We start from the raw sequence: 72,089 nt of genomic DNA, 5'->3' as shown, positions 1-72,089 counted from the left end.
CACCCCGTGTCTGAGACTGATAGCAGATGGAAATCACAATAGCGCAATCTGACAAGCAGTGAATCCAAAGGCGCGTTGGCAGCCTCGCAGGCCCACCCTCATCAGCGAATCAAAGGGCTCCGACTCCCACCCAGGAGCCCTGTGGCCTGGGTGGAATTCTCACGCAAACACTATCCTTCCTTAATGAAAAAGTCATGCATGTTAATACATTATGAGACAGAAATCCACAAGCGTAATGAGGATGTCTGAAAAGTCGAAAAGTGTGATATATTACAAATGTTTCAATTATTGCCACGTTCATTCTAATACCTATAATAACCTCGGCAGATATGCGCATTCTTGTAATGCATATGATTATAAATGCACTTATACAAGTCGGCATGTATGTTGTATATGGATTTTGTATGGAGAAGTGGAAGTGTTTGAGAAGGATCGTCCTTGCACAATCAAAGGTCAACCGGCCGGGGAGGATTCTGGGACGCCGCCTTCCCTCTCCTTAACCTTGAGACGGCTCTGCGGTCTGTTTTCCAGCACTCCGCATTCGGACCGCATGACGCTCTTACATAACAGCCGTTTACTCACAGAGGGTCACATGACCCAGCGCCGCAGCTGAGGAAACAAAAGTCAAATGGGTGTAAAAATAAGAAGCGGGTCACCGTGGTGATAAATCGCACCTCCCCCCAGCGAGTAAACTGGGCTGTCCTGTCAGGTCGCTGGATCGCAGGGCCCTGAGTGATACGCTCTCTGCTGGTCCCCACAGGGGCCACTTCTATAACACAGCCAAGACCTTTCCTCCAGCACTGCCTCCCTGTCCTCACACAGCGTTAGCACAATACACCGAGCACATTAGGAGCCCATTCTCCATTTTATCAACCATTTGGATCATCATCGCCACTAATGGTTTACAGGATTTCAAGGTGTTGACTGTAAACATTGACTGAGATTTCAAAAAATACATACGGTGAGCTAAAAAAAGAATTTATCAATGTATGCTTTTTCCCTTCATCTCCCCAAATTGACATGGCCAGTCATGTTCATGCTACTCTAAGCATGTGTTCAGAGCTGAGGTAGGCCCTTGCGATGTTAACCATCACTTCTTATCACCCTTGCAGTTCACAAGAAGGGCACTTATGCTGCTCAACAGACAACCTGCAGGCACCTGATCAACCAGTTGGGGTCCCTGGTGTACACCAGGCTACTGTCATTTGCAGCTGAATGAAATCCTCCTACCCCTGGGAGATGCTAGAACTATGTATGAAAATAAATACCAATAGCTAATTTATATAGTATTTCATACATTTTACTAAAATTTAATATTACTAACACATATTTAATATATTTAATACACAGATACATACATATTTGTTTATTAGGTAAATGCGTCATACATTCAGTTTCAGTGAGGTGGTACACTGAGTGGGTAAACAGTAGCCAGCTCCTATCTCAGGATACTGTAGGCTATATGTTGACTTTAAACTGACACCTAATTGCATAACATCCTGCACTGCAACATCAGCCACGATGGAGGGCTGTTGCATAAGGAGGGCTGTTTGTTTGTGCTCGCTCTCTACCAGTGAGGATGTCTCCGACGGGCTGCCATCAACGCGCACGGACAGATCTGTTATTCTATCTATCCCAATGATTCAGGCGCTGCTTTGCATACGATTTGCATTTTTCTACCTTTACGTGAGCGATACAAAGCAGCGAGCCACTTGGAATTTGAATACAAAAACACAGGAGCGCGGGTCACGAGCCCAAGGCCCGACGCACTGCTGGCATACTGAACAAGCAGCAGAGCGCCCCGCACCACACGGCACATCGCGGGAAACACGGCAGGAACTTCAAAGGAAATTCTGCACACATTAATAAATGTGGGCGGACGGCAATAATTCAGCTTTATCTTTTTTACCGGCAGCAACACGCTGACAAATGCAGTTGTGTAACTCGCTTTGTAAATACCCCCAAAATGGTTATGTGGGAGGCTTATGATTGTGTCATTATGATTCCAATTATTTTCATAATGTTATTAGTTCAGTTTGGTAGACTTTTTCAGGACTAAAATGAAGTCTTAATAAGAAATGCCCTCACTGCCGCTGCCTATGTGTGTGGAATGTGCCATCACCGGAAATATCCCATCGCTGCATTCGGCGATTGCAAAGAGAAGCCTCATGTCAGAATGTGCCTCTTACTAGATCCAGTCAGATTGAGAAAGGCAGATCCAGAAACACATTTAAACTATAATGCAAAAGGCAGCCTCTGTCCTATTGTTCTGTGTGTCTGCGTTCCCTATTGAATACCGTGCCAATTTCCGGAGTCATGAAAACCTTTTGTTTTTTTGCCTTTTTTGTTTGGTTTATGTGGTTTTAAATATTTGGAAGCCTTTAGGGAAGATGCATTATTCATCCAAAATTACATTTCATTTGCACAAAAAGAGAACCTTAAAAGCAGTGGGGGGACTGTCTTAAAAATCAATTAGATTCATGCCCTCAAACGAGATACCAAAGCAGGTCGTCTGTGCAGGAGCTCAAGCAAATTATTAGAGCTCCCGCTTCCATTCATTTCCTCTATAGCCAAGAAAGGTACTAAATGATTAGAAAAGTCCCATTTAAAAGGCTTTGGTTTTTTGAGGTAGTCACGAAAACAGTTTGCATGATACTATGACCCATATTCATTTTGAGAATTTAGAAAGTGCTGTTGGTCTCAACACAATGGTAGCCTAAAAAAAAGTATTTTATTTATCTTTTTTTTTTTACTCCAATCTGATTATCCAATACTATTTTTAAATAATAGCATCACGCAGAGAATGAATGGAGAGCAGCAAACCAGGAAGAACTAAAAATCGAATTTGGACCCAAAACAGTGTCTTTGACATTATGCAGGTATAATGCTTACATAAACTTATTTTATGTATAGTATAGTCACTGCCTGAAGTGAACAAGACGTTTGCCTCAGACATCTGTTGAAATCTGCTGCTCCATATTATGCTGAGTTAAAGTAGTTATGGCCATTTATTGCATATTCCTTTCATGTTCTCTGCCATGACTGATGCTGTGTACGGGTTCTCACCTCCTTTTAATATGGCCTGAAGTGGAATTGACAAAGACATGTATCCAATTGGTTAGTAAATTTGACTTCTTTCTTGAGATGCCACAGTGACACAGGCAGCCAATGTAACCACACACAGAACTGGACACAATTACCCATAATCTGTTGTTAGTCCTAGACTTCCATGCAAATTCTTTTCACAGGGAGGTGTGTAGCTGACTTTAAAATTCTTATATCTCCAGTCTGTGAAATGTAAGCAGGAACATAACATGGACACGAAGACTCCTGTTGAATTCCAGCACATCACACTCCACCATACACCATTCTGACTACAGGCTGCTTTCAGTCACAACTATTTATTTTTATTTTTGTTATTCTTGGGTGTAGAACTGAAAATTATTTCTTAAAAGTCACAGGTTTGGAATACAGAAATAATGTGACTGTTTGTTACGTGAAAGATTTATAAGTATTCTATAAATCATTCACAAAGGAAATGATTGCCGTAAACATGAAGTGCCACCCCACATTGTGCATTGAAAAATTAATGGTTTTTAAGTCATAAATTATGACACTCAGTTCTCTCCGCCAAGGGGCCCATCTCACGACCGGTGTCTTCCTCCTTAGCTGCCGGGACGAGTGGCGGAACTGGCTGCTCTCCTTTCAGAAGGTGAAAGGCCTTCTCAGAAGGAAAAAAAACCCTGCAAGCTACGATTTTCCAGGACATGCTGGTTTGCAAGGAGCTCTTAAAATTTTCAAAACGCAGATGTTTTCTTGCTTATCTGACCCAAATAGATAACAAGAAAACAAATGAAAAAAAAAAAACACAAAAAAAACACAGATTTAGCCATGAAGGAAAAACATATATTAATGTGCATAGCTGTGGTCAGAGAGTAGCGAGCAAAGATCCTCTTGGAAATTTACATTTGGTATGAGCTTATCAGAATCCCTTTCATTTAAATCTTCACGACATTATTTATGTCCCCTTCCATATCCCTTTTATTTTTTGCTGTCTTTTTGCTTAAATGGAAATGTCTGCATCTGATTTGGTATTGCTAGCTGATTTGGTATTTAAACTAGCTTGCCTTTCCAGCACAGACACCGTTGTTGAGCTGCACGCTTTTTTTTTTTTTACCCTCTAAGGCTGGAGACTGACCAGTCCCTGGAATAAGAGGACCAGTACATAACCACACCTTTACTATCCACCCCACGTGACATATTTTCCATCTATTACAAGCACTTCACAAATAAATTCCTGGAATATCAATAAACTAAATAAACTATGCATGTAGATACGGAAGTATGTAAATATATATCTAATAACAGCTGTATTTTACCCTCTCAATGAATAAAAAGCCCATACGCAAGGCTTGCGCATGTCCAAATATGCTGTAAAAGCAGATGTGTTTACAGGGACAAAACCCCTAAATATAATTCAGCTCAAGAGTTTTTGAAATTTTAAAAAGACCCTTGTCCCTACAGTAAATCATAGTGCTGAACTGACTGATAGCCTTTTCAAAGGGATGATGCTAATGCTCTCTCAATTATCACACAGGTGTATGTGATTACCAGCACACAAGCGAAAATATTATGTTGTTGGAACTAAATGGCACTTTAACCAAAGGCAACCAAGCAATACTATGAGCTGGTAAGCAAATTAGCTACCAGTTTGTTCTGAATTTTGCTTTCTTTTTTTCCCAAGGTCTACAGAGAGGTTCTGTTCAAGTGATGAGATCAAATGGTTTAGCGTTTTCTTATCAGTCACTTTCAGTGACCCTCGAAAAACAGATGGAGGTCCTCTGAGCGTTTAGCAGATGTCTAAGGTTTGTTTTCTTTTTTCTGCTTCTTCGTGGGCAAATCCAGCTTAGATATAGCATCGCTATAGTGGGGTCTTAGATATAGCATCGCTGCAGTGGGGTCTTAGATATAGCATCGCTGCAGTGGGGTCTTAGATATAGCATCGCTATAGTGGGGTCTTAGATATAGCATCGCTATAGTGGGGTCTTAGATATAGCATCGCTGTAGTGGGGTCTTAGATATAGCATCGCTGTAGTGGGGTCTTAGATATAGCATCGCTGTAGTGGGGTCTTAGATATAGCATCGCTGTAGTGGGGTCTTAGATATAGCATCGCTGTAGTGGGGTCTTAGATATAGCATCGCTGTAGTGGGGTCTTAGATATAGCATCGCTGTAGTGGGGTCTTAGATATAGCATCGCTGTAGTGGGGTCTTAGATATAGCATCGCTGCAGTGGGGTCTTAGATATAGCATCGCTGTAGTGGGGTCTTAGATATAGCATCGCTGTAGTGGGGTCTTAGATATAGCATCGCTGTAGTGGGGTCTTAGATATAGCATCGCTGTAGTGGGGTCTTAGATATAGCATCGCTGTAGTGGGGTCTTAGATATAGCATCGCTGTAGTGGGGTCTTAGATATAGCATCGCTGTAGTGGGGTCTTAGATATAGCATCGCTGCAGTGGGGTCTTAGATATAGCATCGCTGTAGTGGGGTCTTAGATATAGCATCGCTGTAGTGGGGTCTTAGATATAGCATCGCTGTAGTGGGGTCTTAGATATAGCATCGCTGTAGTGGGGTCTTAGATATAGCATCGCTGCAGTGGGGTCATCCGCATGGTTTCATCACTCTTGGCAATGTAGCTAAGCATTACGTTGTGAACTTGATCACTTTTTAAACATTAGACCCATTATTATCACCATAGCAGAGTTTCCTTCAAATCGACAGCTGCATCCATGATAAGGGCAGAAGTTGAACAGAAAACAGACTCATAAACTACTGTTATATCTACTACTGCATCCACTACTACAGCTTCACTACTATTACCAATAATAATAATAATTGTATTAAAATCACTCAGAGGATCACTAACCAAGAGGAAATTAACACGTCTTACTGTCCATAATTATTTAAAGAAAAATGAACTGACTTTGATGGTTGACAAAATGAAATCTTTGATAGTTGCAGATGTAGGTTTTTCCACACGCATTTCAGATTTTAGGTTTTCATCAACTATAACACTGTGAAACAGTAACATTACTTATCTTGGTTTCCCCCATTTCAAACCTCCATCTTTCTCAGAGCTACTGCTATAAAAATGGTTCAGGTTTCACCTTCGGCTCTGCAACTGCTTTTGAAATGATAACCAATTCTATGGTGATCACAAATTCTTTGGAAATGTCTACATTTTATAAGAGGTTTGATCATTTACCATGTCTGCTCATTGGCTGGCATGGAATACAAATGAATATAAAAGGATGCACATGCATAATTATACACCTTCCTCGTTGGAGGGCAGTCATGCTACAGTAGGATGCACTTCAAGCACGGACCCGGGTTCCTGGAATGAACGAAGCCCCCGTAAAAAAACGTTGATGATTGTCAAAGATACGTTTCAGCACTGAAGCAAAAAGGCCCAGCTTTTACCTTGCCAATGTGGCATGGTGAATCCTGTCCTTATCTGAAAGTAGCAGTTGTGCTACTGCTATTATCAGCAATTAAGAGGCAGAGGGGGACAGCAGAGGGGGAGCTCACCGGTGGATCTGTTTGTTGTCAGGGCTCAAGTGGGGAGGCCGAGGGGCCTGAACGGTAAACAGGAAGATACCTAAAGTACGGGATTCATTTTTACACTGTTCATAGAGTAGAGCTGGGCTAGGGATATCACCCAGCACACTGTCTTTGATAGCCAAAATTATTTCTGGGTAACTTTTCCTTGAGTTCTGAGGGGGGAGAATTAAACATCTTGACAGTTTCTGTATGTCTATTTTGGTTAAACCCTCATCTTGAAAGCAGCTTGTAATTGTGGTTAATTTGTCAACACAAATGACAATGGGTCAGCTGCTTCTTTCCTTCTATTTTTTTAATACTCAAAAGCAACTGTGACCATACACATCCCATGTAAAAGCTATACAGGTGTACAGATCAGGGTTGGGATTGATTCTGAAATGAAATGAGGAATATGGATACATTTCTATACAGTTCTTCAATTCAGATATGAATTGTTATTGGTTGCAGCTGAGACTTCTTTAGGTGGGGCACCAGGCTTCTTCACAGGGTGGTAGCGGTTTGCTTATAAATATGAATACCAAAATAATAAATTATTACAAAACTAAGAGACTAAAACAAGTGAGAGGGTATTAATGATGGTAAGTTTGTTGCACGCTCTCTTGCCACATGGGTGGTCCAACTTGTCCTTTCTGTATGTTTGGCAATGGACTTGAGTAAAACTGTCAGTTGTAGGCATCTCTTTCCTAACAGACTGCCTGTGTTGCCTACATACATATTGTTATCTGGGGATCTGGGGAAATGTCAAGTTAGCTAGTTAGGCCTATACTTATATCCAGTAGCTGCTACGTTTTTTGCAGGCCTACTTGCAACTAAGATAAAGTTAGTTAACTAAATATATCATCACGTTTTAACCATTTAACGTTATCGAATTTAATCAATTTAAATCCCGCGTTTGCGTTAGTTAACGACAACGGAACTTACTCATGGCTGAGAAGGTGTGTCATCCAGCTAAACGGGGTTCCTCACAATCTTGCGTGGTTTCACTAACTTGGCAGCACTGGGACTACTCGCCCCATCACTGTCAATACCGCCTCCTCTTCCGTACTGCCACTGCCAACACACTCTTTAACCGCAGGATGAAGACACGTAAAACGTTAAAGAAAGACGATAACTTCTCTTTTGCAAATGCACCACTTTTTCGGTGGCTTGTTATCTACCTAATGTTTCACTAGGGCAGAGACAGTAGCTTGTTTGAAAGTTCTCGCGCGATGTGACGTAACAAATCAACGTACCTGCCAGGTGTTCTACTCCCAGTGCAGCACCTTTGCTTTCGCAGCTGGACTAATGATACCAGTGACAAATCAGTAAAATTGACAGATATATCCAAGTATAGATTACATTAACAGAGAACAAATATGAACGATAAAAAATGAATATTTAAAAAGTTAATTTTATTATATTTATTTTTTAATCAAAAGTCAACTTCAAACCACAACTTTCGGCTACATAATAAATAGATCGAGATAACCCTTGCATTTTTTCTGCAGTAAATAAAGTTCTGAGATGTTATTTGACTTCCTGGGCAAACATTCTGTTTCAGTGGCAGTGGCAGGGACAAAAATGTTATAGCCTATATTGGAATAAAAAATATAAGGTCAGACATTGTGTACTTTGTACCACAGAAATGTTTCTTGTGTAGGCCTAGTCCATGTTCAGTCCTTGCCCTGTTGGTGTAATAGAATAAAATGTTTCAGAGATTATTTAATCACAGTATTGCAATGGACTGGGTTATATTGTTTACACACAAAAAAACAAAACAAAAAAAAAACAACAATTGAGACATGAAGGCCTTCAAAAAGAATGTAGCATGTACATTTGTTTTAATGTTTGAAGTTACTGTTATCTATTATCAGAGGCACATAAGCACTGACGTCACTTTCATCCTTTTGTTTGAAAATCGTCCGGCCTATTAGCATCAGTTCGTGCATACAGTTTTTCAAAAGGACATTTTAATTTTCCCAAACACTGAAAGATAATAGGATTCCTAATTATATTACAGTGGAGGCAGGCTGCAGAATAGGAAAGCAGCTGGTGTCAGCGCTAAGCTCTGTGTAAGGGAGATCGAAGGACTGAGAATTGAATTGTTGATCCTGGATTTAAGAGAGCGTGCTCACGCTAATATTGCTTGCCTCTGATTTTGGAAATAGGGAGCCTGTGTTTTTTTTATTCACCTCAGTGTCCTATCCTCTTAATGTAATGCCGTGTCCTTAGCTGAGCCTCATATCAGTGAGTTCACAGGGTCATTAGCCCGTGTCCTTCTGCTTATACGTTCGTGAAAACGGGATCTGACTGAATGATAATGAAGCATAAATATGTAGGCTACGCAGGATGGTTATTAAATTAAACAGTAAGCTATGTAGGCTGTGCCCCAAATGCATGGCATGGGTTTAGTCAACTTTCATGATGAATGTTTATCTCAATTGGAAGCAGGAGACTGAGAGTTAATATGCTTCAAATAATAAATAAACAAATAAAAAAGACATACCAGTAAATACCTCAAATGTGCCACCAGCAGAATGAACTAGCCATAAAATGAAGCTGTTATTTATGAAGTCTGACAATAATAATGGAGAAATTCCCTACACTGTTGACACAGTAAAGCTGGGACACTTGACATTTGAGAATAATGTAATTTCAGTGTTTCCCTCAGATGTGAAAAGTGTTCAGCAAAGAGCTGTAGACAGCTTTACACGGTTGATTTGTGAAACCAATTGATTTGCTAATGGCACTGAGTAACTACAATAACTTTCTGCATTCACACTTCATGAGTTGTGTGATTAATGACCTAAAGCAGGTTCCCTGCAGCAGCAGCCTTCGGTTTAACTGTTACTCTGTAATCTGGTCAGCCTGACATAACTTGTCGTTTTCTGAAGCCACGCCTCAGTAAATAGCTCTTGAAGTGACATGAGTGCGAGAATACTTACATTTCAACAGATAGTCGTCCTGACCCTGTTTTTGTTTTTACTTTTTTCATTGATAACCTTTCCAGTTAAGCACATATTCTTGTTTGATTCTTATTTGTTTAAGATGCAATCATTATATTTGTATATTTCACATTGAATCCTTTAAATTATGACAAATCAGAAACAGCCACTTTCATTAAGTAAACAAACAGAACAAGGCAAATGTGTTCTTTTATGTGTAGTATTAATCTGAATTTCCTTCTATATTACATTGTATGTCATTGCATTATAGGCAACACACATTTAACTCTCTCTCTCACACACACACACACACACACACACACACACTCACTATAGCTCCATCTCTGCCTCTCTCACTCTGTGTCAAATTAATGATGCCTGACTTGTGTGTTGTGGCACAGATTCTCCTCTGTAGCTTCCCTGTCAGATGTGTCCAACCTCCATCCCGACAGCCAGGCTGAAGATCACACTGAGACTAATTACTGGAGAAGTTCTTTCTGAGGAGCACCGCTCTCTCCCTGACAGGAGCAGCCGCCTGATGACCTACTTGCAGGCCTCGGCCGGTCTGAACGTGACTCCATCCAACACTTACGCGAACACAGTCATATATCTCCTCCAAACTGCATTCTTGCGGTTTACAGCAGTTTTGGGCTCATTCGAGTCTCAAGCTCACCCACATAACTAATTTGTCCTGTATGTGTGTGTGTGTGTGTGTGTGTGTGTGTTTGTGTGTGTGCGTGCGCGTGCGCGTGCGTGTGTGTATGAGTGTATATGTGTGTGTTATCATAACAAAACAAAAATCAGATCACCTTGTGTTTGTCACATATATCCTCTGAATTTGAATGGAAAAACACACTGTCCTTGAAGTAAAACCCAAATGAAAAAGATTGTACCAAACCCCTTTAGTGAGGTGGTACAGACCTTCCAGTCTGATACCTTGCACAGCAACAGATCACAGATGCCAGCTTCCATGCAAATGGAAAACAGAAAATAGCTTGTTATAAAGGTAATGAACAAAAAATGGAAACACCTGCATAAATGAGGGATAGCAAGCGTATATGCAAAGCGGAGGCTACCACACAGGTGTGTCTCAGCCATTAATTAAGCAAATAACATCCCAGCATGCATAGGGTCAATGCTGGACTGGCCTGATTGCCTGTAATTATGGCCAGCATGGCTGCAAGTGAAGACCTCAGTGACTTTGAAAGAGGAATAATTGTTGAATTGCATTCAGCAGGAGCTTCAATGACCAATGCAGAACTTGCTGATGTTTTACAAGAAATTGTGTCTACGGTGATATTATCAAGAAACTCAGAGGGGACCACAAGCTTTTAAAAATGAGCAAACATGGCAGTGATATTACAAAGGAATGTGTAACTGTTTTCGTTATCAATAAAATTGACATAGTAAGGTATATACCCTCAATATTTATCAAGCTACAGTATATCAATGATAAAATAGGAGAAACATTGAGACTCTGAAACAATTGTATAATAGTATTCATTTAGATTATAATTATTTTATTCTTTTACTTTTTTATCAGAATTCCATTGTGTCCAGTAGCTATGTGTATTGTGATGTACATGTGATGTGTGCTGTTTGTCATTGTAACAAAACGAAATAATAACAATGCCTCAGCGTCATAAGAAACATAAACAGAACTAATATTAATACCCTCACAACTAAATGTGGCCTGCTATCAAGTTCAGAACTTAGCTGACATTAATTGTTCTAAGTGAGCTATATAACCAAAACAAAAAAAAAGACAGACAGACAGACAGACAGACAAAATCTTCAGAAAATAAAAAGTATCTTATGATGCAACCGCTTTAGGCAAGCATCATCATTTTTATTATTTTCAATTGTTAAATCATCAGCCATCAACTCAAAAGCTATGCTTGTAAGTACTAAGAGTTACGTATAATAAAAGCAACAATGCTTTCCATTGAATTGTTGCATAAAACTAGTGAGTGTACAATAAGGCACAATGAGTATTGTAACTGGGATGCAACTCACATTGCAACTCATAAGTTATAGGTTTGAATCAAAACTGTGACACTGGTGTTGTAGCTTTGAGAAAGGCACTTAACCTGAATTGCCTCGGTAAAAAAATTAATTAATTAATTAATTAATTAATTAATTAAAAATCCAGCTTTATAAACGGATTACATGGCAGATTGTTCTTGATAAGGATGTCTGATAAATACTGAAATATAATGTAATGTAAGTGTGATTACAAAATTCAGATACAGATTACAATCAGAAATTAAAAAAATATATATAACACTTCTGATTGCTGCATTTGTTTCTTAATTACTGGGTCAAAAGGTTATTTTGCATGTTGCAGTACAAATTTAATAATAATGTATCTATAAATGTGAACACATTTAGGTAGGAAAAGTAAGAAATAATTGTGAAATTAATACAAATTTTATTTATTAAAATGCAGGAAAGCTCACAAGAAGAAATGATTTTAAGAAATATATCTTAAAAATGATACTGATCACAGACAAAAAAATTAAGAATTTTCATTGTGTTCAGGGGAATATTTTTAAAATATATTTGTCTGCACATAAAATGTTAAATGTTTTAATTTTTTCATTGTAGATTGTATTCAGTGTTTGGATAAAAGTGTAAAGGTCAAATGCTCTTAAGGAACAGTGTCCATGCTAAGTGCTGCAAATACTTATGTAATATTTATATGGAATATGATCTTGCTGTGAAATCCAGATGCATTCTTCTTGAGCTACAAAGATTAGCAGTAAAGAGACATCACTTTGCATAGAGACTATACCATACATCGCATGCAGCTTTTCAGCAGAGAGGTGGAACCTTTGTCATGTCATATAATCTTGCATATGGGTGGTTTAATTAAAGGACTGATTGGCTCCATGCGTATAACCTGCATCCCTTGACACCAATATCTAATTGGTTACTCCTGTTTTTGTGCTACAAACAAACCAGATAAAGAATTCTACTGAATTAGGCTTGCAGCTGTTTGTGTGACAATTTCTTCCTGAAATAACATATATTACTGTAAAGAACAAATGAGCAACGTGAGAAACTGTTGATTCATAATACTCAATAAAACTAAAATACATGCATGCACCCACATGATGTATTGATTTTCTTTGAATACTATAATTTTATACAATGTTGGGGACTAAAAAGTACAAGATATTTTATAAAGGCTGTGAAGGTCCATGTTGAAAATGGAAGGGACTAGCTAGCTGAATCATAATTAAAAACATGAAGGGGTTAAAACCTAAAACTCCAGACTCTTACAGTGATTTTATTCAACCAAGAATTACATTTATCCTTTTGTTATTCTTTTTTTTAATGTATCACAGAATTTCAAAAAAATGATTTAAAAGGAAATTCATCAAATCTAAAACCATAGTCTGGCACCAACAGCGGTTGTTTATAACAATGCTTTTTATGAGGCACAATAGCTATAGTTTATAAAATTGAAGAAAAATAATTATTTTTTTATTTTTTTTGGTGAAAGTTTAGTTTTGAATCCAGCCACAAGCTTTGTAGATTAAGATTTTACAGGCAAAAAATGACAAATGTTTTGGTCAAAAATGCAAATGAAAATGTACATCCAAATGAGAAAAATACAGATCAAAATAGAAGTGAGAACAGTTTGCACCCAATCAATGCTCAGAGCTGGCTTTCCTTACAAATCCTCAGCCAGACTGCTGGTGTAACTGTGACATGAGTCACTCATCGACATTTGTCCATATGGCTCCCATCCACCAACTGTCTACTCCAAAGACATGGTCCTACACCATGAACCAAGGTTACAGCACATGAGACCAGTAAAGTTAGCTGCTCAGATCAACGATAGGTCCTCCATTTTAAGCCCTCTGACAGGTATTTTGGAAAATAGTGCTTGTGTGGGCGGGTCCAGCAGAGCGCTGAATGTGATTGGACGGACCTGGAACAGCACTGGACGTGGGTTTCCCAGCCGCAAGCGAGAGCCGCTTGCCCATGCCTCGAGTGCCATGCCACATCCTGTTTCAACCTGGACCGTGGAATGGGCCAGAGAAGACAGCTTGGAAGCGTCTCCGGGAGAAGGCGGAGAGAAGCAAGCTGTGGAGACAGCTCATATATAAGCAACAGGGACCCAACAGCATCCGTCCCCATGCAATTAATTACCCACTCTGCTAGGGAACCCATTTAAGACCTGCGGTAGTTTGAGAAGAGACATTTCAGCATAACGTGTGAACACGCAGGAAGAGAGTGTCTGTTGGCAACATGGATGACATTTCCAAGTCCCAGAAACCCTGATCTGACCTGAGCTACTCACACAGGGCCATCCCAGCTTAGTCACTCTATGACTGGGCAATGAATGCACTTTTAAGGCTGCTTTTGAGCAGTCAGGGATGTTCCTGTAGTGAGTAGATGTCTGGTAACTACAAGCTATTACCTGTTTGGGTAAGCTACCAAGCAGGACTAATGCTTGACCGAAAGGCGAGAAAAATGGAAAAGAGAATATGGTCTGTAAAATGTGCCATGCAGTGTGATGATACTGCCAAAGGTTTCAATTTATTTATGAGAGGGAAACGGAACAAGGTGCAAATGTGACTCTCTTAAACACCCAAGGTCTTCAAGACCCTTAAAATGTGGCTTCACTTGCCATTTCCTTGTCTGTCATGTATTTTTAATCCCAGACAGATGACAAAGTCTTTCCCCAAAGTTGGCTGCTCATTCAGCAGTCGAGGATGCCGGTTGGTCCACGGCTGTCTGTCAGATGCTCTCACTCAATGGCCTTTTTGGTGGTAGATCTCTGGAGCAGACACGTGGCTCTCAGGGACATTGAGAGATGGACTGTTAACTGCTGAACTCACTGCACGTGTTATCGATTACTCGCTTATGGTCTTATTGCTGAAATATTCAGGATGCCACCATCAGTATTTGAAAAAACAAATGAGTTGAATTGTTGTATATATTTACATTTGTTAGCCAGTGTTTGTAAGTCCATATTGATAAGTAATCAGTATCAATATGGAGCCAAAGCATGTGGTAAACCAAGGTAAAATCATGAATAAGTTATAACAACCTATGTATGTATCCTGTAATTCTCAGAGCATACACTTGCTATAAAGCAGCATTACCAACACCTTAAAAGTGGTTTTTAGCTCTTACTGAAACAAAGATGAAACAGACAATGCTACATTTATCCTCAAACATCATAGCCTATAGCAGTGTCACTTACAAACAAACTGGTCTTTTAAAACTAATAGAAGTTTTATTAAAGCAAAATAGAACAAAATAACCATGGGAGCACATGTTATACATTGTATTATATATGTCACAAAAGAGAAAAATGAAGAAATAAATAATATTGAAAAACGTCTCAATTTAAACAGGATGGTTCCATTATTGTCTAAGAGTAAGACAGCAGAAACAAAGGAGATCTTAATGAAATATTACCTGTCATATGGACATTTCAGCTATGAGTGTGAAACATACACGGCGGATGTCTGTACTTCACCAGTAAACTTTACCCCCAACGCAAATGGAGAACCTCAGAGAAAATCACAGAGCGCAATATGTCAGTAAAAACAGACATCAATCAGAATAATCCGTGCGCTTATGTCCTGCAAGAATACATTTATTTGGGGGAAGAAAACTTAATCTCTAGCGTGCCTGTGTGTGTGTGTGTGTGTGTGCGTGTGTGTGCGTGCGTGTGTATGTGTGTGTGCGTCTTTGTGTCAAGTAAAGTACATGGTGAAAAGGTCAAACCAAATAGCTTAACTTAGCCACTGAGCTCTTTTTGTCTCTGTAATCTTCTGCCTTGTCACTGTATTTAAATCTGTCAAACCCAGATAATTATCAACGGCCTCCAATGAGGGGATATAAAAAATAGCATTTTATTAACCACCTTCTGTATGTTGATGAATGACATGGCTATAATCTGCTCCTAATATTATGGAGGGGCTGGAGAAAAAGAGATGAAAAGAGATCCCGTTGTGTTGAGGAAAATACACAGTGCAAAGGTTAGAAGACCTCAGAGTTGTGTGTTATAATTGTTCCACTCCACAACAGGCGCCCGGCTCCCAGCTTCTCTCGGTGCTAATGACACGCCATTACTTACTCTTAATCGATTCCCTGAAGAAGCCGGGCTTCTGGGCAGTGCTGCAGCCAGTGCAGACACAGGATGTGCAGCACTCACAGTGCTGTCAGCACCAGGGCTTCGAAGGGGAGAGAAACAGCCTTCAAACACTCCTCAGTCTCGTAGTGGCAAGCACCGTAGGTCCGGTCACATTTTGAGGGGGAAAATTTTTTTTTGTGCTATCAAGGGGAAAGATCATTTCTTATAAGATATAAAAACAAAATGCTCATTTGGGTAAAATACCAAGAGCAGTAAGTGGTTGATAATTTTGTGATCTAATGGATGGAACTGTGCCCCCCTCCCTCCCTCCTCTTTCCACCCACACACAGATTGCACCCTCTGTGTGTCATACATTGTTGTGCTGTTTTTCTTAATTGAGGCCAGTATGATACACTGTATATTAAAGTAAAATATACATGAAGAAGAAATTAAAGTATGAATGGAGAGTAGAAGCAGGGCAAAAGGCAGGTTTTATTTTTCTTCTCACCACCCCTAAAAAAAAAGACTTAAAATCAGAGACCAAAAGGGGGGGGGAGGGGAGAGAAAGAAGGGAAAAGAGGGGAGGAAGTTCTGTATGATGGTGTGGAAAGTAAAATTCAGTTCTTGCACCATCTCAGTCCCCCACAACTTGACTACAGATCGTAGGTTTCTGTGGGTCACCATTACTTTAGTAAACTCATGCCAAAGAGCAAAAACATCTCTTTAAGACTCGGTTTGGGTGAGTTACGCTTGAGTGTTCATAGAAAGGATCAAACGTGTCACCGGTCTGAATGATGTGCAATAGCTGCATGATCAAAAAGACATGAAAAATCCCCGCATTATGCTGTTAAATTGACCAGTATGTTTCATATATATCTTGTGGATGCGTTTTGCCACATCACAGCATTTCAGTTTGCCAATCGTAAGTCAAAATGACCATACCCAAACCCTTCCCGCCCTGTGCTGAATTTTCGTCAGTTTGCCAACCCAGTGGAGTATTTCCTGTGGTTTGCATTTGATACTTATTTCTAAAATCTGTATTATAACATACATGTTTCTTTCTCACCAAATTGAACTGAGGACTATGTTAAGGAAAGGTTATGAGAAGGGAAATTAGAGTGCAGTATATTTTTATGATGTGGTTTACCAGAGGGATTACATATTTTAAACATACCTCAGTTTAGAGTTATAGTTGAAAAAATATTATGACATAAGCATAGTAATGCTCTAAGTAAAAGGAGAGCTTTGGGAAGGAACCTGGAGACATGGAGAACTACTAAAGGAATTGTAGGTATAATAATAATAATAATAATAATAATTATTATTATTATTATTATTATTATTATTATTATTGTTGTTGTTGTTGTTGATGATGATAATAACAGTTATTATTATTATTGTTATTGTTATTGTTATTATTATTATTATTATTATTATTATTATTATTATTATTATTGGCTATACAGTTTAGGTTCATTTTCAGTTTTATTTGATAGCATAAGCACATGTATTCTTTAAAAATGCATTTGTCAGAGCCTTCAAAATTGCTGTGACCACAGTAACTCATGTCTCATTCCTACACATGCAAGGCAATATTCACTTGCTTCTTTAAATCAGTTTCTTTTAGCTGTTTTTACCATCCTAAAAATTGAGGGAATCCTGTAACTTCCTCTTTAAGACACCTCCTGCTCTTGAAATTTAACCGCCTCCTGTAGCCTAGGGCTAGGCACAGTGACCATTGCAAGACACAGACCCTCTTGAACATATGCAATATAATAACGTATCATTCCAATTACTATATATTTCCATTGAAGGCCAAATTTCAAACAGTAAAATGCCCAGGATTAATTCAATTTGAAGAGAGTATCCTGCATTCGTACAGTGTGGGGCCAAATGTACTCTGTTAGAGCAGAATCAACACTGGACATTCTACTGTGCATACGTCTTCCTTGTTAACCATTTTTCTCATATTTCACATAGGTCTACTCGAGCTACCAATTGTTTTTCACTACCAGTACTTCAAATTTAAATCTGTAAAATATAATTTTAATAATGTGTCAGTAAGGTTTTTAAATGTTTACAATACACACGCACACACAAATGAAACTAGGTGATCTGTCGGTAGCATTCATTCTTGCCCATGGTTAGGGTTACAAGAAAAAAAAATCAATTGGTTTCATTTCGTAAGGCAGTAGCATAGGACACTTACGCACACCAGGTGGCCCACTTAGCCAGGATAAGATTATTTGTCGGCGGCTTGGTCGTGACAGGACACACATCAGTGACAGCTAAAACACCGCTGAATACAGACTCCACCTCCGGTTCCACACATTTCCAGCACAACCGCTTGAAATCTGAACTCTTGCGGGCACATAAGCAGAGAGTAGGCCTACACCCGATTCGTTTTCCGATCAAAAAAGTGCCTTTGTGTTTGTTTATTTGCTAAAGGATAGTAGACAGAAAACAGAACGCAGGCCTTACTCCCAAACGCTTGCCAGGGAATACTTCTCTGATGAGGCCATCCTCGTAGTGAGAAATAACCAGCGATATCCTGGTCTACATCTCTCGGGATGCAGGCTGACCAGATGGGACATTTCTCTATGGCACTGCCAATTTTAAACAACTGACTGGAAAAAGGTTGTACATTTCCTCGATCATTCATTCTTAATAGCAGTTAATGTTTAAGTTTGTGGTGGCGGAGGATGCGCTGAAAACAGACCTTCTGTTTTCAAAATTTGACTCAGAATCCTCCCATAGAAATATTTAGCAGACATGTGGATTAAAAACAGGAAACAGGTTTTAAAACATATAGCCGCTGCCTACCTAAGCAATAACAGTTTTTGATTTAACAGATCACGATAAATTAAGAATGTTTAGTAATCTATACAATCTCACAAGATAAAGAAATGGCAAGAGTGAAGCCAGAAGTGTTTTATATTTCATTTAAAAAATAAAAAACATTACAAGAAGCGATAAACTGATATTTTGTTTCAAGTTGACTTCCTGATGTTGGGCTGCATGTGAAATTCAATAGCTTACAATTCCCGAAGAAATGTTGTGACCACATTGTCAAACACAGTTCTCTAGGTTTCGGTGGTTGTTTGAAGTTAATTTCAATTTCAACGGCCAGAGTTGTATAGTTTTTCATTCGTTTAACAGAGCCCAAGCGAAACGTTTTTTTTTTTTTTTCCACATTCACATACCAAAGTGGGAGCACGAATGTTGGAATACACCGTTTCTTAAAACTTGATTGACACCGCAAAAAAAATAAAATAAATAAAAATAAATAAATAAATTACAATCATAAAATTTACCAGGCTGGCCCAGACATAGGCTATATACACTGTAATCGAAGAGGATTTTTTTCCCTCATTACTCGTTTTTTATTTTATTTTATTTCATTTTCTTACAATATTTAATATCACTCTTTAGTTGCCAAATTAAGGTCTGTGTTTATTTTGTGGCTCATTATTCTGTAAATAGCTAAATGTTGCTATTCATGTTTTCCCAATGTATTTTAAGTCATTTATTTGTTATTTTTCACTTGAATACAATGTCAAAACAATCCGCAAGTGCCAGAGAACAACGAATTAAAAGGAATGTGTAAAATCATAATCTTGTATTTGAGAACTCGTTAAAAAGAAAAAGAAAAACCTTTAGTGCGTTAGCGGTCAACCTAAATCCCAAATTCTCACTGTGAAAGATTACGTAAATCCAGAGATACAAAGTGCACTTAGTGACATCCTGTGGCCATTTTCTCAAATTGCATCCTTCACTGACATCACGGGACTGTACAGTTCCGTACATCCCACGGTTTGGGATAACTTTAAGCAAGGGGAGTGGTTTTAAGTACATGTGCGGCCACCGGACGAAATCAATCTGTTACGGCTCATAGCCCAATTTAGCTCTTTCATTTGGACTGTGAAATAGAGAGACAGTTGGTACGATTTATTTAATTTGTTACTACGTTTAAAGTATGTGTCACATTCATCTGTGAATTGTATCTTCAGCGTCAAGGTGAACCCTCTAACCACAAGACGAATTGCAGTGTTTTAGTAAGTAATGGATTAACAATGTTTAACATATTGTTTCTTGACACATGTTCAAGAAAATATTATTGAATGGCTCCATTGTCCCAAAATGTCAGTATTTTGACAAATAAAGATGGTCAGGCACATGTGGACTTCACATTGCATATGACATTCTAAGAACTTTTGGTTAGGAACTGTAACGTATGCAACAAACCACTGATGAGACAGATTTGAAAATAAAACCAGAAAAAACAGGTTACGTACTGTAGTAAGTATATCACTATTCAGTAAGTAAATATTATTATTATTATTATTATTATTATTGCTGTTATTATTATAATAATTGCTTTTATTATTGTTGTTGTAATAATTGATTTTAAAATATTACTAATAATAATTATTATTATTATTATAATTATTATTATTATATAAAAATAGTCAATAAAAGAACACCTATAGTGGAGTGCAACGTCAGCTCATTTCTTCTGCTGCCTTTGGCAACATACTCTGATCTTGGCAGCAAACGTAGCTGCTCAGCACCATATGATGCCTCCACAGAGAGCAAGAATAGTAAATGTACACCACAGCTACGTAAACAGTGTTTTTAATCGTTATTATATATCGTAATTTCATTCGTTTTATATAGTCTCATGTATCGGAGGAGAAGCGCGGATGTCTTGGTTCTCCCGATTTGGCAGGGTGGCTCGCGCATGGAACGCGGCTGCGGTTGCATTCCAAATTGCGCTGTGAATTGGGTTCGACCGCAAATTTATTTATTTTTATTTTTTTTAAAGAAAGAAACTCATGTATGCAACTGCCAAAAGTTCCTTTGGGACAACAAAGTATATTTCAGCTTTAACATCCTACATTTTCAGATTAGGTAGCTTGCATTTCAGACAAAGTCCACTAAGTGTCTCTGTAGTCACTCAAGTTAAATACTACAATGTTCATGCATAATAAATTGTGCATAGTTGGAATTAACAGTTAACAGAGAGGATTCAGGTAACCTGAGATGTGAAGATTTTAAGGATTGCTTAACAAGCGGTGCCTAGCTAATAAAGCCTAATAGAATTGGACTGCAGAAATAGTCAGGTCCATAAATACTTGTACATTGACAAAGTTATTATTTTAGCCGTCTACCACACCATATTGGAGTTGAAATTGAATAATGAATATGAGCTTAAAGTGCAGACCTTCAGCTTTAATATGAAGGTATTTACATCCAAATCGGGTGAACGGTGTAAGAATTACAGCACTTTTTATATGTGGTCCCCCTTTTTTAGGGACCAAAGGTAATTGGACAATTGGTTGCTCAGCTGTTCCATGGCCAGGTGTGTGCTATTCACTCAGTATTTCATTTACAAGTAAGCAGATAAAAGGTCTAGAATTGATTTCAAGTGTGGCATTTGCAATTGGAATCTGTTGCTGTTAACTCTCAATATGAAGTCCAAAGAGCTGTCACTGTCAGTGAAGCAAGCCATCATTAGGCTGGAGAAAGAAAAAAAAAACCCATCAGAGATAGCAAAAACATTAGGTGTGGCCAAATCAACTATTTGGTACATTCTTTAAAAGAAAGAACGCACTGGTGAGCTCAGGAACACCAAAAGGCCTGGAAGACCACGGAAAACAACTGTGGTGGATGACAGAAGAATACTTTCCCTGGTGAAGAAAAACCCCTTCACAACAGTTTGTCAGATCAAGAACACCCTCCAGGAGGTAGGCGTATTTGTGTCAAAATCAACAATCAAGAGAAGACTTAACCAGAGTAAATACAGAGGGTTTACAAGATGTAAACCATTGGTAAGCCTCAAAAACAGGAAGACCAGATTAGTTTACCAAAAAACATCTAAAAAGCCTACACAGTTCTGGAACAACATTCTATGGACAGATGAGACAAAGCTCAACTTGTACAATAATGATGGGAAGAGAAGAGTATGGAGAAGGGAAGGAACTGCTCATTAACCAAAGCATACCACCTCATCTGTGAAGCATGGTGGAGGTAGTGTTATGGTGTGGGCATGTATGGCTGCCAGTGGAACTGGTTCCCTTGTATTTATTGATGATGTGACTGCTGACAAAAGCAGCAGGATGAATTCGGAAGTGTATAGGGCTATATTATCTGCTCCGGTTCAGCCAAACGCTTCAAAACTCATTGGACAGCGCTTCACAGTGCAGATGGACAATGACCCGAAGCATACTGCGAAAGCAACCCAAGACTTTTTAAGGCAAAGAAGTGGAATGTTCTGCAATGGCCAAGTCAATCACCTAACCTGAATCCAATTGAGCATCCAATTCACTTGCTGAAGGCAAAATCCCCCAAGAACAAGCAGGAACTGAAGACGGCTGCAGTAGAGGCCTGGCAGGGCCAATTTTGGGGGGGGGGGGGGTTGCTACGTATAAAAATGTTTGTAGTTCCTACATTGTTCATACAATATTTTTGACAAAACCCTTAAATTAAAACTGAAAGTCTACACTTAAATCACATCTTGATTGTTTCATTTCAAATCCATTGTGGTGGCATACAGAGCCAAAATGATAAATTGTGTCACTGTCCAAATACTTATGGACCTGACTGTATAGCCTTATTTACAGCATATCTGAAAGAGGAGAGCATATTACTGATGACTACATCCCCAATTCAGACATAAACCACTGAAGATCACAAGCATAATTGCCTCATGACACCCCAACTTTAGCCATTTGTTTTCCCGGTACTGTATAATAAACATTGTCTAAGAAGTTCTTAGCTTCATTGTGCAGTGATATTTCAGTTCTAACCAGGGACATTTTGCAACTGCATCTGCCAACACTGCATTAACTGTGAAAATGTTCTCCATTCTTACTTACTTCTTCCAGTATTTTCATTTTAAAAAACGTGTTTCATAAACGCATGTGCGTTGTGTCGCATTTTAAAAAGGCTATATATTTCAGCCAGTACATATGGACAGGGCCTCTATTGATGGGGTTACTGAGGTTAATAGATTTCAATGTGCACCAAAATGACAACACAAAAGCTACACAATGCTGAAAAAAACCGCAGTGGAATTTATAGCTTAGCGGTCAGTTTCAAAAATAGGCACCAAGCTAGATAATAAGTGCACAAAGTAGTTATATTTGAACATTGTAACCCTGCAGAATAAGTTCAGTTATGATAGAATACTCTTAAGTGTAACCAATCAGCCTACAACTCTTTTCCAGCAATAAGCATTTTGATTGGAAAGAATCTCAAAATGAGAAATATGCATCCATCCATAAGTAACAAAGTTGGAGATTTATGTTATATCTCTCTTATATCTTTATATCTCTCATTGCTGGAAGAGGTTCCAGAATAAAGATGGCCACCAGAGAGACTTACACAGCAGCAGAAATGACTAGAGAAATGACTCTGGCCAACAAGGAGCAGAGTATTCAAAGCACCGCGGACATGAGGACAGAGACATCGGCTTGCCTTTGAAAAAGGATCGATTTTATTTACAGCTTCTTCTCGATTACAATAAAAATGATTGACTGGACTGCCTCGGCCAAAGCGGCCATTTTGCCCTCGGGGGGAAAAGACGGGGACAGCGTCAGGTGAGAGCTGTCGGTGGGTGTTACACTGGAGCTAACCGGCACGCTTCGGTAGAGGGAGGTCCGTGGAGGAACCGCAGCAGGATTTCCAGTCGTCCAGTCCCCTTCAGTGACTCTCTCCCTTCTTACCCATAACCTAAGTTCAGAAGACACACAGGTTTTCCTTTTTACCAAATATACATTTTGTTCCATAACTAAATTTTCAGTAGGAAATATATACAGAATGCCCACGTATAGGCTGAGATCCTGAAACAACCTTGTCTGTATAAATATTGCATACAGGAATTAGAAAAAATAATCACAATAATAATTGTGAGATATCAAGAAAAGGTTCTAATGGGCCAGTGCTTAGACTATATTGCTCAGTAAACAGCAATGACATTTAGAATGAAGCACGCAAGTATGGACACACAATCTGCACATGAATGTGCAGAATTTAACAAAAAATAAAATAGCAACAATATCCTTTGCCTGAAGCATCTGATATTGTGTACACTGTTTTCCATTAATTAGAAAATCTGTTATAATTGAAGAATAAAAATTGAGTGCATCCTCTTACCCGTTTGAAGTCATTCATGTTTGTTACTTGTACAGGGGTCCCGATAAAAGTTAAATAATTAACTTTTGTTGTTTCCTCATCTCCTTGGTTGGACTTTATAAATAGCTGTAAGAAGAAAACTTAAGGGCTTGAGAAACCTCAAAAAAGCACTAATAACCATCACCTTTATTACATTTCAAATTACATATTTCATATTACAAGAGCTACATAATTTATTTTCCTGACTTCAACTTGAGACAATGTCAGTATCCTTCCCAAGTCTCATGCAACATCAGTCATAACACAGGAGGAATACTTGTAGGTTTGCAGTACATTTCAACAAGAGGTTTTCTTCACACCTCTTCTCGTAGTCATCATGCTTTTAGAAAACAAAACTTCACTCAAAAACCGCCATTATCAGTTAACCATGTGACACGCTATATCACTAATCACCACTAGATGGCAAACTTGCACTTACCATTGGATATTCTGACAATTCCACAGTACTTAATTATTAAATTTTCTAAATAATATTTATATTATTGATATCTACATACTTGTGACATGTAAAAATCTTTACAATAATTTTTTATTTTATTTTAAAACACACTGAAAGTTCTAATCCAGTTTATGTACAATAAATCACTTTAAACAGCCAGATTAGAAAGCCACAATTATAAATAAATAATTTCATTAAATTTTCTAAGGAGTAACTGTTGAAAAACAACATGGCAAAAGAATTGCAAACGGCACTTGACGGATCTGCACTCACAGTGACGCTGTTGACGTTCTGGAACTTGACGTAGCGCAGGGCTACCAGGCTGTCCTCCTTGACGTCGTCTTCAGACAGCTCCAGTGTCTGGGTGGCTTCGCTCCTCTCTGCGTCGTCGAAGTCCATCGAGCGAGGCAGGTTGATGAAAATCTTCACACACTTTGGTGCTTGAACTGCGTGTGTGGCACAAAAGGGGAGGGGCATTAACAAAACGTTCCTATTTTTCCAGCTGAGCCACCCCCCCCCCCCCCACCACCACCGAGACACGCTTTATTTCAGCTTTTAAAGTACATATTTGTTATGCAGTTTGATTAGTCTTGCACAAACAAGACAAAGTTGAAAAAAGAAATGGTTGTTTTTTTCTGCCCATCTCTGAAATGCTCTGAAGAAACAGAAATTCCCTGTCAAGGAAGACGGTGGCCACTACTAAAAGAGAAGACAAATATTTGTCCATTTAGGCTGATAGAACTTGTTTTACGTATTCTAAAAAAGGGGCCTCACCCAAATCAGAGGAATGGAGTTTCATGGAGAACAGCTTCACTGGCTGGTTGAAGGCCATTGTAATGAGAAGCTGGAAAACAAAACAGCAGCACATTCATTAAAATAAACAAGAAGCGCCCCCGTGTGGAGCACTACAGAACACGCAGAGATGACTCGCGAAACTTGATATGGTATGTATTTTTCTCAAATAGAGAAAGGGAAACTGCATCTTTATTTTGACTGGCCATGTTCAGCAGTGTACATCTGAGACTGAACACAGTTCAATACAAGCATTCAGTTCTATGCCAACTGCTTTCTGTTTCAAAATCAATGCAATACAGCAAAGCAGAAACATCAAATATTCAATTACTCCCCAACTATAACATTACCTTCAACACAAAAGATCCACTCTTCACTCTGTATCTACTGTGACACACAACTACAATGCAGACATCCTTCTGAGGATTCCAAAAACAGCTACGGCAAGGGTGCATTCTATAAAGTAAAAAAGTATGCTGGACTATAGTGGACTGATACCGCTATGCATGGTGGGAAATATTTCATAAGATTAAACTTACACTGTGAAATAGGCTGAATAAAAGATAGAGAGAAGTTTTGAGGAGAAACTCAAACTTTAAGCCCAAATTAGCAGTCACACCCAGTGGTTACAGATTATTAGTGGGCTGGCTTCAGCAACACCACTCTTGCTATCTTTCATATTTTTTCAACTTTTTGTGAGCAATTTTTGTGGTCACTCCATAGAGGTCACTCATGGATGTTTAGTGGAACACTTTAGTAGGACGCATGCGCAGGTGGTCACTCACTCACTCATGGACGTTTAGTAGGACGCACTTCCAAGGGCACAAGATTTTTATCGCCTAACATTACTTTAGCTAACCCTAACATGTTAGCGTTTCGCCTACTTTAGTTAACCTAGTTAGCGCGTACGGATGCTATCCTGCACACATGAGTAGGAGCTACAGACACACTGCTGCTTTTTTAGGTACCGATTTGGACCTAATATGTATTTTGAAATTTTGTATGAGTTGTTTGGTTTTCCAGCACCCACAGTGCACTAAAAACAGGACTATAAGAAAGCTAGTGACATTATGAGCTCTATATTTGAGGGTGGAAATTTGTTACTTCAGACCCAAAGAAACACACCCAAACTAGAACAACCTTTATGAATACCTGCCATTAGTACCCATAAAGCTAGCAACTCACTACATCTGTGGCAGATTTGTAATCCTGGTTACTTTGGCCTGGACAAATTAAACATTATTATAATGAGTGATTATTGCACTTTCCCTATGCATAGAACATAAGTCTGTCTCATTCTGAAATTTCTGTAATAACCATGAGCAATGTTTTGGACACTACCATATCGTACACTGCCTCCATTCAACACTTGAGCCTGAGCCCAGCTATTGAAGATATATGATCAGTTATCCTAAAACAGGGTTATCACTGTTTTTAAGACATGTATTTTCCCCAACATTTTACATGACCAACACCTGTAAGATATAGAGGGGAAAATAAGGATCGCAGACTAGAGGTGGGGAGGTGAGGGGCAGGGAAGGGGAGAGATTGTGATGGCAGACTGGAGGTGTGGAGGTGGGAGGTAGACTGCAATCGCAGACCGGGGCACCTGTGGTTTAAGCCTATGATGTTGAACTAAAAATATTTTCCGGGACAACTAATTGTTTTCCAGAACATTTGGGCTATTTTCTCATTTTCCATGACTTTTCAATGACCGAAAAACCACATCAAAAAAATTACGTTTTCCAGGACACATGGAACCCCTCTTTCTTCTGACAGACACACAACAAAGTAATAAGAACAACAACCTATACTCCAACTCCAAAGCACTTAATTCCACTAAAGATAACATTTGGCCTATATTCATTTACATAATGAACGGACTGATTAATGGCGATTCCTGCAGTAGCCCTTCGGTGGATCTCACTCACCTGCTCATCACAGTCGGACTCCAGGAAGGAGGAGTCTTTCACTAAGCAGTTGTCGAAGCCGTAGTCGTCGCTCTCGTTTAGGCACTCGCATCCGGCTTTGTTCACAAAGGGCATGAGGTCCATCTGAAAACACACAACACACTGCCTTTCACTTTGGGTTCGGAGCCACACGTGCGCCGACGCACCCGCTCCAGGGGCTGCTCCAATCCCGCCAACCAGAGCGGAGGAAGAAGCACACAGAACCACTCTGATCACCGTCTTTCAGCTTACACTCTTCTGTTTTTTTTCCCCCAGGCTGGAACGGTCAGTTCTATCTATGGAGGCACCGCTAAGCCACATAAGCACGAGTAAATGAAGCAGAAGCACGTGCCCACCTTTCATGTGAGCCAGTGACTTTTACTGGAAAGGTGCACCGTGTAGGCTTATAATCACAGATGAAAGTTCCTTCTAAGGATGTGAAGGGTTAAGGCAACAGTGGACGCTAAGGCTAGTATGGTCAGTCGGCTCCTGATGTCACCCATCCTCAAACCTGCGACGTCCACACTACAGGGCATCTACTGCAGACTCGTGAGAACCACTGGGAACTTCCCTCTGATCACTGAGCAGCAACAAATTCTCTCCTGATATGAAACTTTTGGACTTTGCTACTCTTCATGGGCACATCAGAAACATTGAGAACTAAATATACTCTTTAGAGTGCAGAAAATAATCACTGGGATTATTTTAACTGTGTCCCTTTTAAGTCTTGGGCAACAAAAATAAGCTCTGCTTTTAACTGAAAGAAAAACCACCCCCCTCTGTCATACTCACATATCCTTTGGGGATGTCCGAGTCCTCACTGCTTCCAGGATCATTCTCCACGTGCTGTTTTATCTTTTCCTCTAAACCCGATGCATCCGCACCCTGATACTGATCAATCCGTACTTTGTTCCGGAAGAACAAAAATGTTGGTGTGGCTGAAATATTGTTGGCAGCAGCAGTGGCCTGTACAGGAATGAACACGCATGTACATCAAGATGGTATGGTTTCAGACTACATTATGCATGAGAACAAGCAACCAAAGGCTAGCAACTCCAAGGTACATGCACAGTTTCAGTGGAGTTTGTGTGTAACTCCTGGCATCATAACAACGAGTAAAGCTGATATAGCAGCTGTGGAAGATACTGACCCTCATTTGTACAATATTACGACAGAATAGTCCAAAGGTATTTACGAGATTCCAAACAACACACACACACACAAACCGTATCCATGTGCACAAAAGGAAACGTGTATTTTATAACGCTAATAGGCACTTTTAAATAAATTAATCTACAATCTCTTTTTTCCTATCTTTAGCAAAGCTTTCGGTGCTCTGTGCTTTGAATACGAGTTTTATACGTACTTTTCGATAACTTAAGCATTCATACCTGATTATGATAAAAGCTGAACTGGTACAAGAATTTCAAGTAATTTAGTCTCTCTCAGCTGTGTTTATGGTGTACATCATCTTACCTGACACACGTGGACATCTACTTCAAGAAACACAACCTGTGGATACTTGTTACTCAGCATGTTGAAAGCAGGAGCTATTCTTACACAAGGTCGACATCTGAAACAAAATTTGGAAAATATTTCAGCATATTTTCACAAACGTCGATAATGTATAAAGAAATTACACAATCTGACAAAGAGCATATTTTACTTCAACAGAGATTTCAAGAAATACACTTCAATATACCACGTCTGGTTGTTATAGTGATGTTATTTCGAGACTAAAAAGCACTGACTGATAATTAAAATGTTTAAGGGAATTATAGCTGCAGAACCTGAAGCGAGATAAGGCCACTAGCTAGCTTGGAAGCCACAATTGAGTCACAAGCGATCAAATCACAAATGGTCTGTAAGTTCATCTTCGTAAAGCAGCTAACCAACACAAGCAAACTAGCAGTAGGTAGTTTATGTTTTCGGTAATCGAGCCAGCTAGGAGGCTAGCTATTCGTACGTTAGCACGATCATGACGAATCGGAGCCTGGGACTAGATTTCAGCCTCACCCGGCCATTGTGAACTTCACTACGGCGAGTCTTGAGCCGGCGCTTGTAAGTTCAGGTTGGAATTCTGAATCATTCCCGATTACCTTCACGCCTACCATTTTACAAAGTATTGCTACAAGTGCTTTTTTTCGCCAACGAAAATCCGTGTAGAAGAATGGCACAACAAACAAAATACTTGAAAATGAAACTACAGTAGCTATTACAAGTCAGTTTTGGAATCAAACGCTTCCCCCAAGCGTCTTACTTGACGGCAGGTTAGCTACCCACCAATCAAAGGACGCTGATCTCTAACGAGGCGTGGCCGTAAGAAAACGATATCATAAAGTGCTATCAACCGTCGCAAATATGCCAGAAAATTGCAGTACGGTGAGGAATTTCCTCATGTTTTTATCGGCCCGGTTTTTGCAGTGTCACTCCTCACGAGAATAGAGTTAGTCGGTGTTTTGTGGCCGAGAAAGCGAACAACAATGGTTTGATCGATGTAAAAACAAATGTTCATACATCTCGTAGCTAGAAAAAAATAATTATAGGCATATTTGATAACAAGCGGATATAACCAAGGTTTAACTCCTAAGACAGACTGTTACCAGCTGCAACTTATTTTTAAAATTTAAGACCATCCCAGTCCAGAATCATTTTACAGATATAAAGTAGATTATTGGCAAATACGGGCTGTTCTGATAAGGTACATTTTTGTATCCTTGGTCAATTAAAGAGGCTGGAAAGTGGGGTTGGTATTGTGGCAGTGAGTTGTGGCTCTGGAAATATGGATCTGGCTGAGTTGGATGTCATTCTACTGCTACAGGCTCTAATTTTTCCTTGGTTTCTTCTCCATTTCTGTGGGCATCTCCATCATTGTAGTATGTTAGCGCTGAACCAGATTTGCAGTCCTACTGACTATACCCACTAGTTACACTGGTCCACTGCCAGAACTCCGAGGATGGCCCGCCGTTTTTTCCTGGCCAATGCCATAGCCAAGCAGCCTGCCATCTCACTACAGGGGTCAAGTTTTTGTGGCCCTTATCTGCAGTTTAAATGAATCTTGGTACATTTCCAAATTCACTCTACCATAATTGCTGCGTTTATCTGCCTGAGTTTAAAATGTATACCTGGGTCACTATCACTGCCATCCTGATAAAAAATGTTTTTTTTAATCTTCCAAAATCAACAACAAAATGACACACTCGGATACATTTCCTGAACTAATATGGTTGGTTTTTGACATTGAGAACTTTTAAAACATTCATGGGTCAGACACAAATAGAATGTTTAAAAAACAGAAAGACCAAACCCTTGGGCATGAAGCTGAATTTTTAATGTTACAGTGTTGTCTAATTTGTCCACATTATACCAAACAGGAACCACACCATTTGTTTGTGACAAATTTACAACACCATTAGATCAGATTTAGGATGGACTGTTTTTAATCACCATAACCTGTTAGTCTAGTGCCCTTGTGACTACCATCAGCACTCCCACCAGGACCAAGTTGAATGATACCAAAGTTGAGTAACTTTCTTATCCTTAGTCTCTGCAGACCAGTCCTGTTTTTATTGCACAACAAAATCAGACTCTTGAGACTATAATATGTTTCACTCAGGAGTAGGTGATGGGTTGGGAAAGCTTTGCCGATAAAATCTAAATTATGGAGATGCATGGGGTTGCTCTAGATCGCATAGCTCTGACCACTTTAGTTCTAGTTATGTAAAAATAAAATTTATATGAAACATTTATAAAATATCATAATATTGACTGAATATAAATAACATGCTATAAACATAGCCTGCCACACTTACACAGTGATGCTATGTGGTATATTATGTCTGTTTAGATCTATTTTGTGAATAGGGAGATTATCAGCAGCTGTATTTTTATGGATAGTCTTATGTTGATTTCTTGCTAATTTAGGGAAGCTGTACATCTCTGAAAAAGGGCCAAGCTGTTGATGAAAACATCTTGGCCAGGTAAACTCGTCTTGCTGAGTTTAGCAAACGCTCCTGCTTCTACCACATTTTTTGTATCTGGATATTTGTACTTGGTCAGAACATTTTTATTTTTAAGCTGGCTGACAGTTTATTTTTCATTGTAGCAATTTTTATTTTACTAAGATTTGGCATTTTTTGGGAAAGAAAGAACAGTTTCCAGATATATATGGAGTCAGAAATTGATGGCAAGATAATTTGCAAAATGAAAAACTACCAGCTTACCTGTTCAGTATTGACATTTTACAGCTGTGCCCTTGAGTTAATAATAAAGATTGTTGTGTCTCTGTGTTTTCATTTCTCAGGTTGATCTTTGGCAGCATAGACTGTGATCTCAGAAACGCAGCTGAAGGGCACAAACATACTGCAGAAAGAACAGGTGGAAAACACCACCAAAGAAAAGAAAGGGGCATTGTGTGAGAGAGTGGCGAGAGGGAGAGGTGCTGAGAGAAGGAGTAATGCTGGAGAAGGTATCCAATGAAAGCACAGTTGCAATGACCTGGTATCGAATCAGGACCCTGTCAACTTAAACTGTTGATGGAAAACGTGCAAGTTGGCATTTAATTGGCAGTAGCATTGCCTGGGGGGTGGGGGGGGGGGAGGGGGGTGTGAGTCAACGGTACATTTGTGTGCATACCTACATACCATTGATCCCATCTCCTCTGCCTCAATGTCTGTGCAGGTTTAACTGGTGGGTTGCAGTGTGAAAAAATATTCAATATGTTTGTGCTTAAGCTGCAACAAATGCCAGCTAGTCAGTACTGCCCACAGTTGTGCCCAGGGAGCTCATGTGGAGTATTGGAAAAAGTGGGCATGTGTAATACAGTATACTATCGTTTTCAGAAAGATGAAGAACTAAAAAAGGGAATGTAAGCCCATGCAAATTGGTTAATAAGAACAGCATGCTACAGAAAACAACCAGTTAGAAACTGTTGCATGAACAGCTGGATTCAGTGGTTTTGTTCAATCATAGTCATCTAGCCTGACTGGTCTCCAGGCTGATTAACACTTCCTGTGCCTCAGTGGCGTATGTTCCCCTGTTGCTGAAAGATTAAGTACCATCTCAGTTCAGATTACTTTCAAAGCATCAACGGAGTGGTGTGGAGCACGAACAGTGCCATTTAATATTACTCTGGTTTACCATTTCTGTGTCAATGCTACAATACCCTGCTTCTGTCCACTGAAAGTACTTTTGGGGTTTACAGTGGTCCCATTTTAGGGCCATTTGCTCTGGAAAATTGATGTTTGCTAACTGGAAAAAAAAATTAGGAGCACATCTACTAATTGGGATACATTAGTGTGTTCCTATTTTTTTCCAACTTAGTTAGCGTAGAGCTTTGACTATATGGAAGTTTGAGGTGAAGGAAAACAATGTCTATGAAAGATGTGCCAAATACCACTTTTTATCGTTTTTGAAAAATCTGAAAAAAAAAACAAAACATTTTTTTCAAATACCACAACATTTAACCACCCTCACAGGACTCATGTTTCTACCGCACTTTATAGCTTCAGTGCCTAAGGCTGTTGGTGGTATGGTAGTATGATGGGGTGATTCTGTTACTTGAAGTAAAGCAAAAAACGACTGTTTTTGACACGTTATTTCAAAATGTTTGAAGTGCGAAGTGATGTGTTGAAGCCACCCATAGGTGATCAGATCATGTCATCAGACTAACAAAAGCTTTGTCCTTTGGCCCCTGGGGGCCTTGAGCTGTGATGTGACTTCCGGGAACTAGTCCACCTAACACCAGCAGGGGGCGATGACAACCTGCTGAACAAGGAAGCGCTGTCACATGATGGAAAGAAGGATTGGGTTTTGAATATTTTTATACAGTCTATGGTTTGAATCCTGGCCAGAGGCTTTTCTGAGTGGAGTTTGCATGTTCTCCCCGTGCCTGCGTGGGTTTCCTCCGGGTATTCCGGTTTCCTCCCACAATCGAAAAACATTGACAGGGCATTGCTGCAAATGTGCATGCAAACTCAGTCAACTTACCCGGTATAAATAAATAAAAGTTAATAAATAAATATAGGTGCCACTATATTCATGCTGCTTCAATATAAATACAAAAAATTTACTTAGACAATATTGTTAAAGGTAAGGAATTGCATCTTTGACAATAATATTAATGCAAATATTCTGTGTAAAATGTGTTTTAGAAATTGAAATCAAACGGTGCATGCCAGCAAAATATATAGAAATGTAGGCACAAAATCGGAATGTGAATGCTCAGAATTGATCATTTATATGATTCTCAGTATTGCAACTTTATGCCATGTTTTTGCCATTAATTGATTTATTGTAAGAACACCATTCCTCTGCACTTTCCTTAATCGCAGAAAACTTAATCTAAATTTCTATCGCTGCAAATTATTTACCATTCCCAATTAGATGGCATATTTTGCTGGCATGCACCGTTTGATTTCAATTTCTAAAACACATTTTACACATTATGTCAAATGAAAACATCATTTTAACCAGGAAAACAATATATCAAAAATTTTGAGTTTATGAAATAATTGATTTTTCTAGACGAATCAAGATATTTCATCAAGTGCTTGCAAGTCATTTAAGGTGAATGCCTTTTGTTTTGTTACGTCGGGTTCAGGAGATTCGGTAGATGATTGCCAAATAAGAGAAAATCCCCCTTATTAGCATGTCGAGCATTTCTACGTTAACAGCTCTGCGCCCGAATTATTATATCTTCTCATGTTCTCGTCACTTTGCTTTATATTTTATAAATGTTATTTGAATTAAGTAACCTAAAACACCTATGGCCGGTTGTTCCGCGGTAAAAGTAGAAGAAGTTATTCTAAACAAAGAGAAAACAAGTTATTCTAAACAAAGTTTCAATTTGACATTTATTATCATTATTATTATTACCATTATTATTATTATTATTATTATTATTATTATTATTATAGTGACAGCTGTAGTAGCGGTGGTGGTGTAGTGATAGAACTGGGAGTAGAAGTGGCGGTTTTGCTGCAAATCGCAGCATTGTAACATCGAGCTGAAATTGTGGAATTTTAATAAGACAATGAGAAATGGTAATATTAAGAAAGGTGAGTTTTTGCAGCCTGTGTGAATAAACTGCAAATATAATTGTATTATTTCCCTATGAACTGCAATTTACAATACAGAGGGGCTTTATGCCCAATCTGGAGAGTAATGTCACCTTCATTACTCAAGAACGTGAGAGTAGGAGGAGTCCCGTACAGTGGGGGAGGGATCCCATCATCCACCGGCGTGACATTGGCAGTGAGCGCTCTGTTCATGTCTCAGGAATTGAGGAAAAGCAGCATTCTCCTGTCTTTAGGAGGATATTGGAAAACGGTAGTTACGGGCAAATATTACCTGGAACTCAATTCAGTCAGTTTTTCAGTCGAGGAGGACCACTTTGCCTAAGCACAGTCATCATGGCAGGCTTGGGGAGCGCAAGACGTATGTTCCAATGTAAGTTTTAATGATAGTTATTGCTTTTTTAATGCAGATAAAAAAGTTTTTTTAACTAACAGATGGGATTTTGCATTGTACTATATCTAAACAGTTGTGAATTGCTACAGTATTTACTACGTTTCCAGTTTCAGTATGTTATCCCTTACACCAGCTGTGGGCATTTAAAAACCGTACTATTAACAGTCTTATTTCCCTGTTCACAGTATCTGACTATCAAGCCTTTATCGAATAGTCAGCCTGCTAGTTCGTGAACTTGCATTGCTGTTTTAGTTACTCGAATTGCAAATGTATAGCTGAGTTAGCTAGCGTGCCATAATGTTATTCATTTAGCCAGTGGGCTAGCTACCTAAGGTAAAACCCAACCGGGAAATGGGTAAACGCTAACTTAGCTTCATAAGACCAATCGACTTGCTGTGACACTTAGATAATTAGATTCAGATAAGTATGCTTCATTACGTTTCTGATGATGATGTTAGGTTAGTGGTTCGAACTGTTTAGTATAACGCTAGCCAGGGCACACGAAAGCTAGCCATCAGTACACTTGAACTATTAGCTAGCTAGCGAGCTAATGTATGTGGGGTTTACGTAAGAGATTCAAACATTTGCTTGTTATAAATAAACAATGCTCATGTTTATGAGTTTGATTGTCGTTATAAAGAAACGGTATATTTATTGTTGGTCTTAAAGTTAACCGTGCATTTTGCGAAGTTATACAACGTATGGTGCGAGGCTTGCATAACTATGTGCGCCGCTGCGCCCCTCCGTGCCTGTAGCTTGCTAGTGCACCGCGGTCTAATGACAGTTCAGTTCCTGTTCATGAGGACAGTAGCTAGTCCATGAGGTGAAAGACGTCGAATTAACTTGAACAGATACCACTGCTACAGCCCACTAAATAAAGCAGTGGGTATTTCCCCTCCTTTCTTTTCCGTAGTTGCCCGGACCAGTACTCCCACCATTCTTTGTGTCAATGGTTCATTCAGATGGCAGTCCACGGCCGCTGCTGCAGCCATTGCAAAACCAGAACCAGCCCCTCATTTTCAGGAAAGCAGGTAGAGTTACGCAAGCCCCGCTCAGTAATTCCATTGCATTACTGATGCGCTCAGTTAATCAAGGGGTCACTTGCATAGGTTATGTTTTTTTGTTTTCTTTATATTTGATTATTAGTAATATGGAGTACTCATGATAAGGGGTAATGTGTGGCCTTTGAAATGGGAGTCTTTAACCTTGAAATCAAATGTATAGCCTCACTCTGTTCCATTATTTGCCTCAAAACATTTTTCTGTTCATCTGTCAGGAGAAGGAACCCTTCCACAGGGTTTATACACTGTAATGGGCACTATTTACATCACTACTGAAGAGTGTGCTTATATAGTTTGTCCATTGTAAGGGCCCTGTTTCATGGAATGAACTATGGCATATCTAAGTTTTATAATAAAATGTGTATTTATGTTCTGAGTGAGCAATATGGATAATTTTTGCAGAGATCCAATTGAGTTGTAGCATGCACATGATCTGACAATAGAAAGCAAGTGTGAATTTTTGATATTTAATTGAAAGTGATACTCACAGATGGAGAAGCCAGGTTAAGCTGCAGTCATCATCACTCTAAAGGAACTCAATTTGTGGGTTTTATAATATTGTTTCATTTTTAGTATTTGTCTTTGATTGGCCCAAATCGTTTTTTTGTGTGCTGACTATACAATGGCAGGTGCAGTATAGAGCATTCAAGAGTTTGTGGTCTAAAGCAAAAAAATGCATTTCGTGTAACTCCTGGGAGGCTGTACAAGTGAAAATATTTTAGCGTTTATTCAGAATTATAAGCATACATTTCAGTTTTTGTGTTGTGCTTTTTTCAATTACCACTGTAGGACTGGGGGCATGGTCTCATCTTCATACTATGTAGGCCTATTATGTGTGACACATTGCATTTTAAAATTAGAAAGTTATTCCTGCAAGCACCACTGTTTTGGACACAGTCCATTCAGCATTGTCCTTAAGTGACCTCTGGCCACTGAATGGCTCTGCTGGAAAAAGGCTCTTGGCGCCTGCCTTGAAAGTGGAGAACTGTCCAGTGTTTCCTGCATGAGAGAATTGTTCACCCTCGAGTGACTGAAGCAAACACAGCCAAATAGAAGTACAGTGAGTGAGATGAAGATTGTGTTAATTGTCACTAAGTTACTGAGTTACCAAGTTTAAAGAATGGATCGCTCACACCACCAGAAGGAAGTCTGGTAAATTCCCTGTCCCACTTACGCTTGTTTGCCTTTAACGCTGTGCATTTTTAGGGTTTTACGAAAGTTGCAAGTTAACATAACTGAAGAATTTCAGGCTTCCAGCATTGCGTTTGGTTATAGTGAGGTAAGGATGAACAGTAATGTAAATTCAGTGACATCAGCAATTGCAGTCTCCTGTGTAAGAGGTATTGAATGCACAAAAGCTCTTATCCCAATATCCACAGAACCTTATTTATTTTTTTTTTTTAAACTTATTTTACTAATTATTTATTTGTTAAATTTCTTTTTTCTTTTTAAAATTTGTAATATTTTCTGTTACCGAACTATGCATACATTGGTTTCTGTTTGTATCTTCATTTCTGTAAATTTTCTACTTCATTCACAAAGTAATTTTTTTTCTGTTCTTTAGTAATTCACTACCAAAAAAATAAAAATTAATCACAGAAGAAAAAAAATTGCCAGCGAATGTCAGACTGTATGTACATCAGTTCCCTTTTCCTACAGAAAACCTAAGACCGGAATTTTGATGCTGAACATGGGTGGACCGGAGAAGCTGGATGATGTTCATGACTTTCTGTTTCGCCTTTTCATGGACACGGATTTAATGACGCTTCCGGTGCAAAAGTAAGAAATGGCTTTAATGCTCGGTAACCAGGAAACATAGGAGGGATTTGAAGTTCGTAGAGTTGCTATGCCGTAGTACTTATTTGCAAGTAAACATTGCTGTTCTTGTGCTTTGTCTTGTCAGTCGTTATGTGGTGTTTGCTTGCAAAAGTCCAGGAAATTAATATAAATGAATTAGTTAATATTTTGATGAGTTTGTTTTTTTTCCCCTCCATAAACAGTAAACTGGGACCTTTCATTGCCAAGCGACGCACCCCTAAGATTCAGGAGCAGTACAGCAGGATTGGGGGCGGCTCCCCCATTAAAAAGTGGACCACGGTGCAGGGGGAGGGCATGGTGAAGCTGCTGGACGAGATGTGCCCGGACACAGGTGAGGCCACCTCTCCCACGCAGATTACTTTCAGTCCCGTTCCAGGAGGTGGGACTCCAGCCTTTGTTTTGTTTCGTCAGGTTCACTCTGGCTTTTTTTTCTGGTTCGCCATCACAGCCATCTGTCTGAAGTTTCTTGTGTTTGTATTGAGGGAAAACTTTGTTGAGTCCCTGTGTTGCTGTTATTTTACGTTCATTGTGGTAGTAACCTAACCGAATTTGTCCTGATTCATTTTTTCATATTATAAATCATACTATTCAGAATTATGTAAAACTCTTCAAAAGCAGTCTTCTGATTTGCCATTGTAATACAATTCTCATAATTAATTTCATAGATTTAAAAGGTAACTGGCACCACAGGAACACCACTGTATGTGGATTACACAGCTCTTTGGAGAAATTGCTGCTTGAATTCTGTTATGACTTGCCAGCGATTGTACTTTTAGTTTAAAAAAGGAACCGAGGCATCTGGCCCCCTCGCTTCTTCTGTGGAAAACCACCACCGATGACTTTGCAAAAGCAAAAACAAACAGACTGTTAAGCCTTCTAGAGAACAGACACGTTTGTGCAGAGGATGGATTGCATGATATGGGGGTGCCCTGAGGTCAGCCACAAGCTTCTGATATGACAGGATAGGCTGTTCTGAACCCAAGCTATAGGACTTTACCCCACTCTGTACAAGCTCATGAATACTATCACACAGTTCTGACAGAGACCGTCCTGTGCACATTTCAGAAGCTTACAGAAACTAGAGGGGGAAGTGGGACTTTAAGGGAACAAAACTGGTATGCATTTTGTGTGTGTGTGGTCCACAAGTACTTGGGCAATGACACAATCTGTTATTTTGTGTCTGTCCTACAGCACATTGGATTCTAAATGGAACAGTGAGCGTAAAGTGCTGATTATACATGTTAATTTAAAGGTATTTACACCCATATTTTGACTTCTGGAGTTGTCTTCGGGTAAACTACAAACAGCCAAGTTGATATTTCCTGTTATAGTGTTTGTCTGCCATTTGTACTATAAAGCTAGAACCAGGTTGGGTCAATTTTTTCCGGTTCTGCAAGGTCCCCCCCCCCCCCCCCCCCCCAAGTAAAACTAGAGCTTTCTTACTAGACATAGTAAGCCTTCACCTCTGCGTTTTTATGCAAATGAGCTTGTCGCATTGACCAATCATTGTTCATCTTCGGCTTTTAAGCAAAACTTGTCAGACTCGAGCAGGAATGATTAATGTGCCATTGTGCTCCCCTTCTTCCTCGTTCTTCTGCTCTGTTTGAGTCTCCTGGCTCTCAGCGGAGCAGCCAGTTATGGCGTGCAGACGCCCAGGCGAGAGTGAGGTAGGGCAGGCAGTGCAGGGGAGGAGCGGCCTCCCTGGCCTGGCTCCAGCTCTAGGGCGGGAGAGCACCTCTCCCTCAGCCTGTGGGAGCATAGGGCCGGGGCAGTCTGCTGTGGGCTGATGCACTCCCCTAAAAGGCGTAGGTCGTAGCCTGCTCCTTAGCGATTAGATAAAAGCAGCGGCTCCGCCCCTCCTACTCGCTCGGACACGCCCTCCAGCTCACTGATTAGCTGAGAGAGGGCTCCTGCTAATATTCCACTCTTTTTTTAATCCACCTCATGTATCAATTTAATGTTCTTGGTGACTGTAAGGCATTGGGTCAGTCATGCATGTTTTTATTGCATTTCTATTTGTTTAAACATGTACAGTCTGTGGGTAAAACTGACCTTTGTACCTTTTCAGCAGTGTCACTGTTTGGCTGTCCCTCACGCCATTAAAGCAAACATAGTGTTTGCTTTCATTTGTGTTTTCATCAGTGTTTTCAATTTCTGTGCCTGGATAGGATGGAAAGCTTAATAATTAATATATAAGTGAAAAGATGGTGATTTTTGCTGGCAAACCTGAATGTTGGTTCATTAAAATTAAATTGCAGCTAAGTCATGTAATTGGTTTCAGAGATAGTTTGTGGATAAGGTTAAAAATGGTTTAATGACTTGTTTACTGTTAGGCAGTTTCAGAAGATACCTCTGTATGTTAATGAATGGCCCCTGGTCATGTGGTACCAGTACACAGTGCCTCTCTTCTGGATCAGACGTCACAGTGTCTATTTAGCTCAGTTCGAGTCTAACCCATAGATTACATTATGTAACTGCCACTGGCTATAGCTAAATCCTATAAGAGCAGCTAAACCTTCTTTGTAAATGCTTGAGAACCTTATCCACACTAGAAATGGCCCCCTGCTCCGGAAAAGTAAAGCTTTTTGACTTCCTGCATCATGCTCGTCATCGCTGCCCCAAAACCAACAAAGGAAGAATCCTCCTGCACTAGAAATGTGATCAGCCTGGAGTTTGGAGTCTGGAGTTTGGAGTCCTTAGACTTTGCAAATTGCTTTCAGTTCTATAAAGAGAAAACTGAAGGAACGGCTATTGTGGAGAAAACCTCCTGTCACTGACAGAAAATTTTGAGCGCACCTGTTTTCTGATTCCAGGCCGCAATTTTTTCTACCTGTAGCCAGATGATGCCTTTGCCGGTGACGACAAACAATTTAATGTTCTTTTTTCTCTCCTCTCCTTCCCTTGAAGCTCCACACAAGTTCTACATTGGGTTCCGGTACGTTGACCCGCTGACTGAGGCGGCCATTGAGACGATGGAGAAGGACGGGGTGGAGAGGGCGGTGGCTTTCACTCAGTACCCCCAGTACAGCTGCTCCACCACAGGTACGGCCGTGCAGGGGAAATTCACTGATCGCTTACAGTATGTACGGATCAGTTTATGGCTCACCCTCAGGGAGTAAGAGCAATCCACATGATATAAAAGTCTGTTTTGGAATGTGGATGTTTTCCGCCTGTAGGGTGTTTTACAGAACCGTGCCTCTTATCAGGCCCCCAAAGGAGAACAGACTGTTTACTGTGCTGGCAGGGAAGTTTTCAGAAAGTGACAATGCCATTGCCCTGATAACACTGTTGCAATCATTCTGCTGCCTCAGTGGAATGCTCCCAGAACTACAGTGTAGACATAGTATTGCGTAACCTTAGGTTTTCCATATAGTGTAATTATGTCTAGTGCTGCTGGAAAGCTGATGTCATAGGAAACAAGTTGGCGTCATTGAATGTGTGTACATTGGGCGCTGAAAGATCTTGGAACATTGTAGTCCCTCATTTGCAGTCTCCATCTATGTACAACTGTTGGCACAGAGGATAACTTAAAACATTATTTTGGAGTCGGATAACATTACAGTAATTACAACCAATGAAAAAATGGTTAGAATAAAAAAAAAAAGAATAAAAAATGAACGTTGAGGTGTGTGTCCCACACCCAGACCCCTCCCTCTGTGCTGTCAGGAGCTGATAATGACTGGAGCCTCTCCTCACAGAACGAGTTCCTGCTTCACATGTATTTCCTCTTCCTTCTTATCTCCCATCTGCATCGCTATGTCAGGAAGAATTCTCATTTAAAGGAAGTGACATCATCACCATCAACTAGCCAGAGTCAGCCAATAGTGTTTGCCAATGACAAAGTAAAAGCCAGACTCACCCCTCCTTTTCCCCAAAATAGAACAAGCGGCCATCTGGCTTTTGATGAGCAAACCCAGCATGATTATAACTGAGGCAGCATTTTTGGCCGTTTGATTCAACAGACAATGCACAAAGGATTTTAAACAGATTAAGGGCAGAATAAAAGGGATTTTCTCAAGTTTAAAATGAGATCGGAAATGAGCTTTTCAATTCCTTCAGGATGAAATGGCTGTTTTTAAAAAAAAAAATTTTTTTATCATGAGATCCGGTGAGCAGGTAGCGTGATGATAGATGTTGAGATCATTCAGCATCTATAAGAGGAGAGAAGGCAGAGGGAGAGGGTTGGCATTGTGTGGGGAGCGGGGGAGGAGGGTTTGTCTGGGGAGATGATTGGCTAATGCGTATGAGGACTCCATCGTGAAAGAATTGCAGATGTCAGCACCCTTCCTGTGAAGAAAGTGCAATGTGGTCCTGTTGGCAGGAAGGGCATCATTTAGCCACGGGCTAGGAGAGGATAGCCTTTGTCTGAATGACTAATTGACTATCCCCAGCATAGTGGGCGGTTAGCTAATTAGCAATTCAGTACACTGAGCCACATCAATCATCACTCCACAAAACCAGTCTAAATAAACGCTACTACGAATAACGGCTGCTACTGGGAAGAAAATGCATACAACCACAAATTCTTTACATATGGGTAAATAATGCACAAACGCTGGTTAAAAACAGACACCTGGCCCCTTCAGTGATGATCAACACAGCCCATGCGCACCTGAAGATAATGGAATAAAAAAAAAAAAGACAAGAAATTGGAAAACAAACTTAAACATGAGAAGCAACGAAACAAACATGGCCGCAGAGCTACTGTAGTTCTCAGCTACAGCACCTGTGCATGTATGGATCTAAAAACATGGCTATGCTGCCTGACAGCAGAGGCCCTTCTATTAGCTGGGATCACTGGCACAGTTACAAAGATGTAAATGGCACAGATGTGTATTTACTGCCATTGGTGAAGAGGTGAATCCTAATAGAGCTAAGACCACATGCAGATTTGTAATCATTTTGTTTTATCTTCCTTTATTTGCCATTTTTAGCTGCCACTTGGCTCTTGCCACCACAGTCTCAACTTAAATACTAAGCCTTCTCCATGTCACAGTATCTACAGCAGCATTCAGTAGCCTCAGACGAGCTTTTGTTTGTGTACAGCGATCTGCGTTATGGCCTGAATTTAATCCTGGCACAGAAATGAAGCACCTCTTGCTAGGAGCATGCGTTCTCTATAAGCTGGACTGTTTCTTTGATTGTTTTTGGCACATTCTCTTGGTGGTGGTGATGATGGTGATGGTAATGATGTTTCTGTTTAACAGGGAGCAGTCTGAACGCCATCTACCGGTACTACAGCAACAGAAGGGAGCGGCCCAAAATGCGCTGGAGCGTGATTGACAGATGGCCCACACACCCACTCCTCGTCGAGGTGAGTGACAGGCAGAGGGGCGTGGTCACAGCCTCGTTCACTGACATGGAGAATGGACAGCTGAAGGGGGGAACCTGCAAAACCCAAAGAGCCTGATTCTGTCTCTCCACCCAACGCTGATTCCTATCCTTAGACCCCCTTAGACTTCCCAGTGGTCATCGATCTGAGCCTCGCGCTGTTTAGCCAGCTCCACTAGAGCGGAACTCTGTCCGAGGCCCAGCAAGCTCAGCTCCAGCAGCACCGTTGCCATAGAGACCCTGACGGTCCTTAATCATGGCTGCGAATCACCAGCTGCTCCTTGAGGGTTATTTTTGGCCGGAAAACAGCGTGCGCTAATCTGCAGTCTTCTCCCGACACTTCTGAGATGAATAAGGGCGACTCGGATTGGCCCGACTCAACGCCGGCATGCCCGGTGTTCAGTGCGTCTGCTGAGCCCTGAAGATGAGAGGAGAGCTCGCTAATTCCTCTGTGACTCTCTCGTCTGATACTGATTCACACGCTTCATGGAATGCTTTTGTTTGTTGTTTTTGTTAATGTGTAGAGATAAGACATCATTAATGGGATCCATAGCCAGTGAGAGTGATGGGATTTTTTTTCAATGAATTATAGATCAAACTTATTATTTTAATGAATTAAAGATCAAACATCGGATATTACGTCAGATTGTGATTAATGTGGCTACCTTATTGATCACATTAAAGGATTGTGTATTACACTTCCCTGTAGTATATTAATGCCATCATGAAAAATATTTACAAAATAAGATATTTAAATTTAAAAAATAATCAAATCATCACTTCCTGTGATCTCTTCCTAATGAACCGTTTCTGCATATATTTGTGCAAAAAACAATTAAATATGTCAGAGCTGTTTAATTCCAGTCAAGCCTTTTGTGGTAGAACAAATGACACTATTGCAAGAACCTGAATTCCAAATGATTTATCATTTTCCAGATTTATACACGTTTGTAATGAATGCATGAGATTCATTACGTGTTCTAACAGAGGGCAGTCTTTAGACCAGAAGACTGTTGTACCCTGGATACTGTACACTGCTGTCTTCAGACGGCTGTTTTCATTTATGAATGCTCTGCAGGTGGATGCACAAATGAAAGGACTCTTGGCTTGAAAATCCCGTTTGACCATAGCATCACTAATGATGGCAAAATGAGGCTTTATGAATCCTAAATTGGGTGTATTTGAAAAGGAGCAGTTAAAATCTTTCCACAGGACACGGCTGTGGTTCAGTTGGACGAGTCTGTGGTAACACTGATATGATAACTCCAGCCTGAAGGATTCACTTGAAGGCCCCTAAGAAGGACAGAAGTTGTGATGGTGTGTAGGCGTTAGGAGCCCGTTTGTGTGTGAGGGAGCGATGCTCATCCCTCTTTTTCTCTGTCGTTTCCTCCCAGTGCTTCGCCCAGCACATCCTTAACGAGCTGGAGAAGTTCCCCGCAGACAAGAGGGACGACGTGGTCATCCTGTTTTCGGCGCATTCGCTCCCCATGTCTGTGAGTACTGCCGCCTGATTGGTGGAGGGCTGCGTCTGTCTCCCCGGACGCTGTTCCCGCGGCCCCAGGCAGTCTGTGTCTCTCCCTGTCGCTCTGTCCACCTGCCTGCAGGAAGAGCCACTGGCCTGTCCCGCTGGCTCTGCGTGTGGCTGATGGCTGTACCGCACTAATGCATGCAATGGCACTGTGCTGAGCTACACAGTGTGGAGGGAATGTTCTTCACCTGGTCCCTGTGAATTGTGTGCTGTGAGCGTTCCAACACAGAGTTTCCCTCTTTGCTAAAGCCAGTGAGTGTGCTTTTACCCTTAAACGTACACATGCTCAGAGTGCAGTGGGCCTTAAGAGGTCTGAAAAGGCTTATGTGGGAAATAAATCCAATGAGATGCTTTGGTTGTATGCAATTGGCATTTAAGTCACCTGATGTGCCAGAAAAATAGTTTACTTGAGGAACATTTTCAAGTAAGTGCATGTAATCGTCATTTATCATGCATTATGATTATTATATCATTAAACGTTTAATTTCCTGTTTTAGCTAAACACAAAGATGCTGCCACAGAGCTAATTACGGATATTTTGCCCACAGCAGCATTAGATGGTGTAAAAAGAGAGCCCTACTCTCGGAGTCTGTTTGTGTTTGTCACCGCGGCGGGGTCTGGATCTCTCCTGAGTGCTGACACCTCTGAAAGGTGCCGCTTAGACCTCAAGGGGGGGTGGTAGTCAGCAGCGATGTGGTCTGTGTTCCTGCAGGTGGTGAATCGAGGTGACCCTTACCCCCAAGAGGTTGGAGCCACGGTACAAAGGGTCATGGAGAGGCTGCAGCACTGTAACCCGTACCGGCTCGTCTGGCAGTCCAAGGTAGCGCATGTGCAGGCCGCCAGCACTGTCTTCAGTGTGCTGTGGGTCTGAAATTTGATTTCATTTGGGCAAATGGTCACTTGTCACCCTTCATTTCATAGGAATCTTGCGGTTGTGGAATAATACATAGCCAGTGTGAATAGAAATACACTCGCTAATAGATTTGATGCTACCCCAGGCCTAATCTGAGCTCTCGGTGGTTGAGATCATTATCAATGTGGGGAAAAGCAATAGCACTGGTAGACTATAATGAGTTCATTCACTCAATGGTTCTGCAGGATGTGGGACAACACTGCCATCTGGTGGTTATGAAGCATAGCTGCGACAGAAAATTCAGTTTAAACTATCCTTTGTTAGCAGGCATAACAGAGTTTGTTTGGTTTGACACACCTGTTAGTCAGTTCCTTTCAAGTACTCCATACATGTTAAGACCACTGAAACATTTTTGCAGAAATGGGTTGGGCAATTTTAAACATTAAGTCACAGGCTCAATAATAGTGACCGAGGCTGTTAATTGTTACTGTTGTAAAGCAGCAATCACAGAAATGATCATATTACATCATCATTTCCTTCCATTTTTTTCTCACTTTACTATGAATTCAAGAAAAGAACCCTGATTGAAAAGAGGTGGATTTCAGGATAATGAGATTGTTTCTGATACTGGCCGCTCTCTCTCTCCCCCACCCGTCGCCTCCAGGTGGGTCCCATGCCCTGGCTCGGCCCGCAGACGGACGAGGTCATCAAGGGGCTGTGCCAGCGGGGCAAGAAGAACCTGCTGCTGGTGCCCATCGCCTTCACCAGCGACCACATCGAGACGCTGCACGAGCTGGACATCGAGTACTCCCAGGTGCTGGGGGAGGAGGTCAGTGTGGAGCAGCCCCACAGGGAGACGCCCTCACTGCTCCGGATGCATCAGTGTCGCGTGCTGTGCGCTTCCAGCGATGAGACTTCTGATGCATCCAGTGCTTACTTAAACCTTTGTCCTCTTACATCATAAATATGTGATCAGAGTGTTCTGACCGGAACATTCTAATGCTGATGTAACAATCACTACTGGTTAAAAAAAATACACTCTTCAAAGGGTTAAGGCATGAGGTCACAAATCAGACTAGAATGTTCTTAACTGAACATTGCAATGCTGATGTAACAGTCATTACTTGTAGCTGAAACTGGACTTAGACTGACTTAGAATTTTGAAAAAACATTTTTAAAAAACTATTCTTCGAAAGGTTAAAAACACAACTGCCACACAGGTGCTCTTTCTATCGGTGTTGTCTTTCTGCTCTTACTGGATGAGTTCAGGACATGGAGAATGGAAGCCCATGGCTAGATGAGACTCTTACAGTGAGATGCTTTTGAATACGGGCCCTGTTTAAGGCAGAACAGCGTGTGCCCGCTCAACATGTCCGTCATCTTCTGCTCTAATCTTCATTTGAGGCACCTTGAAGAAAATTAGACTTATTTGTTACAATTTCTTTATCAGCATATGGGATCCAGGAAGCCTTAGATGAGCACATTCTTCACCTGAGCACTTCTCATTACAAGGAATCAGTTTGGAGCAAGGAAGCACCTTTAATCTCTTTAATTAAAAGTCATGTGATTAGAATTTTGTCATATATTGAGCCGCATTCTCAGTTGGAGGTGGATGTGGAACTGGAGTGAAAGGGAAGGTGTTGCAGTGGGGTCTGAATGGTTGTTACTCTGGTATGGGTTCACTCAGACTGGAACAAGGTCAGAGTTTATGAGTGAAGAGTCAGCCCTAGATCTGTATACACCCCAGCATGTAATGATTAATGAGGGGAGGAGATGTCTTTCAAACCTGCTGCAACCAAAGGTACAGCTCTGTCTTTAAATCGGCCAGTGTTTTCGTCTTCCCAAAAGACGAAAGCACCGGCTGATTTATATGAACTCAGAAGCAGAAGCATACAAAAAGTTGGTAAAGTGGGATTTAAAAAAATCTGTACAATGCATGTACATGTGAGTGGGCAAATTCAAGTGCGTGTGAGTGTATTTTCAGAGGACAAGTCATGGCTGTGTGTGTATATGTATATATTCTCTGATACTTATTCCTGTGGGGTGTAAGTGTGTGTGTGTGTGTGTGTTTGTGAGAGTGTGTTTACTCATTCCTGTGGGGTGTAAGTGTGTGTGTGTGTGTGTGCGTGTGTGTAAGTGTGTTTGTTGTTTTCGTGCTCATTACTGTGGGGTGTAAGTGTGTGTGTGTGTGTGTGTGAAAGTGTGTTTGTTGTTTTCGTGCTCATTACTGTGGGGTGTAAGTGTGTGTGTGTGTGTGTGTGTGTGTGTTTGTTGTTTTTGTGCTCATTCCTGTGGGGTGTAAGTGCCCTGGTGTAAGTGCTGCTGGCCTGTGCTCTCAGTGGCACCTCCCAGACCGCAGATCCATACGCCGGTGCCTAACCCACTGCAGCCGCTCCCTCCCATTGATCCTGCCCTGATTGGAGGAGGAGGGCTCACCGTGGTTATGTTTCCACGGTTACTGGAAGTGGCCCAGGAGGGGTGGGCTGTGGAACCTGATACCCCTTATGTGGGGAAATGATGAAGACCTCGGCTCTCTGCTCCCATTAAATAGCTGGTCCATACTGGTATTGGTGTCAGTGCTTCAGGGGATTGGCATGCTGGGTGGGTGGTTACTGGCATCAGGTTGCTGTGAGTTCACACTTTTACTTCCATCTTTGGTGTTTGTGCTTCGAGAGTTGATCCGGTTATCTCTGCCACCATGGCCGCTGTTCACACCAGCTTAGAACCAGTTGTGCAGCCCCGTTAATACCGGTGATACATCACGCATTTCCCACAATGCAGAGCTGAGCCCAGAGGAACCCACTGTCAGGAGAGCGTACACATTGTAACCATTTGAATGAAACTGAGGACATGGAAATGTGTAACTAATTCATTCATTTTTATTTTTTTCCATTTCCACAGTGCGGTGTGGAGAATATCCGCAGGGCAGAATCCCTGAACGGTAACCCCCTGTTCTTCAAGGTGAGAGCCAAGGCACCGAGTGGACTCCAGTTGTGAATAGAAGACTGTGGATTTGAAACACTGTTGTTGCACATTTGAACACCTGCATTATGTAAATGTGAAAATGTGTAAACGTGAGCTCTGTGCTTCTCCCTGAATGAGGCTTTGCGCTCACGGTGATTATGCTAACGTTTCACAGGCGCTCGCCGACCTGGTTCGGTCTCATCTGAGATCCAACGAGCTGTGCTCCAGGCAGCTGACCCTGCGCTGCCCCCTGTGTGTGAACCCCACCTGCGGCCAGACCAAGGCCTTCTTCTCCAGCCAGAAGCTCTGACCCAAACCCCCAACACCCCCAGACCCCCCCGACTGCAAAGGAAAAAGGACATGCCCCAGAGTTAACACAACAGCACCAGGAAACTTGTTGGAAAGGACAAGCTGCACAGTCTCCCCTCATCCCTCCCAAAGTTAAAGAAATAAACAACGTGCTTTTCTCAGTTTTAACAGCACTAACATTCCAGTGCATCTTGGGAAACCGCATTCCTCCTTTGTTGAATAGGATTTTAAAAAGTAACCCCTTTCTGCTAGCAGAATCATCTGGTCATTTCCCCTTTCACTCTACGGATTCCCCTTCAGAGAGCTGTGAATGAGGCCCCCAGCAGAGCGGGCTCATCCGGGCTCTGTGTCTCTCTGCTGCTCCCTGCTGTTTCTCTGGGGAACTCACACGCATACATGCTGTCAGAAGGAGATCTTCTTGCAGACAGGAGGATCTCACCGGCCACAGTGACCCTCTGTCTGTGTGGGCAGACAAGGCAGCGGCTGTCCCAGATGAACTGTGTGTTTATGGGAAAAGGACGTCCCTCTGCTGGAAGTGGGTTCAGGTGGAGATGCTGGGCCGATTCTGACTCTGCTCTCATTCCTGCCCGGGCCCGTTAGCGCTAGCTTTACGCCATCGCACAACAGCATGCGCACAGCCACTCCGAAGGACAGACAGACAGACGGACAGAGCGCTGCGGCCTCCAGGACCAGTGACACCCTTACCTGTGTGCACGGACAGACAGACAGACAGACAGACGAACCCCTCAGTGTCGCTCACTGTTGTTTATTCCCTGAGCAAACCTGAAAAGAACACACCTAACCATGTGCCTTCACGCTCCCCTCGCCAAGGCATAGCTGCCACATGACCGCGTAACGCACATAACCTGTTACCACCGTAGGCAGATGGGAGAGAGAGAACGTGCTTACTGAGCTCTGTTCATTTCTTTTCCACGTCATACCCGTGTGCACATTTCTTTTTTTTAATACTGCTGTTGAACATTCACAAGTAGTTGAGCTTAACTTATTTTATTTATATTTTAAAATGAGCCATTTATACATGTTAATTTTGTTTACTCTAAAGAACCTTAACGAGTGCTTCCCAAAGTCTTCTTTCTTTGCATAAAAACAGACCGCATCAGCAACTTAATGTGAGTTAATACAGTAAAGTGCATTCTCACCTTCACTGTAATCTGTTTTTCATTGTCCCCCTCGCTTTTCCCAAGTGGGCCGTAGATGTTGTTGATTAAGGTGGGTGAAATTGGGGGCCCTGGTTTAGGGCCGCTGCTCTCAGTGTGCGTCCGAAAGGGAGCACAGCGAAGCGAAAGTGAACCCCCCCCCCCCCCCCAATGTGGGGGTGTGTGCTGGGCTGGGACGCTATTGGTAGGGGCTGGGCAAGGTTTGGGTGCGGTTGGGGCTATGGGTTGGGGGGGGGGTTTCATGGGAGATTGAAATGAGAATGGACGAGCAGGAAAGTGAGGGAGGATGAGAGGAGGGGTTGAATTGGAAAGGGCAGGAGGGGGAAGAGGGAGAAAGTGACACTAAGAACATATGAACTGGGGTCAGAAGTGTCATTCTGTAAAAGGGAGGACTACTAAAAGCAGCTCAGTCACATGCCTTGTTAGGTTGTCTTTTAATTGAAACCTGGGGGTTGTTTTCTGAGAAATGGTCAATTCTCAAACTTACTGTTATCATGCTGATCAGATGATAAAACCAGATTTTAATACCATGGTTTGCCTTGTGATGTATTTTATCTAGGATGGTGCAGTGGGCAATGTTTAAAAACCAGAGCCTGAGTGAAGGAGATGCATCCTGCCAGGTTCAGTCTTTGCAGTGTACTTCACCCAGTGAAGAAAACAACTGATCAATACTTAATACAACAGGTAATTGATTTGAGTTGGTAAAGCTTAAATTTCTTCTGTCAAACACTATATAGCAGGCTATTAGCTAATGTAAGTATAGAACGTTCACAGTATGCTCAAACTAAGCTTTGTGTTGCCGTGTGCTGTGATAACATAGCATCTGTGTAGTTGTGGTGGTAATAGATTAACTTTTGCCTTTTCTCTGAAGCGTTTGAAAAATATCCCTGTGCTATTAAAGTCAAGGTACGAAGAACCTTCACATGTTTGGTAAGCACAGTTTAAATAGCATCACCACACACAGGAAACAGTTTGTGGCAGTCCTGTGTGGGCTTAACTTGTTCTAGCTTTTTCAAACACTTTCACAACATGGAGAACAGGCTCTGTGCCAGAGAGTCACAGAATCCCTCATTGCTGTGACATCACTAGAGCTTTACTGTCGGGAAATGGAAGTGACCCATTGAGCAGCATACCAAATGTTTAACTATGACAGTTGTACATTATAGATAGCTCTGAGAAGTTTCTTTTTTTAAATGTTTACCTTCTTGAGGAAATATTAAATTGCACTAAAGGATTTTTCATAAGGGATGTGTGTAGAGCTCTTGACTATACACACTTGTAGCTTGGTAACAGGCACTATGCAGATTTTGTGTGTCACTGATTACATCATTGCAATGTTGCACTACTGGCGTTAATAATTTAAGACTGATGACATTCAGACTTACATAAGTACTTAAATACATTTGAGGAAAAAATGAATCTGAAAGTGTGTACTTTCGCAGATAAGTATGTATAGCTAAACTCTGATGTGTGGTTTATCTGGTGAGACTTGTACTTTTAGGGTTCTACATTGCCAAAAACAAAAAACGATTTTCAGCAGTGAAGTCAATGAATCTGTAGAGGAAATATCAGAAAGTAGAGGTTAATTTATTTGTTTAATAAAATGTTAGATTTGATTTAGTGAGCAGCCAGTACAATGTCGTAAACGCATTTAGCTAATTTATGGAAGAGATGCAGGCTTCCAAACATAACTTAGTGCACCTTAAACCAGGACTTCCATGCGTGTATGTGGCGTAGAGCTCTCTGCTTTGAAACTGAAAATGCTTTCGTTTTGTCTATGTAAGAATGTCCTTTTCAATAAACGGGTGGAATGCTATGGAGAAAAAAAACAAAACAAAAAAAAAAACTGCAGATTTCATGAAAAGGTGACTAACTCTGTATATACGTCGACCTCGACTGAGATGTTCATTTAAGAATAAATATTTGATTGCACTTCTTGCGTTTGTTTGCCTTCGTGCTCGCCGTGCATCTGGGGGAATCCGGAAGGTTCTTCCGAGCGGAGTGCAGGTGCCGTGCCGAGCCCCGCATCTGGGAGCGCTTCACGCCGCTAATTTAGCGCGTTCCGCGAACAAGAGGCGCGTTTTCATTTAAAGTGAATTCCTCTTCTCAGCTTGCGCATAGTGCAAATTGGTCATGAACACCCGAAGCACATGTTGTTTGCATTGCTGGGTTGCCATGGGCACCTGCTGTGCTGAGAGGCAGCTGTGTTGCGGGGTGTGTGGACAGCCCCTTTAGTGTGATTGTGATCAATACTACAATCCAATATAAAAACATCATAATCCAATATCCGTTATGACCTGCTTCATACACTTTTATCCAAGGGTGGAAAGGGCTAACGCCGTGTGTATCCTTTGATAGTAGTAAAAATGGGTATAATTGTCCTTGTAATTTGCACAGTGGTCAAATGGCAGTGAATTTATGCCTGAGCTAGCGGAGGTGTAGCTTCCCCCTCTACTCTAACCTAAAGGGAGGCTGGACAGAGCTCTTCATGAATACTAATGCAGTGCTGTATTTAAGGGCTTGCCTTCTTCAGACACTTCCCATAGGCTGAGGTATGCCTCTGATCTGTCATTACTGGCTCCCATTTCTGATTCCTGAAACATGGCTAATGGATAAACAATTCCGGGTGTTTCCTATAATGGTATTAAATCTGAGGTCGGCTGTGCCCCGTGAAAAGAAGTGCGCAGTACTGCCCCCTGCATGATGCATACTTGCCCCAGGCAAGTCAAAACTTGCCTCACGCAAGTATTTTCTGATTATGGCAAGTACAGTATTACCTTGGTCTCTGATCTTCCCACTAGGTGACAAAAAGCCAAATGTCCACAGATAAGGCCCCAGAAGGTGATGGTTGCCAGGACAACAGGTGCCAGACAGAGTAAGGAACAGGCAAGCTATCTGTGGAGTTGAAGGGAATCGAACGCCAGTGTAATCCATGTAAAGGCCCGTTTGCCGGTTTCTCTATTCTGGTGCTCATCGATGATTACACCATTTTGGTGGAGTTTAATTGAGGGAGAAAAACAACTCGGCCTGTTGTGTCAACTTCTAACCAAGCATAGCTGCATTTTTATGAAGACTACCCACTGCAGAAAATTGACAGCAGAAGTGGATTGGTAGCCTCTTAGCAGGATAGGTTTTCTGCTTTATGTGAAAACGAATACCTGTCTGCTGCCACATGTGCTCAGAAATTGAGATGAGATAATTCTTTACTTTAATGTGTGAATTTGTTTCAGTAAAATTTCTCAAACATCCCCATTGTCACGGCAAAAAATGATCTTTCCCCCTCAGCTTATACGTCTACACAGAAAAGACCACAAACAGCAGGAGGTAATGTGAATGAATCAAAGCAGTTTATTTGATATTAATTGCAGAATATACAGCACTATCATTTGATGATAGTGGGAATAAAAACAAATGAATTAACAGAAAAAACTTCAGCATGATGCAGACAAAACACGAATGCGTGCGCAATGTAGAGCATTATGTTTAAACAGCAAATATAAACAGTAGCTACACACACAACTGAATCTTCTGAGATCGGACTGGGATGTTCTGCAAAGGTTTTAAAGTGCCCAATACACCAGCAACTTCAACAATATTAAAAGCTCCAATGTATGCAGTAGTTGAAACATGTAACACTGATACAGCAAGTTGTAACTCCATAATCTTATTTAATGTTTTTTTTCTTTTTTTTTCTTTTTTTGTACACAGCTAATAATATTGCACAGATGAGAGGCGCAAATAGTAATTGGAAGTCCTGCTTGGCTGTAGGGTTCATACAAAGAGCTTTTGAAATAATGCAGACCCAATGTGCACTCTGTTGCTCAAATTCAAAGGAAATGTTGTACTAAAAGACATGCAAACGCATATGCAGTCATAAAGAATCATCTCAGTTGTGTAGATATATCATGAATGCATTTTTATAAAGAATTTAAAACAGGAATTTCAGCTGCATGTGCAGGCATTTCTGATTGGTTATGGAATGATGCTGTACAATTCATATGGTTGAGAAAATGTTTTTCCAGGTCTATGCAGTGAATACAGGGTTAAAACAGTTCCATATATACCTTGAACTCTTACACTGCATTTGTGAGTTTACTTTTATTCATAATGAATTAACCTGCACAAATTTTCGTATTTAAATTATTGTAAACATTGTAACAAAGGAGACAAGCTTCACAGAAAGCCGAGCAGAACAGAGAAGTTTCAGTTTCAGTTTGAACTAACTGAATACAAATCTTCTGGAGAACTCGCTGATGTCTTGAGGGTCGTTTAAATACAAGCTGTTTTTACATTGAACAACATAATAACATATGAAATATTCACCACATTTTTCGTTTGTCTATACTGGCAAACTCCTTTCTGTTTTGACAGGATTTTTGAGGTCCCCAAACAATGCCAGACCGAGAAAGGGTTATCGATCACATTGAAGCAATCTATGACCTGAAGCACACTGGCAATGGACAATACTTTCAAATGTGTGAAACTACGTCTTTCTGGAATTTCTTTCAAAGGCTTTCTTTCACAGAAAAACCTGAACAAAACCAGCAGCTTTCTTGAATATGCATAAAAATGTACCAGTGGAAGAATATTTGTCCTTTCTTTGTGCAGTACAGAGAAAACAGAATCACATGACCTTGATCTCTGTTCCATCTAGGCATGATGTCCTTTGACCTTAACTATGGGCAATGCAACACAAAAACATTGTGTATGAATTCAAAAGAATGTATCATACTTCAAAGCTAAAGAGCTTTGAATTAATTCCAAACACATTGTTACACTGAGGAATGTTGGGACTGGTGGAACCCATCTTTTAAATTCCAGACAATTAGATGTTTTTCTCCCCAGTGTGAGCACTACAGTTGCTGTCCTCTGTGTCCAGGCCAAATTGAAGGATGAGAGTGGGGAGTCTTCTTTATGTGTCATGTAAAAGAGATTTTTTGTCATTATTTCTTACTTTGTAACTTAATTCAGGGATGCACAAGAAGGGCTGGTCCGTTTCAGGATTCTGTGCCAACTTATGCTCCTAACTTATGCTCCTAATTACTTAATTAGCTCAGTCATATCTTGATCTGACATTTGTATGAGCACCAGCTACAGCCACAGACTGCGTGTGTATCCTAAAGAATTTACTGTGCTCAAGTACAGGAGTGAATCAGCATAGTTTATAGAGCTGTCTGAAAACTAAAACTAAAGGATAATTGGTTGGAACAAAAACCAGCATGCAGACTAGTGCTCAAGGAATGGAGGTGTGCACCCGAGTTAATTGTGTTAAAATTGGCCAGATGAGCCCATACCTGTCCTTCATTTTTGCTACATTCCTGCAAAACCACATATTACAGCTTTGGTCGAAATGATGTCATACAAACAAAATATAATGTACAATATAGGCAGTTCAGGGCATTTTATATTTTGGTATAAAGCTTGTTCATCTTTGGACTTTAGCTCAGACCAGAGTGACATCACTGTCATTAACTGTTTGTTTCATTGGTGAACAGGGCTTAATGTGTTTACATTATGTGTCCTATGTAATTGTATTATTGGTTTTGTGAAACTTACACCATTGCTAGTGTAAACATATAAATTTGTGTTTCTTATGTATTTTTTTAAATAGATGCATACACCCTTATTTGTATAACAAACATTCCTAAGAAAAACTACCAGTAGTTGGGTGGGAAGTTATCTAAACACTGCTGTATGTACACTGTGGTCAATAAGTCACCTGGCTGTTTAGACTGGGAAACGGTGACCTGATTTAGTTTATGGGTGGAGAAGGAAATGAGAGTTCTCTCTGTGTATTGGACTCAGCGTATTAGATGTTTATAATCTCTGCAGACCACTCAGATCATAAGGGAGACTTACTCCCTTTGGATCCTGATTTGAGTTGACAGAGAGGGAGATTGAAACTTGAAAGCCTAAACTTCTAAATTTGCTTTTACAGTAAAAAAAAAAACATGTAGGCCTACACATTATGGCTTCTGAAATATCAGCAACTTTGTTTCCTTGTCACAAATGTAAATGAAGGTCATATTTTAAAAAAGACCTACAGGCCAGATTACATGGTAGGTGTGTGACATACTTGTTCAGGAGTATATATTCCTTAACTGTAGAAATGATTTGCCCATTGCAAATTTAGTTCAAGATTTTAAAGGTCTTTCAGGTATATTATGCTGGCAAATTCATGTTTCAAACACTACAGTAAATGGTTGATTGCTTCATGCTTTCCAACCTCAAATCAAATGTCCTTCTCCACCATATTCACAGGCAGGTCTGCTTCAACTGTGGGATATATACACAACTGAGCCTCGCTCTTTAAAATAATATCAGGCTGACATGCAAAAGTAAAATCCATATAAAAAGAAACAGAATCTACGTGGAAATGAAACTTTGAATAATCACAATGCATCACTGCTAGCTAATTGTAAATATCCTCATGCATAAAATTAGGTCTATAGCACTGTTTGGCAGTTGCTACTTATAATGCTACACCTTAACACAGAACAAGTAAGACCAAGTACGACGCGTGGAAATGAACATGGTCTAAAAACACAAGAAACAGATCTTTTTCCTCCATCCGTGAAAACTGTAAACTTTGGGCTCGTTCTGCAACTCGTTCCCAATCCAAAGAAAATAGACAAATGGACCAAAAATGGACCCCTTAAAAATGTATCCACCGCACCCCTCCCCCCCTCCACCCCCTCCACCCCCCCAAAAAAAACACAGAAGATGTTTTCAAAAGTAAATTGACACTTTAAAACCAGAAAGAAAATGACAAGCCATTGTTTTTGTAAGCGCACCTCTTCAACTATTACAAAAAGAAAAACACAACTTAAAATATATAAAGCTTTTTTGTTTGTTTCATAAAGTCACAGTTACCAAAAAAAAAAACAAGTGAATAATTTATTACATACGCTATAGTAACATTACCCTAAACACTATTATCTATGAGGTATATCTGAGAAAATTTGGTAAAGAACGCACGGTCTGCGCTATCGTGCCACAATTTTTTTTTCTTTTTTTATTTAAAGCTTTGCCACCATACTGATAAAGAGACGGGAGGAAAGGAGATGCATTTTAAAGCCTTTGGTATCGTTTCTCTTTGTTCTTTGCGTGATTGCATTGCAAAGCACCACAGTACCAGATCCAACGGGTCTGCTCGTCATCGCCGTGGCCCGTTTAAGCTGAGGTATTCACAGGAATAAAAAGTACAGAGAGGTCTAGACTTCGCTTTGGTTCAAGCAAGGCACTCATCCCATGGTTATCTCATACTTTGCAATGAAAGCGTTCTCTACGTCATTCGGAAGCAGCCCTATCAAAAAAGACATATATGTTAAAATGAATGTAAATATTTGGGGCACGTCACGTCCATATGTGTCACATATTACAAATCATGACCAATTAATGCCATTTTCACCAATGTAATTTATGTGTTCAGCTGAATGTATCATACTTGTATATACCACACTTTACCATAAATGTACATAAATGAAAGTGGCCATGTTTTATTAAAATGTTGTAATACATGAAACATTATTTTGTCTTATTAAAAATATATACTTTCCAGATATTTTTTATCTAATATTTTAACATACATTCTTTTTTGTAAGGGTGAGTGATTATTATTATTATTATTATTATTATTATTATTATTATTAAAGCAATAATAGCAAAACTACATTTATAATAACAATAGTAATGGTAATAATAAGTTGAAAAAGTAGCTATTTCTCCCAGTGTCATCATCGCCAGATCTCCATGTCCTCCAATACTCCTCACTAGTGGGTTTTCCTGTGCTGAAGCCTCTTTATTTCCACAGCCGATTGCTGGAACAGGAGACAGCTCAGCATTGCGGCTTCCCCAACTCAATCAAAGAGCTGAGGTTTTGGGAATACTGCGTCCATTTTGTGTCAAACAGCTGTCTCTAATGGTTTCTTTTGGGCCTCTTGACAGATCAAGGAGCTTCTAGGAAAACGTACAGATGCAGATCATTTTAGATCTTATAGAGGTGAAAGGGGCAGGAATTGATTCTGCGGGGGCATTATGGTCAGTAATGATTTTTCACACTTTTAAATTTCAATATTGACATTTATTCTTTGAACTTTCCACCAGATAAGTCAGTTACCATGCGATTCAAACGTATGTGCTGATCCTGAGATCGTATAAATAGCTTTAAACAACTGTTACAACATTAACAGAGCTGTGAACTTGGAAATGTGCTTGACATGTGGTGATGTCTGTTCATTAAACACATTTCTGTAAAAGCTTTTTGGTCTTCGTCTGTTTACAGACATCTGCTATATTCCCACTGGTGAGAAGAATGATGAAGCACATGGACCAAGTGGACGAGACGACACAGCCACCCCTTCCCCCTTACACTTACTCTTTTGGGAGAAGGGAGAGCTTGTGTTTGAGAGAAATAGAGAGAGAGAGAAAGAGATTTTTGGGTGTGAGAGAAAAGTTGAGGGAGAGAGAAGGGCTACAGTATCAAAATGAAAGCATTGGCCAAGCGCAGACCGTACGAGAGAAAAAAAAGAAATCTTTGGTATCTTTGGTTTCATCAACACGATTAAAATTACAAATGGAGAAGTCAGTGAGGTAGCCTCTTTGGTTCTCACTATAGAAATAGAAAGATTTTTGTACACACACAAGTCAGTCTTGGAAGCAGCTAGTTTCAAGGGAATCCTCTGTTTTCCTTCAACGAGTGGAGCAGTGTGCAGCCCACTCACTCTTGTGTTCTTGGGTTTTCTTTGGTGAGTCTGCAACATTCCCAGTCAACGTGTGTCCCCCGTTCAAAAGAACCGCAAACGCCAGTCTGAAATTCATTGCTTGTCCGTCATTCTGAGCAGGACTCTCAATACAATACAAAGGTTTCGCAATACATTTTTTTTATATCGATCACAGAAATGCAGATGTAGTGCTCGGTATGATTTTGTGTTCTTTCGATAGATTCTTCTTATCAGAAAACAAATTAAGCAAAATAAAGAAAACAAACTACATTTAAATTATATATTTTGTCAACATCATAAATACAACTAACCTGAAGCTACATTTTGATCATTGTTTTGTCATTAAGACTCCAGTTACACTTCTAAATAATTTTTATCCATGCTCTGTTGCTTTTTAAAGTAAAGCTAACTAATAATAAATTAAGGGGAGACAAGAGCACTGCATCTTTGATGCACTAACATTCTTAAATACCCATAAATATTTATCCAAACAATTACATCTAATTAAATAGTATTAAATAATTAAGTAAAAAAAGAAACTATTTAAGTGTTCTATCACACCTTGGTCATAAATAAATAAGTTTGACAGTGTTGGACAATTAAAAACAAAGAAAGAAAAAACAATGAAATAAAACAATGTAAACCTTGGCAAGCTGATCAGGGTACAGAGTTTCAAAGGATTTTTTGGCAATTTCAAATAAAGCTCAATTTAAAAATAGAAATTACATAAATAAAATTACATATTGCAAACCCTAGTTAAGAAAAAAAATGTACAGAATCATTGACAACCATAAGTACCGAGACAAGCAATGAAAACCTCTACTGATTAGTTTTCACATCCTTGGTTGGCACGTTTTCCTCCAAACCAGAATGCAGTGAGACGATTGGCTGGAAAAGGGCTCCGCCCAGTTCACTCGCGGCCACGATTGGCCTGAGGGCATGGTCAGTGAACGATCTTTGGATTAGAAGCTTTAAGAGAGAAAACTATAGGATAAAGCTATTTGACCGATACTTGAGCAGTTTCCTCTCAACAGATGAGCTTTGGTTTTTGGTATGTTTTTTTGTTACTGATGCTTTTGTATTTAATTTTGTGAAAACTGAGTTCCTCTTGGATGTGTCTAAACCCCCCCCCCCCCCCCCCATTTTCCCATGGGCTCCCCCTTTCGAAACAGGGACATAAGGATTCAGTGCAGAACTCCACCAATGGAATGCGTGAACAAATGAAATTAAGAGATGCAAAAGAGATGGAGAGAGAGAGAATGCTTACAGGACATTTCTGCATATGATCTGATTTCTTTGAGATTCCCCCCCCCCCCCCCCCCCCCCCCGCACACAAACGCACACGCACACACACACACACAATTATCCACCATTTGACGTTGCTACCACTCTATATAAATGATAAAGCCTAGGCATTAATCCACATCACAGCACAAACACACTAAATTCGACAATAGACTTTCCTAATTCATACGAGATAATATAATTTCTATTATTGTCATTAGCACACAATAAACTGTCATTGCTCTTTCTGATACTTTGATTTGTAATGATTGTAATATCAATCTGTACGTCTAATGAATATAAATACATAAGCTATTATTCAGTTTAGATGCATTGATTATCCAGATACCATGAAAGCATGCTTTAATTCCTTCCACTTGCCTAGAAGAATTATGGACAATATGCGTTTTGTTTTAGTGACAGACAAATGTTAACAAATCAATAATTATAAATTAATTTAATCATTATTCTTATTTTAATTTTTCCAGTGAGTACGTCACTTGTGTATTTTATCAAACTAATAAGCTTTACAATCTGGCATTTTCACCAGTAAATATTCTACAATGTTTACTTTAAAGCCACATTGAGCTATGTACATCCATGCAACACCTACGTGAATTCAGACACATATTCAGCTCGGAACTTGTTTGAGGGTAAGACTGAAATCCTCTGTAGGTTATATAATTATTTTGTAGGCTTAGTAAGTTTACTACAGTATTTGTCATTGCTAATGAATGCACCTTTTTTTCTAATGGTCAGCAAAAGCATTTTACAGTGTATTGCCTAAAGAATACTAAGGGGAGTGTGATTACATGTAATTCCCTGAATCAAGCATCGTTTAAAAAATGAATAAAAAATGTAAAAAAATATTCGTTTTGGAATGGAGATATACAACTGCTATAATTGTTTCTAAATCCAGGTCAGACCTACCACTTGTTTCATAATTGTGTGCATAGGTGGAATATGGAAAGGAAAATACTAGAATAGTCCATGAATAGACATACATTCATGCCATGAAAAACAAATCACAGTTGATTTAAATCAATATTCAATTGATAAGACTACAACCTTTCAAACACAGCCTACAGAAATAGGCTTGGAATGCTATAATACACTCTAAATGTATATTCTTTGGTACGGAAGGTATAAGACTCTGTGATTTAATTACACTTAGAATGTTATGAAATGGAAAAGCTTGGCCACACCCCAACTTTCTTCATTCTAAATGGAAGGTGACCAATAAAGAGGTAGTCAGGATTTGGTGATCAGAGCAGAAAATGGAAGAGTGAAATTGAGGAAGCCATCTTGATGGTTCCTTGATGTTCTTGATGAAGCTTAGACTGAGCAGACTAGTTTGGTATTTTGGATAAACCTTTTTTTATACTAAACTAGGTAAAAAATTCAATGTATATGAACTTCAAGTGAAAAATCTAAGAGTCAAAAGTGCACTGAATCCCACAGTACCATGCTTGAGAAGAGAAGGAGCCCTTTGTAAGAAAATAATAATCATAAAATAATAAAATATTGTACACATTATACATACATTGTGCCATTTATACATAATGTATGTATTTGTGTATGCATCAGTATGTGTTAATGTGAGTGCATGCAAGCATATATATCACTATACATGCTTGCAGGCTTTGACTTTGATCCTTTTTGAGAGAAAGGATGTTGTGAATGAATTTACCTGTACACAGGTTAAACAACGGTGTTGACAGCCGGCGGAAATAAAAGGGAAAAAAAATTCAGTAGGAATATCCGTGGATCTTTGGTTTTGTAGCTGATGAGGTTTTCGTTGTTCTTTTCCATTTTGGTGAAAAACTGCATAGGCACACGTTAAAGACAATCTTCAACTTGAGAGACACATTACTCTGTCTTAGGAAGCCCCCGCCATCCCGCTGCAGCTTCCACACGTGTTGTACCCTTTTAGTCATTATCTGCTTCCCCGTAAAAGTCCGACACACCTGGGAGAACAAAGCTACCTCTCCATTCCCCAGAGTCCACCTCCGTCTTTCATCCTCGTCGTCAGTCGTCACTGTTATAATATTCTCTCTATAACAGTTTGTTGCAGAACAGTTAGGTGCAGAAAAAAAGTTTCTTTGGTTTCGATTCGTCAATAAATAGAAAAAGTCTCAAGTGTCCATAAAGAGTCCTTAAAGCCTTTGGCTTGCGTCTATATCATGAAAATCCATGTTTCTGGGAAGGGCTGTTTACTGGCAAGGACCTCTTTCCTGTTAGCTTTGGTTGTGTGGTGAGTTATAGCTCATTACATTTGGAAATAATGTAGATCCAAAGGGGCACTGGACTGATGGGGCCAAAAAACATTATCTTCAGAATCCATTCAAGGGATGCAGTTTAATTTCTTTGGTTAAATCGTGTCAGCTACATATTATCTGCCTCCTGCTAAGTGAGAAAGAGAATAGATCCTCAGTATCTTGGTGCAATATAGTGTCTTCTATTCACCTGCCAGTCTAACCTGCAGCACAACAACACAGATCAGGAGACTTTTATATAGATTGAACCGACAGGCATGGTTATTGAGATTGTCCTTTTTTTTCTTTTCAAAATGCCCGTAAAAGGTCATGGCAGGTAATTAGAGAATGGCTTAATGACATCAGTTGGGGGACCCCAGCCATGAACTCTTCCAGTCATATGAGAAGCCAGAGGCCAGTGATTCGCTAAATTGATAAATAAATTAGTTCAGTAAAGCTAAGATAGATTTCATTTTTTTCTAACCAAATAAATAGAATCAATTGTTCCTGTGTGACATGTTAGCATCGAATAGGGAAATGTTATGCCAGTGAATGTGTGTGTATGTGGGTGGGAGGGGGGCATGGGTGTTCTTCAACCGCTTCATAGAAATGGCATCCTGAGTTTTCTAATGTGTGAAGAACACCCTGTGTTGGGCAGTCCCAGTTCTATTGCGAGGGAAATGTGCTTTGAGATTGTGCTCACATACTTAAAGACTACCGCCGTGGGTCTTACAGGGGAGCGCTTGCAGCAGTTGGCGTATGCCGTCAGATTGGACATACGTGTGCAGGTGAGTTCCTGAATACAGGCAATACTTAAATCTGAGTGATTTGTGCTTGCATACCTGCCAATACCTGACACTGGGAACAGATGTCTAGCTGTGGTGCAGCTCTGCTGACTGAGCTCCCTGCCTGCGGTGTGGGAAAGACACCCGCGTCTCTCAAGCTGTTCTGTGCTTCTCTGTCTTAATACAGTCCTCCGCCAGTTTGGTATGATTGTAAATAAACTGGAGAGAACCCACATTTAAACAGACAAGCACCCCTTGGTCACACGCATTCAGAGTTAACTTGCACAACTGACTCTGGGTTTTAATTCAGTGAAATAAATTGAATTCAGCGAAATAAGTTTTTTTTAAAGAATGGGGAGAGATTTTTTAAATCGATTCAGGTGTCAGTTCAGTCAAATTTAACACATTCACTCTCATTTACACTTTGACTCAATATCACTTTCCAATTATGTTGGTACTTGGATGGATTCTAATCATTTCCTCGTAAGTATAACGGCTCCATTGATAAATTCAGCTGAACTGAGCACTGAGAACCGCTGCTGAAACAGTTAAAAAAAGGCCTGAATTAAAATACTGGTGCATTTCTAAATGTTTTTACTTCAGGAAAAATAAATTTCAATATATGCAAATCTGGATTACATCTAAAAGCAGCACATGCAATATAAAAAATGTTTTCCTTTAGCATTCATAATAAAATACCAAAAAGGTTTTAAAAATGCAAAGTCCTCTTTCTTGATTGCCCCATGTTAACTTTGTATATTAAAATTACGCAAAATTATATAAAGGGTCATGGATTTTTTAAAAATATAAGCTGTTTCATGACATACATTTTTTATAATTTGATTTTTATAATTATTCAGACGTATAGTAAAACTCTTCAGATGAACTACACGCAGAGCAGTTTCTGCAATGTGCACCAAACAGCTTTTGGAGTTAGTCAGGCAGTGTGCACGTGGCTTTACCCTAGAGCTCGATCGCTGTGTGTCTCCTTTAGCATTTGATTGTGTTTTTGCTGCTTTTGCCAGTAAACAGCCCCTCTCCCTTTCTTCACCCTCAAAAAAAAAGCAAATTTTAAAAAGGTTGGTATCGAGTGATGTGCCCTTCCCTGGCAAACTGACCACTCTTTCTTTAACAGAACCCCACCCCAACCCTCCCATCCCCACCCTCCCACCACCCCACCCCACCCCCCCTCCCCCCCAATCACGCTTTGGTACAAGTGCTGGAGGCGGAGGAAGCCCCTCCTGGGCTCCCCTCATCCATCCATTTGTCTAGGCTCCGCCTCCGGGCATTCATGAAGAAGTTGCTAACAGTGGTGAGTTCCAAGCCCAGCTGCTGCGAGATAGTCAGCTGCATCTCCTTGGACGGGCGCTTGTTCTCCTTGAAGATGGCGAGCAGGGTGCGGCGCTGGAGGTCAGTAAAGACCAGGCGGGATTTCTTTGGTGTATTGCTCCTTTCCTTGCTCGGATCTTGCTCTTTTCTTTTGCATGCTTTTTGAGGATGAACAGAGTAAATGAGGGAGATAAAAGAAAAAAAGAGAGATTGATTATAATGTTATACATTTTATATTCAGTTTATCAGGCCTCTCAAAACATAATGGGTCAGATTCAAACCATGCTGTCCAAAAGTAAAAGTATGACATTGAAGCAAATGTAAGACTTTTTTGTTGTAAATTTAGCTAAATTATGTATTCATCATATTTGGTGAACTGACAAAAAACAGTGATTTTGTGGGTATGCACAAATCTTTATGCACATTTGAAGATTATTATCTATTCAGGAACTTCTAGCATCATACACACCAGAGCAGGTTGAAAGCCAGTTTACTTTCTGCTTGCATGTCTTTCACAATGCAAGACAATCAATTGCTTATGAGACAGAATGATATAAAAAAGACAGACACATATAGTACACTGAGATTGTACTAAAATGACAGACACATGTAGTACACTAAGATTGTTGTAAAAATGGAAGACGCATGCAATACACTGAGGTAGTTATAAAAATGACAGACACATGTAGTACACTGATATTGTTATAAAACTGGAAGACGCACAGTACACTGGGATTCAAAGTTATGGAATGAAGTAAACAAATCAGTCTCTAAGTCACTGACACTAAGTCACTGGCTCTGCATTTCTGGGATAGCCACAATGGCCACAGGAGGAGTGTGTGTTGCCATATGTGATTTACAACCAAACACCTTTTCCCTCGTGTCTTTTGTTCCCACACGATGACACTGTTACAGCCTGTTCTGTCACAGACATACTTAATCAATAGAGTTTCTTCAGTAAGCATCATCACACCTGCCCCGTCCCCTCCCCCCTCACATGTAAAACCATACTCTAGAGACCTTCCATTACTCATTCCCTCAAACCAACCAGCAGTCAGAAAATGACCCCTTTGAAAAAAAGTTAATTTGCTGCTGATTTGAGTGTTGGAGGACTACTGCCTCTAGGGGAAACTTTGGCAAACACCTGAGCTAAATAGATTGCTTTTTTATTTGCATTGTACCCCAATGTATACAAGTTTTGAGCAGACAAATTTACACACATTGTCAACTGAAGTAATCAAGAGGCTTTCTACTGTTAAATTAATCAAAACATTTTGTCTGTCTTGCTGTATTCTAAGAGTGACATGGTGTTTTTTTTTATTTTTTATAACAAGGGCCTAAAAAAGTAGGCTACTCCAGTACATTTGTGTTGTTACAGCATTTACCTGCGTAGAGGAGCTACTTTTTGTAAATACAATTGGGATACCTTTTTTGATTACTTTCTCTTCCAGAAACAGTTTTTTTTTTTAAGCTGACAAATGTGCAATGTTGTATAAAAACTAAACTGAATTCAGTGGAGAGAGTGACACTTTTGTGGATGTTGTGTGTATAATGCATATTTTTTCCATTTTCTTCCATTAGCGTATGTGTCCCATTTTCATTCCGTGTATTTATTTGTCCCATTAGTAAACTGCAAGCACACTAAATCCTGTTCCAAAATCTCTTGGCAACAACACAGCACTCAACTCTTTGAATGCAGCGACATTTCTGACCATTTTCAGCTGAAACATTTTTGAGGATCACCAAATCAATATTTAGGCCAAAAATATGCTTATAATCAGAGAGGAACCTTTACGAGCACTTAAACATCAATGAAAATCAATATCGCAATATTGAGTCTTAACTATAAATTGTGGTTGTAGTAGAAGTATTGGCAGTAGTAAATTCTAAATTTGAGCTAAATCTGGATGCTATGGCTAATTTGAAGGAATAGCTGTTTTCCAGAATTACGTATTAACTATTAACAGCCATCATGGGGCTAGAACCAGTTTCACAGGACAAAATGGTACAAATAGTCCAGTCAATGGAAATGCACAAATACTATTACTAAATGGACTGCATTTATATAGCGCTTTTATCCAAAGCGCTTTACAATTGATGCCTCTCATTCGCCAGAGCAGTTAGGGGTTAGGTGTCTTGCTCAAGGACACTTCGACACGGCCAGGCCAGGCAAAAACAGCACATTTCCCATTTTCAACAAAATAACGAGCTGAACTTTGTCCATAAGACATTAAGCAAAAATTCATTATTTTAATTTAGCACAAAATACTGTACTATGCTGTTGCATGCATCATTTTGTCAACAAATAAAGAGAAATCTATTTCAATTTCAAATCTCAAATTTAAAACTTATGTTCATTGAAATTCGGCTTATTCTGTAATATAACAATACTTCTAATATCTGGACACTTGGATTAAGCAAATGTCAGTTATTAACTTTGATGACTCAGCTTTAATCCATAGACAGCTGCTATCTGCAGTGGGTATGACTTCATTTAAAGACTAACTTTGGTGGCTGTAAGCTTCGATCAAATGACAGCTCCAGCAACTCTGGTGGTTATGCATTTTTAATCGAAATACAGCTTTTAACTTTGCCAAACCACTGCAGGCCTCCTCCTTCCAAAACTCCAGTAGTTTAAAAAGTTACTCTGGAGTAACTACCAGAATAATCCTCCATGCACATTTGATAGCCTTTTCATATTTCAAAAGGTACTGAGACCAGACAGCAAGCAAAGCAGCCACGAGTATTAGCGGACTGAATTTCAGTGATACCCAGAGAGACTGATCCACCCGTCCACTGATCCAGCCATCCACACTCATCCACCCATGGCTCTGCTCATTCACATGTGTAAGGATTTCACGGAACAAAGGCATCGCTCACCGACAACCATAGCTCCTTCATGAGGGACAAAGCACCTGTTTGGCCATAATGTTGTGGACTTTTGGAATCCCCTGAGTCGCTGATGTGTGCAACTAGCACCTTTTAGATACCTGTCGTTTGGGGACCACAGATGCTGACTACACAAGCAATGTAATAATGAGTATCAATTTGGCACAGAATAAACAATGACAGCATTTCAGGTATGAGGTTTGTTTAATGTGAATCTTGAAAGTAAGGCCATTAATAAAAAATAAAAATAAAAAACTGGAATAAGAAGCGCGTGAATTGGCCTCAAACATAATTATAATTCGCACAATAGACAATAAGATTTATCCATGCTGAAATCTAAAATCTCCGCTCTGCGTCTATTGCCGAGACTGATAGCCTACTCCTCCACAGCGAAAGATATTTGATTTGATTACCCCTCTGAATTAAGTATGCACAACTGAGACCAATTGAGATCAATACAAATCAGGTTAAGTACTCAATTGTGTACAAAACTATTATGTAAGCGGGAACTGTCCAAAAAAGGCATGTAAACAAACACGTAGCCTATCCGTGGTGCATTGTTGGATGTTTGCGCCATCCTCACCTGTATAGGACACATCCGTAATAATTTTACAGAATGGAAAGGCGTCGAGTATGGAACCTAGGCTCTGTGAAAATAATTTTATATAATAAAATATATAGCTGATCTCCTTCTAAAACAAAGAACAGCACGTGAAGTTACTGGAATATAATTGCAATAGTATATACCTCATGAGGAGGCCTACTCTTGTTTTCGCACGCTTCATACATGGTTGGTAAATCCACAGCACGACTATACGCAGGTGTCGCTGTTCGTGGTCCTGAATATATGCCTTCACTAAGCAGTCGATAATGAAAGAATATGCGTACAAGGAGTCACAATCTTCATTACAACTGATTCATTCAAGTTTAAAAACATTTAAATTAGCTGGTTGAAGCTACAACGCTAATTATATTTTGTAATACGGGTTATGTTATGAGACCTGAGAATATTGGATGAGTGCTTTTACCGTAGCCTACAAGCGAAACGAACAACTGAAAAAATGTCACGGTTTGTCCAGAGGGTGGCAGTATTAGACTTAAAAGCGCTGTCGAGAATTCTGTTTTCACTTTAAAAAGAAGTAAGCCGCCGCGACGCTCCTGGACAGCACGCGGTGTTGTGATTTCAACCCAAAAGGTCGAGGGTTCACATCCCAGGTGAAACAATGTCAGTTGTACCCAATTGCATCATTGAATCAAGTACTTCTTCACGTCAATTGCTAGCACTTCTTAAAACCCTTTGAAGAGTACTTCTGGAATATTCGTTCAAAGTTAGTGTTCTGGATCTCCATTGATTTCAATTACCAGTAGTGATCGCCACGTCAGCATTAGAATGTTCAGTTAAGAACACTCTAAACACATGTGATCTTACACCTTAAAGGACGAAATCCCTTATTAAATATACCAGTAAAACTGATGTTGTAAATAGTTTGGTTGTATATATAAGGAGCAATGCATTTCTATTTTAAATTATCTTGTATTTGTTCATTGGGCTTTTCATTTCAAGACGAGTTGTGCTTTGTGTCGTTTCGTACATGACATTATGATCGCAGTTGAAATTTGACTAATTTTAATGACAGATTCTTAACATTACTGGTGTTGACGAATCAAAATGCCCAAACTTGATAAAGCACTTCCCTCAGAAACCAAGCATCTTGTTTATACGTATCTTTTTAGAATGAGTAAATTAAAGCATTAATGGCTCATCAAGATTTAAAAATACTTAAACCGCAAAAGAACACTTAAATCTGAATGATACATATGTTAGCGTGCAGCTATGGTTTGATGGAGAGGGAAATTTTTTTTGTAAAATCAATGCTTGTCTATAACTGAGATGCGTGTGTTCTTCCAGAAATGTATATTAAGGCCAGAGCAAAAAACAGTCTACCTGTTCTGAACTGGAATACATGGAGTGGAAGTGATTTGCGTACAGCTTTGTAAACAAAGTTTATTGATTCCAATGAAGGCTATAATCAGATAAAAGTCGCTACACAATAAAATGTCTAGTGTTAATTCAACTCAGAGTACATGAGTCCAATAGGGAACATAAACTCTGTAAGAGTTGATTCATTTAACACTGTTACCGTGTACGCTCAGCTTCCACGTTTCTCGAGGGCCAGAAAGTCAAGGAAACAAATGATTCAGCCCTACTTTTAAAACACGTTGCATATGCCTCTGTCTCTAAATAATGGAACAGTGTCACAATCATTTGAATGAGGTGCGTTCAGGTACTGATATGTTTCAGAAGAGTTGTCACTGAGATTAACTCATATTGCACTAATAGTTGTATTTTCCCCACACTACTGCAGTTCCATGGTACCGAAACGTATACATAAAGCAACATTTATTTGCATAGTGCATTTTATAAACATTTGTCATAACACGATTCCCACGAAACCCTAGCCTAAACCCCAACAAGAGCAAGCTTGTAGGGCAACGGTGGCGAGGAAAAACTGCTTAGGTAGATTTGTGTTTTATGTTCCAAGTAAAACGTACTGTAGCAGTTAAAACACGGCTCAAGGAATCATGTGCATTTGATCAGCAATAACCCATGTAAACGCCCTGCAGTATTCGTTTGTAATAGGAGAAATCATTAACGACTAACGAATACAATACAGCTTCCTTTATGTTCTGAAATAATGATACAGTACTATGGAAACTGAGAGCTTTGGCAGGTGGGACCCTTTCTCCTATTAATAACAGCTTCGCACAACATTATTCTCACTCGTTCTGAATGAATCATTTAAAAGAACTCCGTAAGACCGTCTTACTCTAAATTCAAGAAAAGCGCCTTCCTGCAGAAATAGCTCAGTGAAAACATCAAGGACGCGTTCTCGCATTATTTTTGTACAATGACAAGTAAAAGCAAATACCATGAATGGCACTTCTGACGCAGGCGTTTCATCGATCGGGAATACATTCCTCAACAACGGCTTTAATTTCATACTGAAAAGGGTTCTTTCCTCTTCTTGGTCATTAAAATTCTTAACGTACAGTCCATGTAGGCTACATTGATACATTCATATCAGAGATAAAGACTGTCGAGCCTTTCGTATGGAGACGCATTTCAGTGGTGAATGCACAGTACATTGGTTGCAAATAAGTTTGGTCCACACATTGAACGATTGTAAAATTCGTTTACAATGTACTCTGGCTGAAAAAAACTGTCACGTCCATGTGTAGTTAATTATAACCACTGGATCAAAATTAATGTTGAAACCTAATAGTTTAGAAATCAAATAATAATGCTAAACATTAAGGAGTGTATCCTACTAGTATGTTACACAATTGAGGTTTATGGTAGGCTATGGAATGAACGTCCCACATTGCTCGGAAGAAAATGCAAAACCACAAACATACAGTTCTAAGCCTTTATATAAAACAGGCCCGTAACTGTTCTCAGCGCCGTGTAATCCTTTGATTGCGAAAAAAAAACAACCAATGAGGCGCGCAGAACTGGGTTTACCGTTCGAAATCAACACTAAACAAGAAACACTGCTTTTACACGTGACTAATTTCAATTTCGTTACTACTAACATTTAACTGTCTGTTACTGAAAAAGTGTAGTCTACTCCCACAAAACACCCACGACCATTTTGAAAATAGTTTCACTTTTATACAGTTTTTGATGAATAATTTTAAATATAGGCTACAGTCTAAAGATACAATGTTTTTATTATAATCAAATAATAAAAAAACAAAAGATCTCGCCCTTTTCTCTAAACAAAGCACCCTCGTAAATTTGGAATTCGAATTACTGTTCTATGAAATGTGCTTTCATCGTGTTGCATTCTGCTTACTGCGGCCATTTTGCGACTGAAAAAGGTGCCACTGCACTCGCCTCTGTCTGGGAGCTGCAGACACGCAGCAACTGTATATGGGAGGCACTGTATATGGGAGGGGCCGTCTTCTCAGTCAATGGAAATTCACAGTGCAGCGATTTAATCACGGCGTTGTACCCCATCACGCATTTACAGAATGATCAAAAACACAATTATAATATTCAAATTGGTCTTTGCGTCTACTGTTTTCAGGGTTTGAAAGGGGAGTTAACTGGATTTTTAAAGGGTAAGGTTAAATCAATTGGATCAATACCGTAGGTTTCCCTGGCCTTATATCAAACGGGTAACAGCTCCTCTTGCCTATGGTTTATCTTTCTTCTCTGACAAATGTAAATCAATGTCTTCTGCTTCTCTAACACCACAGAGCCGAGAATGTGCGCATGGTATTGTGGAATAAACACCTCGTGCCGCAGTGCATTCAGTTTGGTCACATTTATCTCATAGTAAATCTCGGAGTGATTTAACTTATTTTTATATATTGTAGCCAAAGTATTCAAGAAAAAGGTTGAACTAATTGTATTTTTATAGTTCTATAACTAACTACAAACAGTTGGCGAATTCTATTGATGGTTTAAGTAGAAACAAATACAGGTTGAAGCATAAATAATATATACAACTTTGAAAAGCAAAACAATAGCTCATGAACAAAAGGACATTGATTGAAAAAAAAATTAAGTTATTTAAATCCCGAATAATGAGACATGCCTTATGAACAAATTTTAAATTGTTAAGAGGTTCATACATTCCGGGTCAGCGCAAATTACATGGACATGGCTTGGAATCATATAACACACTTTAGTGAATGCAATGCGGTTTGTGTTTACATCTGTCAAATGTTAATGATATTTTGTGAGGTCGATGATCACTGTAGCCTAATTAAGGAAAATGTTGAGTTATAATCGACCGTAAGGTGAAACACGTTTCATGTATGTATACCCTTTTTCAGTACCCCAGACAGCGCAGTGCAAGTACTAACCAACGCACTCAGGGTAGATGGAGCCTCGTGCTGGGAAAAAAGGTATTTTTCTAACGATTAGCCTAATATACCCAGGTCACAACATAGCTCCACGAAGTATGTAAAATCTCACAATAGGACCGAATTCAGTCGAAAATGTTATCCTGGATCTATAGCTGTCCTTTACTTTTGCACAATTAAATTCAAGCGCTACGCTTTGCGTTCTGAAAAATAGTTTGGCGAGTGAATTTCAGTGATCGTCTAACTTAATTAAACTGGGAGTCGAGGTTAAGCCTATTATAGTTTAGAGCAGTTATACGGTTTAGCAATAAAACTCTTTGTCGATAAAATGAGTGTAACTTAAAAGATCTTAAATTAGCTAAACCTAATTCAATTAGATTTAAAATTAAACTTGACCCCTAATTCTGCATGAATTCA

General features: G+C 39.9%; 3 protein-coding genes across 5 annotated transcripts in view; 1 reads left to right on the top strand and 2 right to left on the bottom strand.

The window, feature by feature from the left end:
* Positions 1 to 23,119: 23,119 nt before the first annotated feature.
* txnl1 (thioredoxin-like 1) lies at positions 23,120 to 29,304 on the bottom strand. Its single transcript, XM_035389883.1, has 8 exons — positions 29,037 to 29,304; positions 28,497 to 28,593; positions 27,813 to 27,986; positions 27,003 to 27,125; positions 25,054 to 25,123; positions 24,553 to 24,725; positions 23,802 to 23,906; positions 23,120 to 23,378 (listed from the first exon to the last, which is right to left on the bottom strand). The coding sequence occupies exons 1-8, from the start codon at positions 29,132 to 29,134 to the stop codon at positions 23,349 to 23,351; spliced, it is 870 nt and encodes a 289-aa protein (XP_035245774.1). The 5' UTR covers positions 29,135 to 29,304; the 3' UTR covers positions 23,120 to 23,348.
* Positions 29,305 to 34,237: 4,933 nt separating this feature from the next.
* Positions 34,238 to 49,519, top strand: fech (ferrochelatase). 2 transcript variants are annotated; one of them, XM_035391719.1, is made up of 11 exons: positions 34,238 to 34,469; positions 35,404 to 35,521; positions 37,211 to 37,330; positions 37,552 to 37,700; positions 40,277 to 40,411; positions 42,577 to 42,683; positions 44,095 to 44,193; positions 44,941 to 45,048; positions 45,746 to 45,910; positions 47,983 to 48,042; positions 48,221 to 48,355. In XM_035391719.1, exons 1-11 carry the CDS (start codon positions 34,433 to 34,435, stop codon positions 48,353 to 48,355), a joined length of 1,233 nt encoding a protein of 410 aa, XP_035247610.1. In that variant the 5' UTR covers positions 34,238 to 34,432. The 2 variants fall into 2 exon arrangements, with proteins under 2 accessions (XP_035247610.1, XP_035247609.1); XM_035391718.1 differs by having other exon boundaries at positions 34,239 to 34,469; positions 35,374 to 35,521; positions 48,221 to 49,519.
* Positions 49,520 to 63,778: 14,259 nt separating this feature from the next.
* onecut2 (one cut homeobox 2) overlaps positions 63,779 to 72,089 on the bottom strand; it is an 18,762-nt gene continuing 10,451 nt past the window's right edge. Inside the window, exon 2 of one of the 2 annotated variants that reach the window (XM_035390011.1) lies at positions 63,779 to 64,066. In XM_035390011.1, the coding sequence (XP_035245902.1) occupies positions 63,780 to 64,066 (287 nt within the window). In that variant the 3' untranslated portion in view covers position 63,779. The remainder of the gene's footprint in view (positions 64,067 to 72,089) is intronic. The other variant, XM_035390012.1, reaches the window with a different exon arrangement.

The sequence above is a fragment of the Anguilla anguilla genome, chromosome 14 (assembly GCF_013347855.1).
Source record: "Anguilla anguilla isolate fAngAng1 chromosome 14, fAngAng1.pri, whole genome shotgun sequence".
NCBI lineage: Eukaryota > Metazoa > Chordata > Actinopteri > Anguilliformes > Anguillidae > Anguilla > Anguilla anguilla.
The sequence above is the reverse complement of the archived record's forward strand: the minus strand, read 5'-3'. Positions and strand labels throughout refer to the sequence as shown.

What these genes read in the sequence shown, in the direction of transcription:
- fech (XM_035391718.1), top strand. Translation starts at nt 34,433, where the DNA reads ATGGCAGGCTTGGGGAGCGCAAGACGTATGTTCCAAT. An exon ending in CCTCATTTTCAGGAAAGCAG is followed by an intron (nt 35,522 to 37,210) that starts GTAGAGTTACGC and finishes CTTTTCCTACAG; the next exon opens with AAAACCTAAGACCGGAATTT. An exon ending in GTACAGCTGCTCCACCACAG is followed by an intron (nt 40,412 to 42,576) that starts GTACGGCCGTGC and finishes TCTGTTTAACAG; the next exon opens with GGAGCAGTCTGAACGCCATC.
- txnl1 (XM_035389883.1), bottom strand. Translation starts at nt 29,134, where the DNA reads ATGGTAGGCGTGAAGGTAATCGGGAATGATTCAGAATTCCAACCTGAA. An exon ending in CGGACATCCCCAAAGGATAT is followed by an intron (nt 27,126 to 27,812) that starts GTGAGTATGACA and finishes GTGTGTTTTCAG; the next exon opens with ATGGACCTCATGCCCTTTGT. An exon ending in ACATGAATGACTTCAAACGG is followed by an intron (nt 23,379 to 23,801) that starts GTAAGAGGATGC and finishes TTCTGAACTTAG; the next exon opens with GTTATGGGTAAGAAGGGAGA.